At 30.7% G+C, this 71,079-nt stretch overlaps 7 protein-coding genes and 2 long non-coding RNA genes across 15 annotated transcripts; 6 read left to right on the forward strand and 3 right to left on the reverse strand.

The window, feature by feature from the left end:
* Nucleotides 1–1,359: 1,359 nt before the first annotated feature.
* LOC8267944 (RGG repeats nuclear RNA binding protein A) lies at nt 1,360–5,337 on the forward strand. Its single transcript, XM_002531732.4, has 7 exons — nt 1,360–1,796; nt 2,577–2,895; nt 3,003–3,068; nt 3,189–3,321; nt 3,920–4,078; nt 4,165–4,221; nt 4,791–5,337. The coding sequence occupies exons 1-7, from the start codon at nt 1,610–1,612 to the stop codon at nt 4,962–4,964; spliced, it is 1,095 nt and encodes a 364-aa protein (XP_002531778.1). The 5' UTR covers nt 1,360–1,609; the 3' UTR covers nt 4,965–5,337.
* A 140-nt stretch (nt 5,338–5,477) lies between these two features.
* On the forward strand, nt 5,478–9,362 carry LOC8267945 (pentatricopeptide repeat-containing protein At4g16835, mitochondrial). 3 transcript variants are annotated; one of them, XM_025159557.2, is made up of 2 exons: nt 5,478–5,975; nt 6,164–9,362. In XM_025159557.2, exon 2 carries the CDS (start codon nt 6,466–6,468, stop codon nt 8,509–8,511), a length of 2,046 nt encoding a protein of 681 aa, XP_025015325.1. In that variant the 5' UTR covers nt 5,478–5,975; nt 6,164–6,465; the 3' UTR covers nt 8,512–9,362. The 3 variants fall into 3 exon arrangements, with proteins under 3 accessions (XP_025015325.1, XP_015582455.1, XP_048231129.1); XM_015726969.3 differs by having other exon boundaries at nt 5,478–5,913; XM_048375172.1 differs by having other exon boundaries at nt 5,478–5,801.
* A 190-nt stretch (nt 9,363–9,552) lies between these two features.
* On the reverse strand, nt 9,553–11,846 carry LOC8267946 (GTP-binding protein YPTM2). Its single transcript, XM_002531734.4, has 8 exons — nt 11,618–11,846; nt 11,368–11,440; nt 11,196–11,243; nt 11,063–11,110; nt 10,534–10,605; nt 10,290–10,445; nt 10,062–10,165; nt 9,553–9,826 (listed from the first exon to the last, which is right to left on the reverse strand). Exons 1-8 carry the CDS (start codon nt 11,629–11,631, stop codon nt 9,730–9,732), a joined length of 612 nt encoding a protein of 203 aa, XP_002531780.1. The 5' UTR covers nt 11,632–11,846; the 3' UTR covers nt 9,553–9,729.
* A 4,040-nt stretch (nt 11,847–15,886) lies between these two features.
* Nucleotides 15,887–16,616, forward strand: LOC107262254. The gene is made up of 2 exons (XR_007216090.1): nt 15,887–16,055; nt 16,307–16,616. It is a non-coding gene; the product is annotated as an uncharacterized LOC107262254 (long non-coding RNA).
* On the reverse strand, nt 16,492–18,871 carry LOC8267948 (monooxygenase 2). 3 transcript variants are annotated; one of them, XM_002531736.4, is made up of 6 exons: nt 18,508–18,871; nt 18,077–18,223; nt 17,903–17,968; nt 17,622–17,784; nt 17,313–17,541; nt 16,492–17,173 (listed from the first exon to the last, which is right to left on the reverse strand). In XM_002531736.4, the coding sequence occupies exons 1-6, from the start codon at nt 18,738–18,740 to the stop codon at nt 16,653–16,655; spliced, it is 1,359 nt and encodes a 452-aa protein (XP_002531782.2). In that variant the 5' UTR covers nt 18,741–18,871; the 3' UTR covers nt 16,492–16,652. The 3 variants fall into 3 exon arrangements, with proteins under 3 accessions (XP_002531782.2, XP_015582454.1, XP_048230810.1); XM_015726968.3 differs by lacking the exon at nt 18,508–18,871 and having other exon boundaries at nt 17,903–17,976; nt 18,077–18,217; XM_048374853.1 differs by lacking the exon at nt 18,508–18,871 and having other exon boundaries at nt 17,903–17,976; nt 18,062–18,176.
* A 3,229-nt stretch (nt 18,872–22,100) lies between these two features.
* On the forward strand, nt 22,101–24,630 carry LOC125370064. Of its 2 annotated transcripts, XR_007215744.1 has the most exons (3): nt 22,103–22,405; nt 22,510–22,808; nt 23,904–24,630. It is a non-coding gene; the product is annotated as an uncharacterized LOC125370064 (long non-coding RNA). The 2 variants fall into 2 exon arrangements; XR_007215743.1 differs by having other exon boundaries at nt 22,101–22,808.
* A 7,387-nt stretch (nt 24,631–32,017) lies between these two features.
* LOC8267950 lies at nt 32,018–33,789 on the forward strand. The gene is made up of 2 exons (XM_002531738.4): nt 32,018–32,553; nt 32,883–33,789. The coding sequence occupies exons 1-2, from the start codon at nt 32,074–32,076 to the stop codon at nt 33,522–33,524; spliced, it is 1,122 nt and encodes a 373-aa protein (XP_002531784.1). The 5' UTR covers nt 32,018–32,073; the 3' UTR covers nt 33,525–33,789.
* Nucleotides 33,790–51,759: 17,970 nt separating this feature from the next.
* LOC8267951 lies at nt 51,760–56,733 on the forward strand. Of its 2 annotated transcripts, XM_002531739.4 has the most exons (7): nt 51,766–52,225; nt 53,289–53,377; nt 53,489–53,564; nt 54,098–54,147; nt 54,326–54,667; nt 55,688–55,726; nt 56,090–56,658. In XM_002531739.4, the coding sequence occupies exons 1-7, from the start codon at nt 52,051–52,053 to the stop codon at nt 56,273–56,275; spliced, it is 957 nt and encodes a 318-aa protein (XP_002531785.2). In that variant the 5' UTR covers nt 51,766–52,050; the 3' UTR covers nt 56,276–56,658. The 2 variants fall into 2 exon arrangements, with proteins under 2 accessions (XP_048231008.1, XP_002531785.2); XM_048375051.1 differs by lacking the exon at nt 55,688–55,726 and having other exon boundaries at nt 51,760–52,225; nt 56,090–56,733.
* Nucleotides 56,734–65,666: 8,933 nt separating this feature from the next.
* Nucleotides 65,667–66,580, reverse strand: LOC125370205 (proline-rich receptor-like protein kinase PERK2). The gene has a single exon (XM_048375052.1). The coding sequence runs from the start codon at nt 66,452–66,454 to the stop codon at nt 65,927–65,929; it is 528 nt and encodes a 175-aa protein (XP_048231009.1). The 5' UTR covers nt 66,455–66,580; the 3' UTR covers nt 65,667–65,926.
* Between the last annotated feature and the right edge of the window lie 4,499 nt (nt 66,581–71,079).

Here is a 71,079-nt window from a genome sequence, read left to right on the forward strand (position 1 = left end):
ATACCATATTGTTATTAATCTTTAGCGAATTCTGAGCCAACAAATTGAACAAGTACATGGTCCTAAACATTGAGCCAAAATACTGTCCACAGATACAACACCCAAACACCAAAAGCTACAATATTTTGAACAAAAATAACCCCACAACAATAATAAATACAACCATGTAAAATTCTCTACTAAACCTCCAACACTTGGCTTCTTGGTTTGCTTCTATCACAACTTCATTTAAAGAACTAATTTGTTTCCTCAATATTTCGATCTCCTCCATGGCCCGATGAAGATGTAGGTTCACTGTCTTTACTTTATTCAGCAAAGTAGGAGACCTTTCACTCTTCTACTCATCATGCCACTTAAAGTAATTGCAAAGTGGTGGCTGCAAAAAAAAAAAAAAAACATGTTAAATCCTACTCAAAAAACATAGAAAAAAAAGCACAGAATAGGTTTCAAAATCCATGATATATCTAAAAAGAGCACCTCCAAAATTTCCTATTTGGGTTATTTTCACTCATTGAAACAAATAGTTTTACACGACCTCCACACGGGCAATGTAATCTTTAATTGCTCCCAAATAGCCATCATCAAGGAGAAGATCGCTTCCACCAGACCCATCTGCACTGTCACCTTCCATTTTCTTTTAGGGTTCGATGGTGGTAGAGAAAAAAAAAATAAGATGCTATAATTTCAAGAGAACTCTAATTTTAATTTTAGAGTCCCAAAACTAACTTTCTATATGTATATTTTATTTCCCATATTGGCATTCCTTATTATTATTTTTAAAATTTTTAATATCGTTAAGAGTGTTTTGAGCACGCACCAAAAGGCTGTTAAATAAAATCCTTTAAATAAGCCTAATTAATAGTTTGAGGGCTCAATCGCTAAATTATTTATATAGGGACCTATTAAAATAAATGTTAATAACTTAAAGGCCAAATTATAAATTTTGCCTTATTTAAAAACTTAAAAAATACAAAAGAAAATTATAATACAATAAAATTGTTACATTTATAAATTAGATGTAATGGGATATCTAGCTCAATATTTCATTTTATTTTTATTTCTAACATAATTGATAACTTAAAACAACCTTATAAATACTGCAAAATAAAAATTTAGTAAAAAGGAATAAAGACAGCAACAAAGCAGTGAAACCAAAGTAATTTTTTAATGCTTTTCTCATTGTGGTTATTATTATTATTATTTTATTATTTATTGTTATTATTATTATTATTAAGAAGAAAATATAAAGCAAAAAACTCCAAAAAGATTTTTGTACTACATGATAAGATGTTACACCTTTCCATAGCATAACAAATCCCACTAGGGTTTTTAAGATTAGGTTGAGCCTCACTCTCCTTTCTCTGCCGCATTGGCTAGGGTTTTCCATTTTCACTCTTCAAAACGCACACCCACTTTCTCTTTATCTTTCTCTTTATCTTTTTCTCTTTCTTCATATTTCAAACTCAACCCGTTTCTTCTATATTCATTCCAGCAATACCCTTTTAATCTAATGGCTTTATTCAAGCTCTAGAGGGTTCTTTGGTTGCTGTTTTTAAGCTTCAAAAAGAAAGGGTTTTTAGTACTGGTTTTGGATCTGTTATTCAAACAAATGGCAACCATGAACCCTTTTGATCTTTTGGGTGATGATGATTATGAGGACCCGACTCAGCTTATAGCAGCAGCTCATCTCAAGGTGGTTGAGAAGCCTAAGAAGCCGTCTGCTCCTGCACAAGCTCAAGCTCAGCCTGTCAAGCCGGCTAAGCTTCCTACTAAGCCACCTCCTCCTGCTCAGGCTGGTGAGCTTTTAATTTGTTTTTAATTTGATTTTATTGGCTTTGGGTTTCTTCTGTGTAAAGAAAGATGCGAACTTTATTTGCTTTTTTGATAGTCCGATAATTATTTGGTATTGTGCCCTGCTAGTATTAGTGAAGAAAGTGCCATTTTAGTGTTTATATTGATTTTGATTTCCTGTTTGTTGCTTGAAATAGAACAAAAGAAATGTAAGTAGAATTAATTTACAGTCTTTCACTCTTTGTTTCTTTAATATTTCAGGTTAAATGAATGCAATATTTTCAGCTGTCTTTATTGAACCTTCTTGTTACTGAATTGATAGAGTCATAAACCCAATGAGTAAATGTGAGTTTGTCAAGTTGAAGTTTTGATTGGAATTAGTATATTGATTATTGATGTTCTTTAATATAATATCTTAGCAGTACTAGCACAATCACACTTTAGAGATAAGCTTCAGCGTACTTGGTTTTGTTCTATTTAAAGCTACTTGCATGATTGTTCATACTAATTAGGCGAATCTTCTCTATATATGAGACGCTTATGTTTGCTATCATATTACTGGATTGGGCATTAATCTATCTTCACATCAAATATTGTTAATATTTTCTAGCTTAGAAAGCAAAAAAAAGTTGCGTGGAGATCAAAATTAGTTAGCATAGAGTTTTTCTCAATCTTGAGTCGTGCTTTTGTTTTGGAAATAAACCGTGGCATTTTTGTTTATTGGATTTAATGGAGTACTGTTGTGTATCTTATGTCTTTTCCAATATGTTTAATTTGTTGATTAGTGAGGGAAGGAAAGAGTGAAGGTGGTCGTGGAGGGGGCAGAGGTGGTGGACGGGGCACTGGCCGTGGTCGTGGAGGTGGCAGAGGATTTGATCGGGAATTGAATAACAATGAGACTACTTTTGGTGGAAACAATGGATTTTCTGGTGGGCACAAGCCATCTGAAGAGGGAGAAGGTGGAAAGCCCTCGGAGAGGAGAAGCTATGGTGGGCCTCGTGGTGGTTTTCGTGGGGGTCGCCGTGGTGGTTTTAGCAATGGTGAAGCTGGTGAAGGTGAACGGCCCCGCAGGTTGTATGACCGCCGCAGTGGTACTGGTCGTGGGTTAGTATTGTCATTAAAATAATGCTATGCTTAACTACATCCGTATGTTCCCGTATTACTAACAATTAGAATTTGTTTCTCTTGTTTATGATTTATTCTTTTAACAGAAATGAGTTCAAACGAGAAGGAGCTGGTCGTGGTAATTGGGGAACTCCTGCTGATGAAATTGCTCCGTGAGTGATTTACTCTGCTAATTCAACATTTTGTAAAATTCTTGATATTTTACCAGGGTGAATTTTCTTTAACTCAAGGCAAATGTATTTACTTTTGTGATTGATATTTTGTAAACCAAGGGAAATTGAGGAACCTTTAATTGAAAATGAAAAGAACATTGGTATTGAGAAGCCGTCAGGGGAGGAGGGTGCTGCAGATGCCAACAAGGACAATCCTATGAATGAGCTAGAAGAGAAGGAGCCTGAGGACAAGGTGCATTGTCTCTTTCTGGATCTGGTTGTTAGCTTGTTTGCTGCTTAGATGGTTAGGTTGCATGAAAAGTTGATTGCACTTATGTTTCTTGTGATGTTCATAACATATGTTGGATGTAGATGAGCAGTAATAAGCTAAAGTAAAGACATTAGAATGATCAAGGTTAGGTTGAAGTTTTTTGTTTGATTATTAGATTAATGAAGTATGGGTCTGGTGTTTATTCAAGCTTGGCCTGCATTTTATAGTTGTGCCACTCAAGTCATCTGCAGATGCCTAAGAGTGATATTTCTTTATAAACTAGGTACCTTCGCTGATGAGTTTGTACCTTTGTGGATTGAGGTTGTGCCACCTAGTTTGCAGGCTGTAATCTTGCTAGAAGTTATAGACAATTTATCTAGCTATATATAAATGAATTAATCGAGTTATTGCTTCAGTAAGGCGACTTCTACAGTCTGCCAAGAACTTAAATGTACTGCAGTTGAATAAACCACTGTTGCCTTATATGATTTGTTTTTTTGAAGTTTTGTGAAGTCCACAGTAGCATTTGTATTTCCCATTCTAAGCTAATATTTAATTTCCATGTCCTTTTTGCTAATAGGAGATGACTTTGGAAGAGTATGAGAAACTACGTGAAGAAAGGAAGAAAAGTTTGTCTCTGTCAAAGGCTGAGGAAAGAAAGGTTGACGTGGAAAAAGAGTTTGGCACTATGCTACAGCTTTCAAATAAAAAAGGCAGTGATGAAATCTTTATCAAATTGGTGAGAACAATGATCACTTCTTGAATGAGGTATAATATTCTATTTAATCAAATATTCTTATGACTGGCAATTCATGTGGTTTTAAGGGTTCTGAGAAGGACAAAAGAAAGGATGCTGCTGACAAGGAAGACAGAGCCAAAAAGGTGCGCATCGTTAGGTTCTTTCACTGGTGTCACTTTGAATTAAGCTCGTGTTCGAGATGTTTTGGTTAAAAGAAAAACTTATGCTCATTGGCTGTCAGTTGGTCTATTTTGGTGCTTTGGCTCTTTTGGAGCTTATCTTTTCCGTTGCAAGGCAAAATAATTTGAGCTGGATCTATTATTTATTCTTATTTTACCTTAATAAAAAAACTGTAATTTTCGTGCATTTATGCCCTGTATTTTAGTTGTCCATGTTTCTTTGCTTCAGTTTTAGTTTGCACTTTATGTTTCTCTGTATAGCTTTTTATTCTCACCATGTTGCGTTTGTTGCAACCTTCAATATCATATCTGTTAGTGTGCAATGTACCTTGATGCATGATGATTATGTACATGGGGATGTTGCAAAACATCGTATTGTCCATTCACTCTTTGCTGCAGCAGAATCGATTTTTTCTTTTCAGCCCATCCATATATGCCTATTCTTTAGGGCAGCAGTTATATACTAATTTGCAGTTCTTTTTTGAAGTTCTGTTGACGGAATGAATGCTGAGTTCTCTGTTAAATGTTTATAGGCTGTGAGCATCAATGAGTTCCTGAAGCCTGCTGAGGGGGAGAGATACTTTGGTGGACGCGGTCGTGGACGTGGTCGTGGTTCTAGAGGTGGATATGGTCTGGGCAGCGCACGAGATGTAGCAGCACCCTCAATTGAAGACCGTGGTCAGTTCCCCACCTTGGGTGGCAAGTGAGATCTTTCTGTGTCTCGCATACCTGCATTGGTTTTCCACTATGGAATTCCTTTGTGTTCTTCTGAAAGAGTCCGAGTCGAAGGTCATCAGCAGGAAAATTTATTTCCTGAATTAAAAAACCATCTTTAACATTTAGTCTTTTGGGTGTAAATTTTAGATATTCCTCCATGGGCGTATCTCTGCCTGTGATTCCTTCTCGACTTTATGCATGCAGACCTTCAACCCCCCTCCCCCCTCTCATTTTTTTTTTTTTTTTTTTTTTAATTAGGAGTATGGCGTCATTATTATGTCTTGGACTGAGTAGTGGCATCAGTTTTGGTTTGTAGTAGGTCAACAGCACTTTGTAGTCTTTTAAAATCTCTTTGCCTGTCAACGTTGCCTGTTGTGTTTTACTTATATTACTTCTCATTTATTACTTCAAGAGAAATTAATGACCTTAGTTAAAATAACAGCCGCCGTATTGAGGTCTCTGTTCGTCAAAGTGCTTTAATTGCATCTTATGTACATAATTGGTGTAATCTGATGAAAAGGGTCGTCAGCCAAACAAATTCCTTAATGCAAATTGGTATATAATTCATCAGGTTGAAGGGTGAGTTATTATTCTTTGCGCTTTGCAATGATAGCATGGTAAATTAGAAAATTATCAAACACGTGCATAATGCAAGTTTACCAATCAATCAATTGGGGAAGCGATGAAAGTAAGCAACTCGGCTCTTAGCTCGATTGTATTAGAACTGGAATTCAGATGTAGTTGTCCAAAACTTCAGCTGATGTAGACGTAGGAGTTTTGGTACCGCCATTTCTACAAGTATCGTAGCAGTTGTGTCATCATATCATGTAAGATCCTACTTTATCGGTCACTGAAACTTGTCTTAATCTTTGTAGGCAAGGAACCTTTTTAATTAGCGGGTTTGTCCTGGTGGAGAATCTATTCTACTTCACATATTAGGTTGGATTCCTGTATTCGCCGTAAAAGCAAAATTACATTTTAAGCTTTCTTAATCTTTGCAGGTAAGAAACCTTTTTAGATAACGGGTTTATCCCGGTGGAGGAATTGTTCTACTTCAAATATTAAATTGGATCTCTGTATTCGCCATAAAAGTGAACGCACTTATAAAAATGACAATTCACTTGGTCAGTATTGCCACTTATTTTGATTATATTATATAATTAAAAAAAAAATTACTTTTGAATCTCAGGTTGGACGATATGATCCTATCTTCACGTGATAGAGATAGATAGAAGAAGAAAGTGGGGTTGTTCCGTCCTGTTCGGGGCGAATCCGTGCGCGGGGAACAGAAATCTGCGCCCCATTTAGAAGTGGCTAGATTCAAAACTGTAGACCATGGAAAAAATTATTCATTCTAAAAGGGTGTCATGCTGCTCTTGTTTTGTTTTTGTTTTTTTGATCTATACATGCTGTTATTTTTACATCTCTAACAATTGCTTAGAAATTCAATAACTTTTTCCGATAGATGGCCCATGCACTTGAATTTGCCAAATGAAAACATGGAACAAGTATTTCACGTTCATACCATTAGGAATGCCTTATTTCTCAAGAAAACTATGTCCCTTCTCCTTTTGTTCTTTCACAACTTCCTCACCGATCAAACACCATAAATCTTTTCTCTCCACCTCTACCCTCCAAAACCCAGATCCTATATCATTCAATGACTCAAACAAACCACCTAATAATACCCACGATAACATTCTCAACAAATCTTCACCGTTTCATCACCATAATAATAAAGTCAACGATGTCATCCTGTCCAACCAAGTTATTACTAGCTTTATCAGATCAGGTGACCTGGATTCTGCTCTTGAACTCTTCAATAACATGACAATTAAAACCACAGTTACATGGAACTCAATTTTGGCTGGCTACTCTAGAAAGCGCGGAAAAATGAAGAATGCCCGTGAACTATTTGACAAAATACCTGAACCAGACACAATTTCTTATAACACTATGTTAGCTTGTTACGTGCATAATTCTGATATGGAGAAAGCTCAAGCTTTCTTTGATTTAATACCCAATAAAGATCCAGCTTCTTGGAATACATTGATATCCGGTTTTTCCCAGAACGGGAAAATGGCCAAAGCGCACAAGTTGTTCTTGCAAATGCCTTATAAAAATGTTGTTACGTGGAATGCTATGATATCAGGGTATATAGCATGTGGGGATTTAACTTCAGCTTGGAAGTTGTTTAAAACTATGCCAGTTAAGAATGTTGTGGCTTGTACAGCTATGATAACTGGGTACATGAAACTTGGATTCATAAAGTTAGCCGAGAAATTATTTAAAGAGATGTCAACGGACAATGTGGTTACATGGAATGCTATGATTTCTGGTTTTATTGAAAATTCTAGAGCTGAGGATGGTGTGAAGCTGTTTAGAACAATGGTAGGGTTTGGAATTAGGCCGAACCCGTCAACTTTGAGTAGCCTTTTGTTAGGTTGTAGTGAGTTGTCTGCTCTACAGTTGGGAAGGCAAGTTCATCAATTGGTTTGTAAGTCTCCGTTGGCTAGTGATATGACTGCTGGCACATCATTAGTTAGTATGTATTGCAAATGTGGAGATTTAGAGGATGCTTGGAAATTGTTTCTTGAGCTTCCAAGGAAGGATGTAGTCACATGGAATGCAATGATTTCCGGTTATGCTCTACATGGAGCAGGTGAGAAAGCTCTGAGGTTGTTTGATGAAATGAAGAAGGAAGGAATCACACCGGACTGGATTACCTTTGTTGCTGTATTATTGGCTTGCAACCATGCTGGTTTTGCAGATCTTGGGCTTAAATATTTTCACTCTATGGTGAGTGATTATGGAGTTGAAACTAAGCCAGAGCACTACACATGTATGGTAGATCTTCTTGGTCGAGCTGGTAAGTTGGATGATGCTGTAGATTTGATAAAAAGAATGCCTTATAAACCTCATGTGGCTATATTTGGAACTCTTTTGGGTGCTTGTAGAGTACACAAGAATACAGAGATGGCTGAGTTTGCTGCCAAGAACTTGCTTGATCTTGATCCAACAAGTGCGACTGGTTATGTTCAACTTGCAAATGTTTATGCATCTCTGAACCAATGGGACAATGTTTCCAAGGTTCGAAAATCAATGAAAAGCAACAAGGTAGTAAAGATCCCTGGGTACAGTTGGCTTGAAGTTAAGAGTGTAGTTCACAAGTTCAGATCAGGGGATAGGGCACACCCAGAACTGGCTTCAATATATCAGAAATTGAACGAACTAGAGAAGAAAATGAAGTTAGCAGGATATGTTCCAAATCTTGAATTTGCATTACATGACGTGGGTGAAGAGCAGAAAGAGCAGCTTTTGCTGCAGCACAGTGAGAAGCTGGCAATTGCATATGGCCTAATCAAATTGCCATTAGGGACTCCCATCCGGGTTTTCAAAAACTTGAGAGTATGTGGTGACTGCCATTCTGCTACAAAGTACATATCAGCAATCGAAAGAAGAGAAGTTATCGTCAGAGATAGTATAAGGTTTCATCACTTCAGGGATGGTTTTTGCTCCTGTGGTGATTATTGGTAGATTTGCATCAGACAATCGACGTCTATGAACATGTTCTTCCTAATATGAAGTCCTTAATCTATGAAAACACAAAACTTGTTAAAGTGCAAGGAAGAACTTGGTTATGCTTAGTCTTACATGAGAAGTGCATCTGGCTATATTCAACCGGTTGAAGTTAATTTCAAATATAAGTTGTTGGGAATACATTGCTTTAAGTTGGCTGCTGAATAAGGTTTGATTTTGTTATGGAGGAGAATAGGGTAATTGAGGTAATGTCATGTGTTTCACGAAGTCATATCGGGTGGTACACCAGAATTTGAGAACCGACTTCGTTGCACTAAACCTAGCATGTTTGGGAACATAAAATGGCAGGCACCAAGGGAAATTGATTGCTCTGGCATGCTTCAAAGGCTGCTTCTTGTGGAACCTGAGAGTACGTGGAAAGCTGTTCAACAATTCTCAAGTGAAGAAGGGATAGGACTCGTGTTAAGAGGTTCAGAGCAATATCAAATCAGGTTGCCTGCGAACCTTATTCTAGGAGAACAGCTTTTAACCCCCAGTGTACGGTCAGAAAATATTGCAACGGAGCAAAGTTGCTATACAAACTCTGCTCAGATGTGAATACCTGGTAGCCACACTGCCAGAGAATTCTCTTGCCAGCTTTCGTAGGACAACTTTGGATGCTTTGTGTAATTACTCCATGCTCGTTCTATTTTCATTTTAGATTAGATTTGAACAGTTAATTTAAGGGCACCCTTTCTACTTTTGTTGATGTCAATTTGGACTTGATTTCAGCAATTCTGTTTGGGAGCAATTTTTACAGAAATAGAGCCTACTTTCTTAAGACAAAACCACCTTTCACCAACATCAAACCAACAAATAGCAATGCAGCTTTATCATTCCATAATAAATGGATCGAACAAAATTTTCCATAATATCGTGCATTCTACTCGAAAATAAGATGAAAGAAGAAAAAAGGAACATATAGGAGATGACCAGCAGAATAAGGTGCATACCAGGTAAAATACTGGTATTCACCAATATTCCTAATTTGTACAGATGTTTCTTAAAATCAAATGACATTCAAAAGAATGGAATTTTTAACAGTGCTGAGCAGCTGATTAGAAAGAGCAAATCATAACAAATAATTTTCTTATCTAACCATTAAGAAAGAACTAGTTTTACATGCAAACAAAGAACATGGTTAACATCCCAACCCAACTAAAACTGACTTCCTTTTTACGAGGAACAGCAACCAGACTTCTGATTGACAGGCTGTCCTCGGATCTGCACAGTTGGGGGCCTTGCATTGTTCATTGCCGGTTGGCTTGCCATCCTGTAGATAAAGAATCAAAACCATTACAAAAATGGATCAGCAATCTAAAATACGCTAACAAATTGAACTTGAATCAGCAATATAGATTAGTGGCAAGAAATGTAGAGAACATCCTTTTCGCATGCATTACACCATATTCAGTCTATGATAACTGCTCCAAACTAGCAACTACTGAGATTCCATTCACTTTCTTCAGAAAGTATAATATAACATTGAAAGGAAAGGTTAAAAGCACCTGTTCTTGATTTCAGCAGCCATAGCCATGAAAGCCTGCTCGACATTTGTGGCATTTTTAGCACTTGTTTCCATAAAAGGGATCCCAATTTCATCAGCAAATGCCTGAAGAAATATAAAGCGAGTTTTAACTAAAGAGCTCTCATAGCTTATTTTAATAGCAGTCAGAACAAAGACCATTTTCAGCAAAACAGCAGGCAAACAAAAGAATCTGCACAACTGATGTTACCTTGGCAGTTTCATAGGAGACAACTTTGTTTGCTGTGAGGTCGTTTTTATTACCAACTAGAAGCTTGTTCACATTTTCACTAGCATAGCGGTCAATTTCATTCAACCATTGTTTAACATTGTTGAAGCTCTCCTGGTCCGTGACATCATAAACAACCTAACCAGAAAACCATCAAAATCAGACAAGAGAGGCAAAACGAACGTATAAATTATATATTAAAGAAAAGAGAACATCGAGAACTTACAATAATGCCGTGGGCTCCTCTGTAGTAGCTGCTTGTAATTGTCCTAAATCGTTCTTGCCCGGCTGTGTCCCACTGAAAATTTAACATAGAAGAGCAATATATTTTAGAACTTATGACACATATCCTACTAATGCAGAACACATTGTGCCAAGGGAAAATCAACCGAAGTTATATCAAATAACTATAATAAACCTAGCATGAAACAACTTTCATACCCACTTCCCTAACTCATGTAGCATTTAGTCTAGAAATTGCAGAGTTCAATTGAATGGAATTCCAATTAGTAAAGTTCTGTGTTTTAAAAGTCCATGGCGAGTAGAATGTGTACTTTTAAAGGTCCACGCCAAAACTGACATCATTTCGCAAGAACTCAATTGAACTCTTAAAGTATAGATTTATTCCAAACAAGCCCAATATGCAGATCATGAAATTTTCATCACAAAAATTGGCATCTCCCAAAAATTCAATGAAATCGCTAAAAGTGAACATAAAGCACATAATACAAAGCAAAAGTCATCTGGTAACTTACAATCTGAAGTTTAATAGTTTTCCCGTCCTGCTCCACGGTGCGAATTTTCTACACCAATTCACAATTTTACATTAAAAGTCAGATATAATTCTAATATAAAAGCAAATAGTAAAATTTACAAACAATTACTCACAAAGTCAACTCCAATGGTACTGATATAGCTCTCCAGATAGGAATCATCCTGATTCACCAAAAGCATAACACATAAATACAATCACATCACTCGAATCAACTTTCTTTTTCTAACAATTCCATAACTTAAATAAAAGATCGTATCGAATAATAACAAATGATCAGATACTTACAGCAAACCTGAGAAGCAAACAAGATTTTCCGACACCTGAATCTCCAATCAGCAAAAGCTTGAACAAATAATCGCTGCAAAATTAATAATTATGATCCCAAGTCAAATCAAATCACATAGATCTGACCAACAATTAAATAAAATATTAAGGAATGATTAAATTAAAAAAAATTTAGAACTGATAAGCGAATTAATCTATATCCAGATCCAAATTATATTACATAAAAAGAAACATGAGATTAAAGCTTTACTATTCAGGATTCATGATGCTGATGCTGCGTCGTGATAAAACTCAATCGAATCGCGAGAATTATCGAAGTTGTCGCCGGGAATTTAAACGGAGAATGAGAAAAATCGTCTGAGAAAAATTATTTATTTATAATTTTTTTTTTCTTTTGCTTGAATAAAAAAAAGACACAGAAGGCAGAACCAAAGAAAGCTTTTTTGGTTTCGGTTGGAATTGGCAAGGAAGAGATATACGTGTAGTTGTATTTAAAAGAAACCCGGTTTTGTCGGAATTTAATTCAAGGTGGTTGTGACGTGTCACCAGTAACTATTGCTTGCCACGTGGTCTCTAACTTTTATTCTTATTTTATGATTTTCGCCTTTTGGATTGGTTGCCCAAATTCTTTTTATTTTTATTTGGCTTTTACTTTCAATCATGGAGCCACCCTCAGGTATCCTTTTTATTAATTTATGAATTTAACTATTTAATTGGGTTGATAACTGATCACGCCTGTAAAATATTTTTAAAAATTCTCTTAATTTTATAAAAATAAGTTCGTTAAAATTCATATTGTCATTAATTTAAGATTTCTCGTTTCTTGAAATCTCTCGAAATGAAGATCTATTTTAATGACAATGAGATCCTAAAGTACTATTTAATTTTATAATTTCGACAATACATATATATTTGGAAAAATGATATGCACACGTCAAAAAAACTATATAATTAGCTTCTTTTTTTTTTTTTTAACAACGAATTTAATTAGTTACACACGCGAAGAAGTTTCAATTGATTTTAGTTTAAGCAAAGTAAAACTTGTTGTTACCAAGTTGCTTCTAGCCTGCGTGTACTTGTCTTCTCCAGAACGAGACAACTTTTAGCCACAGCCCTACAGAATCTGGTCGTACATATAGACAGTATACACCATCGAAGAGTCGGAAGAAAGTAAATCTAACGCGCTAGTTAGAACTAGCTGTGCATAAAATTTACTTTTGAGGTCTACAATGGTGGCTTTGAATAGAAAGTTCTGGATTAGATGGTACGGTTGGGGTGGCAAGAAACTGCACGTGCCAAAACCCGGGAAAGTATTTTGGTTTGTGCTTGGAACCTTCTTTTTTCTGAAAAAAGGAGTAGGATTAAAAAAAAAAAAAAATGTATGGGAGTTGAGTCAACTCATGACATATTTGAATCCATTTGGAAAATCAATGAACATATTAATTGGGTTGCATTTGAATTGAAACTATTTAGAGTAATTTGACTAGGCGAGTTAAAATTTAATAATATTTAATTTGAATTAAGTTACAAATTTAATAAAATTTAAATTTTAAAAATATATACTATTATGTATAGAATATAACTAATACTTATGCAATTTAAGTTTTAAAATAAAAATTTACAATTTGAGTTTTAACATAATATTAATAAGTGTAGATCATGGGTTTACTGGCTTTAATAAGTACTACTTAACTCCCTCTTTTAAGTTTCTTAATGAATGAATTTATTGTTATCAAAATTAATAAATATTTAATTTTTTATTATATATCTAATAAAAGTTATATTAGTTTTATAGAATTAATTTTTATTTATTCATAATAAATACTTATTATATTATAATTATAATTAATTTTAAAAAATTATGAAAGGAATCCATATGTATAGCAAGAGAAGTCTAATTTCTTATAGTTTAAATTTTAACACCTATTCACAAAATAGTTTGTTTAAAATATTTATAATAATAAATATAATTAAATAAAATAAATGTTAGTTTAAATTTCTTAATTATTATATTTTAAAATTAAATAATTTATATTATTAAAAAATATATAAAATAAATAAAAATATATCTTCAATTAGTCAATACACTAATAAAACCAACTAATATAATATATTAAATAATTTACATATCGAAAATAAATAGCGTATGTTTCAATTTAGCATCTTTTTTTGCTTTTTTTCTTTTTATTTCTTAATTGTCAATGAATTGCACTGAAAATAAAGAAAGAGAGGTTTACAGTAGAAGAATACGTAGGCAATAGTGAACGAGAACAAAGTTTTCAAACCATCACAAGATTAATGAGGGCTTTTTGCCATTCCATGGACGTCTGCCTTAGCATAAATAGAGCTGAATAACTTGCCCAGCAAGCTGAATCAAGTTTTTCCCTATCAATTACTACTAAAATTGAGCAGAATTTCCATTTGTAAACTGTTGCAGTCGCGTGTGGAGTTGTCCGACAAGCCTTCAGATGCCACAAAACTTTTCCGTTGTCCTGACAACAAATTAATCTCACAACTGTTCTATTTTGGACGCCATATATTCATAATTAAATAGAGGTGATCATGGAAATTCTTATTTAAATTTAATTATTTATTTATTCCATAAAGATAAAAATATATTATTAACTAAGAAAATAAATAGAATAATTTAATAAAATATTATTTACATTGAAAAAAAAAAAGACTAATTTATTAAAATCATTTAATAAAATAAAGAGCTTATAAAATGTTCCTTCATTCACGAGATAATTTATTTCCTCGTCTAAAAGGAAAGCTTTTCATGGAGGCTGCTTGATCATGACAACACCCTAAAAATTTTTTATTCATGGAACAACTTTTTGATCAAAAGAACGAAACCTTTTTCATCCACGAAAAGAACTTTTTGGCTCATAAATCTAAAATGTTTTGATTAAAATGTCTAAATAAATGATAAAATTTATTTAAAAGTTTTTTGGGGACTGTAACAGAAGTGTCAAATATTTTTTTTAAATAAATATAACTATAATTAATTTATAACGTCCTGATATGGATAAAATATTATTGTTAGAAATTTTAATATATTTATATGGCTAAAATTTTAATTTATAATATTAATTATATTTATATACTTTTTAATAACGTGTTAAATATTATTTTGATATAAATATATTATTTTCTCTTTTGTCCTTGAAAATTAGAATTTTGCTGCAAGTACTATTTAAGAAAATAAATAATAAATGAAGCATCTTATCAACGACGACCACCAGGGTCCAAAACCAAGAGTGCCAGACGCACTTTCTTTGTAAAACGAAAACGGTCGCTCGTCTTCTCTTCTCTCTATCTCACACAAGAACTAGAACAAAGATGCAGAGATCATCAAGCAGTTCGCGAGTGGGTGATCAAGAGTCTCTTTTCGTCAACAACAGCACGAACACAAATTACGCGGACAAGGAGCAGCTACAGCTGCCTACATATGATCCTCTTTCACATGTTGCTAAGAAAGAAAGGTCTCGTCTCAGATCTGCAGAGAATGCCATCCATTTAATCCCTCTTGTTCTTGTTCTTTGTGCGATTATTCTGTGGTTCTTCTCTAGCCCAGGTACCAGTTGCTTCTACCTTTTGATACTGCTTTTAAAGACTTGAACTTTGAGGTTTGAAGTGTTAAGTTGAAGTTAGCAGAGAATGGTATGAGAAATTGTTAGTGTATAGTTCTTTTTGTAGCTTTTTGGTACTTGGCTGTATGTTTTTAAGTGTAAAGATTGGAAATTTCTTGTTGGTTGTCATGATTACAAGTTTAGTCTCTCCTCCTTTCTACATAAAAAATTAATCTTCCAATAAAAACTTAGTTTTAAGTATTTTTCTGTTGACTTTTACCTGCTCTAATCCTTTCTTTCTACTCAAGTGATACACTATCTGTTTCAAAGATGATTACTGAGGATCTAGTTATTGATTGCTTATGTTAGGCGCTTTATACTTTGATAGCAAACATTTAAGACTCAGTTCAGAGGTTTTACTATTATTTTCTACACCTTGTGATTTAATTTATGATTTTATCATCCAGATGATACCATTCAGTTTCATTTATTGTTTTAGTGGTACCTTATGCTTGGTAGATTGAAGCTTTAGACCATTTGGATAATGGGTTTCCTTCAATCTCTTAGAATAAGAGCACAGAATTATTTTGTCCATTCAATCATGATGCTCAATTGTTCTTCAATATCTTAATCGCATGCATAATATTTTCTGGATAATGGATGGGGCAAATACGAGATTGTTGACTTTTTTACATGTACATATGGATTTTGGTTTCTAATGAATCCAGATTGGAATCTAGTTTTCTTAATGCTCAATTCATCTATTCTAGTGATGGGAAAGGGCCTTTGAAGATTTAGATCAAGCTCTCTCTTTCGATCTTATTATTTCGATCTTATTATCTGGAGACAGATACTGGAAATTCATGACTGATAGATACATGTGCATTTGATTTCTTAGATAACTTTTCTAATTTACGCAACTCATTTATTTTGGCAGAGTCTAGGGTTTGAAAATTGATGATAACCATCTGATGGCATTGATTCATAAAGTGGTTTGCCACAAAGCTTGGAGCTGGATCATTTCTATCCAACAAAACAGAGATGGTTTATTAAATCTCATCAATATGTTCTGGCATATGATACAAGCTAGAGGACTATTGCTGGGTTCACTTTAATGTAAGACTAATTTAATCTCTTAGTATAATTAAATAGACTTCTTTTTAGGCATTTTTATACTTGTTTGTATGAGTTTTATGATATAAAGGACTCTCTAGTGCATTTAGTTTGTTTGCAGTCTTTTGACTGAATAACAAAGGATATTTCATATTTTCTCTAGGCATATTTCGCCATTCATTTGTTGTACACTTCATTGGGCATCTCTTACTTGTTCTGTCTACATGGAGGACTGAAGAATTTTTTTTGGCCAGTTAGCAGAACACTACCTGATCAGAAAATATAAGGCGCTAGAAACATTCAAAATTGGTTTCATCTAAACAACTCCTAGTGACTCTCGAGGTTTTGTTTCCCCTTTATCCCCGTGCTTGCTGCTGAGGTTCCTGCCTACTGAGGAGGATAGAGATTACAAAATAACCAGTGGGAGAAGAGGGAAAAATTCTCCATCTGATGCTTATAATTTTATTCTATGTCTGTCGTTATTGTGTTCTTAGACCTTGCATTAACATTGTGTTTGTAAAATAATAGCTATACAACATATAGAGAGGCTTCAATTTGTTGGCATTCTGTTGCTTGATATCTCCTTGTTGCCCTGTAGTTTCAGAGTTCTGTTGTCAGTAAAGGTTCACAATCAAAATTTGTGTGCTCCAAAATCGGTCCAAGCCTAATAAATTTAGGTATGATAACATTGTTCCGAACAGAACAAACAATTGGGTCCTCCCACTGCAATAGGTTTCCTACGAGATTTGCGCGGATGGTTAGCGGGAAGACACGGGGCCACCTTTCGCTTCCATATGACCTGAAAGCATCTTCAATAGATGCAGGTCCAGAGTTGATTGCATTTGCAAGCTTTCTTGCTAGAACTACTGAATCCTCCAATGCACAACAAGCGCCTTGCCCCAGATTGGGAGTCATTGGATGCCATGCATCTCCAACCAGTACAACTCTTCCCACTGAAGCAGAGGGGCTTACAACAGGCCACAGCCAACGGTCAACCAGCAGAGTTTTGCTTATCGTTTCATCTGGGGTTATATCTATTAAGTTCAGCAGTTCTGGAGGCCAGCTCCTGATTAGTTCCTTTGCTTGCTTCTTCAACTCAGATGGATCAGTGATTTTTGGACCTGCAATAATACAGTATATCTGACTGTTAGAATCTACGTTAAATGAGAATTTCATTGGACTGCCAAACTGATTTCAAATGAAAAGACCAATATCTGATTAGACTGGAATCAGATCATGGAAAAACAGGAGTATATTGACCTGGAGACTGGCTGTTGTAGCAGATAAACCAGTAAACTTTTGTTGGGGAAACAGGTACATATCCAGCGCGCAACCCTCTTCCATATACATAATTTACTCTCGGTTCAAATGGCTGCCCGTTGTCATAAAATCCTATCCCGCGGAATGCCGAATGCCCTGCATACTTAGGCTCAGGGAATCCCATCCACTTTGCGATTGGAGATCGAATGCCATCACAGCCAATAACAACCTGTTGAACGATAAGAAAACGAGATGAGACAACACAGACAACATACTGAAGAAGAAAAGCCGACGTTTCAATTGATCAACCTTTGCAAGTAGTTGGGTTCCATTAACAAGTTTCAGGACAGTTTCTCCATTCTCACTCTTCTCAATCTTATCCAGCCCTGAAGAGAAACGGATTGCTTCTGGTGGCAGTTGATTTGCCAGAGTCTTCAGAAGTATTCTCCTCTCTACTGCTCGGACTTCTTGGCTATGCCATCATGTTATTAACAGTAAATCCGAAAACAAAAATCAGTACATATTTAAAGCTGTTAAAGATAGTAAAATTAGAAACCCTTACGTGTAGAAAATGACAAGTTTTAATGCACCTTTCGTCCTCATCTTTAAACCTGAAGGAGCGGAGCTCCCTTCCGTCTTCTGTCTTCACAGCCATCCTGCACAGCTGACACATGAACAAACTCAGAAATAGCAAACAGCATATATACTTAACACATTCTATGTAATACTTTTAACAGGAAGACAATTACATTTATAATTTATACCCTTGAATTTCAAGAAACTGGCTTCTGAGATCGCTTCCAACTCCGAGTGCATCCAATACCCTCCATCCATTTTTGAAAAGGGTGAGTGATGCTCCACCAGTTCTAAGTGATTCAGACTGCTCCAGCACCACAGACCGAATTCCGAGCCTAAACATTGGCAGGATACATTATTGTCAATAAGCACTTAGTTACTAGAATTGTATAGCCAATAAGGTTTAGATCCTTCCAAGCATTAAGAGACAATCCTGACATGATTTTAGCACACAGCAAACATACAAATTTTCCTCCTCTTCTTCCGAAGAATTCCCATAGAAAAGAAACAAATCTAGCAAAATATCTTTACATAAGCGACAGAAGCAAAAGGTTATAAACTAAAAAGAGAGGAAAAAAAAGAATCTGCTGATGATAGGTAAGGGCTTGATTAATCATACCTTTGGAGAGACAGTGCAGTGGCAAGGCCAGAAATCCCAGCACCCACTATTACAATATCCTCCTTACTGAGATCAGTTTTGATAGCTCTAGTTATGGACAAAGAATTGGGTCTAGTTCTGATGCAGGTAAGAAACCAAGACTGACTTTCTAGGAATGGTCGAGTTTTAGAAAGGGCAGAAGATGAGATATAATTGGAGTTGAGGAAGGGAAGAGAGGACGATGCGATAGCCATTGCAAAAGCAGAGACCGCAGAGGAGAAGAGTTGGGTATGGAAACAAGTGGTGGAGGTGCAACGGTTTGGTGCTTTTGCGCCTAGATTTTACCCGGGAAGGAAATTATTTCTATATGATGTTGATACTCAATTTCTTACTTAGGTCCTCTTTCGTTCGGCTAATAGAGTGTCGATGATGATAGCTCGTAGCTGATGATTGATAAATTAAATCGTTTGGTAAAATTTTATTAGTGGTTGTTGTTAGTATATTAAATAACTATTAAAAGTATAATTTATCGTTAATATATTTTATTTTATTATTATATTTGATGATACAAATTAATAAAAATAAATTATAATAATTAGAAATATTATACTTATTTTCTTTAGCTCAATTGTATTTATTATTAAAAAATTAAAGAAATTATTTTAAAAGTAGAAATTTAAATTTAAATTCTATTACTAAATTTTTTAATTTCAAATACTATAATTATAAATATTATAATTATTTAACTATTAAAAATAATTTTAAAATAATAATTATTTATTATGTATAAAATATAATTATATGAGATCAACTTATAGTAAATTATTGTTAATAAATTTTAATAAAGATAAAAGTGTCTGGATAAATAAAAAAATCAAATCAGCTATTAGCTGATAAGAAAAAACTCTAAATAGAGTTGATACAATAAACATCTAACTAGAACTATATCAGTTATCAACTGTTATTTTTAAGTTTTCATTAAACATTTTAATATAGTTTTTCAATAAGAAATACTATCGGCTCTATTATACTTCTAAACCACACTTTCTGTTAGATTTGAAAATTATGCCTATGTTTTTGGGCTTATGTGGCTCCATCTTAACCTTAGATTATACCCGCACGCCGAATTTGGGCCATGCTCTCAAATATTATCATGACAACTTTTTCAAATATCTTAAAACAAAAAAAAAAAATTATTTTTATTATATAATTTTTAAGGATTTATATTTTTTTTAATTTTTTTAAATTTACAATGTGATTACTTTTCAGTTATTTTTAGTTATATTTTATTGTTTTATCTAAAACAATAAAAAAAAATAATAGAACAATCAAAACATAATCTAAAAAAATAAAAAATTATATTTTTAATATTTTAATACAGTAAAAGTTAAAGATAAAAAAATATAAATTTTATAAAAATGAAAAAACATAGATGTTTTTGTTATTATTCCAATTATCAACCATTTTTATCTTAAAAAGAAATGATATCTCAAAATCTCGGAAAAGAAAAAGTTGGAGCTTTCACTTTCTTTTTTTTTTGACGATTTTAGCTAATTTTTGTTAACTTTTTATATGATCAAATTCATGCTTTTAAATTTCTGTTTAACAATATATATATATATATATATATATATATATATCTTTGAGACCTAAAATTCTTTTAACATATCGAATATATATGATATTTACTTTGACATGTGTACCTATCTTGACACATGAAATTCAAGTTTATATGTAATTTTATTATTTTATTATTAACTTATTGATTAATAAGTTATATTTCTAATTAAATATTGATTCTAATCATATGAAATAATATATTAATAATAAATGAGTTCTCTAATTAAATAATAATTAATTTTCTAATTAGATAAAAATTTTAATTATATAAAATAGTATTTTTAGACATTATATTCATTAATAAATTAATATTTTAATTGTATAGTAATTTCTAATTCTAAAAATGATAATATCAACTATATTGATAGTAATAATTTATATAATATTAGAATTAATTAATATATATTTTTAAAATAATTTTTATATTATTGTATTAATAAAATTTTAAAAATAAATTAAGAATATTTAAAAGTAGTCAGTTTGCTATTATTTTTTATAATATTATAAATTAATATTAAATATTAAATATTTTATTAAATTAATCCATAAATTTGATTTTTTTATAATCGAAATAATAAAAACGGTCGTGCAACGCACGGGTAAACGACTAGTATATATTAATTTATAAGACCTATTTTTTTTTGACATGTGTGCTTAATTTTTGACACACATAATTTTTATTTTGACATATGTATTTATTTTGATACATGAAATTTAGACTTATATGTAATTTTGTGATTTTTTCTATTAATTTATTGATTCATAAGTTATATTTCTATTTAAATACTAACACTAATCCTAAAAATAGTATATTGATTATATTTTAATATTATATTCAATTAATTAATAATTTTCTAATCGAGTAATAATACTAATTCTATAGATAGCATATTAGTTATATTTTAATATTATATTAAATAATAAATTAATTTATAATTAGATAATGATTCTACAAAATAGCATCTTAGATTGTCTTTCTAATATTATATTTAATAATAAATTTAATTTTTTGATTATACAATAAATTCTTAATCTTTAAAATTCCTAGTATTAACTATATTGATACACGAGTTGATATAATATTAAAATTAATTAATAAATAATTTTAAACTATTACATTAACAAATTTTAAAATTAAAAAAAATATTTAAAAATATTTAGTTTGCTATTATTTTTTAAAATTTTATAAATTAATATCTAATATTAAAAAATTTATCGAATTTTATTTATCAGTTTGATTTTATAATCAAAATAATAATAAAGGTTATGCAATGTACGGGTAAACAATTAGTATGTATAAATTTCTGTGGCCTAAATTTTTTTGATATGTATGCGTAATTTTTTATACATAAATTTTTTATTTTAATATGTGTACTTAGCTTTGACATATAAAATTCAAGTATATGTGTGATTTTATAATTTTTTTATTAATTTATTGATTTATAAGTTAAATTCATAATTAAATACTAACTCTAATTCTAAAAAAGTAACATATTAATTATATTTTAATATTACATTAACTAATAGATAATTTTCTAATAAGATAATGATACTAATTCTATCCTAAGAACTAATTTATTGATTATATTTTAATATTATGTTAATTAATAAATTAATTTTATTTTAAATAATTCTAATTTTAAAAAATAATATCTTAAATTTTATATTTCAATATTATATTAAAAAATAAACTAATTTTTTATTATATAATAAATTTTAAATTTTAAAAAATAGCAATATGAATTATATTGATATATTAATTTATATAATATTAAAACTAACTAATAGATAATTTTAAAAGAACTAATAGATAATTTTAAAATAACTTTTATATTATTGCATTAATAAATTAGAATTAAAAATTTAAAAAATTTAAAAATAGTTAGTTTACTATTATTTTTAAAATTTCATAAATTAATATTAAATATTAAATTTTTTATTAAATTATGTCTATCTATTAATAATGATTTGTGCACCAGTAAACGATTACTACTCTTTAATGGCACAATTTTCAGTTTAATAGTGATTTAATGTGGATGTAGTAAATAATAAAAGAAAAAATCTAAGTTAATATTAATTTTGATAAGCGGAGAAACCATTAAATAATTGATTTGGATCTTCAACTCCAAAGCTAATGGCAAGTTCGACAAATGATCAAGATCTGCAAAAGATGTCTCCCGTGCAGTTTACAACCGCACCCACCATTGATGTTTCACTCTTGGCTAAAGATTCTCATCAGATGAAACATATGGTCATCAAAGAAATTGGCAAAGCTTGAAAAGATTTTGGTTTCTTTACGGTAAGCTCAAATTCTCACCTCAATTCTATTCCTCAGCTATTCTTTCCTAATCAAATTTAATTGATGTTCTGAAGTTTCTATGAATTTTCTGCCTGTTAACCAAGAGCATCAGTAAACCAAGAGGGTTCTTGCTGCTGTTTTTTCTTTTTTCTGGATTTGGGGATTTGCAGATCTTTAACCACGGAATAAGTCCTGAATGTCAACGCAAGATTCTTCGGCTTGCCAGTAGAAGAGAAAAAGAAGCTGGAGTCTGATGATGTGAACAAGCCAGGAAGATATGCGACCTTAATTCAGGATGAAAGTGAGCGTAAGAAATTCACAAGGGAGTTTCTGAAGATTTATGCACACCCGTTAGAAGATTGAATTGGATCGGATCATGGCCTGAAAATCCACCAAATTACAGGTGCCTAATTTCTCGTCGTTCTCATCATTAGTATGGCATGCATGCTGGTTTACTTGTTTTAGTTTTCTTCCTCATTTATTTTCAACCATAAATGCGGTCAAAGAATTTTCATTGTTATCCTAATCAGATAAGATTGCCTTTTGTTATTAGTCTTTTCATATAAAGAGATTATGTGTAGAGTGATCATTTTGATGAGTGTTCCCATTTTTATTTTATTTATTTAATTAAAACGGTATTTTTTTATTTTCTTTTATTGGAAAGAACGGTATACTTTAATACTGGTGTGTATGAATGTTCTATTTTATAGTTTATATATTATATTTTATAAATTCAGATACAAAATAATTTTACAGATATTTCAAAAAATATAATTAAAATGACTAATAACATGTCAAAATGGAATGAAACGGTTGATATCATGAATAAAAAGAAATAAAATAGTTCTTGATTTTAGATTTTATTTTAAAAACTGTATTTCAACTCTTTGATTAGAACGAAGCAAATATGCTAACATTATTGCATGTAATGACCTATAAATTATATAACAGTAAATTCATTAAATTAAGTAACATAACATATGGTTAAAATTTATAAAATTTAGAAATTTATTTGTAAATCTAAAAGTTTATATATTTTGAATAGAGTAAAAGTTAGTTTAGAATTCTATATAATTAAACTTATGTGAAATTGGTTAAAGTTAAAGTAGATTTATTAAAATAAGTAAAATTTTTAAATAAATTTTATATTAATAAGTCAATATATTTCATAATACTAAAATGACTCTATTAATTTTATTATTTCTATTTTATTTTTTTTCTTATAATTATTTTTAATGAAACAAATTTTTTAATAAATTTCAACCAAATATAATATAAATAAAAAATTTAACTTCCAGCGTTTATTCTTGTGACATGTTTTAAAAAGAATGATAGTTTTATTTTGAAGAAAAATATTTGAAAAGACCGATAAAATTAGGCATGATTCGTAAAATAGAAGCCTTTTTTGATTGATAGATACACGAACACACTAGAGAATTCCTGTTTCTGAAAATTTAAAATTCTAACCACTTCTGCATATGATTTAATCATGAAACAGGCCAAAGATGAAAGCATACACCACAGAAATGAGAAGCCTGAGCTGTGAAATTTTTGGCGGTATCATGGAAAGTCTGAACATGAATCCCACATATTGGCAACATAAGATAGAACAAGGAATGCAAATGAGTATAAACAACTATCAATCAACAGTTTCTCAATCTAACATCCTGACAGGAGCAGCACCACGTACAGACCATACTATAATCACTATTCTTCTACAGAGTAGTCCTGGCCTTCATGTCATGAACCCTAGTGATGGGACTTCGAAGGCTTGCATACAACTCAAGTGTTCCTTACATATCCTAGTTGGGGATCATCTTGAAATGCTTAGCAATGGCATGTACAAGAGTATTCTGCACCGGGCGATACCAGCAGCTAGTGCAGGTTAAGGAAGGTTATCTATTGCTAGTTTCCATAGCTTTGCCATGGATGAGGTGGTGGAGCCTGCTATGGAATTGATAGACGACAATCATCCAAAGGGTTATAAGGGGAGCAGCTTAAGAGACTACCTGAAGCATCTCTCTTCTAAAGAATCAAAGCCCTTTATTGAAACTCTTATCATAAAATAGTCAACTGAAAAATAAACTCTATTCCCAACAATGATACAATAAAAGAAGAAAACAAAATAAATTAGCCAATTTTTCCATTATCGATTGGTCTCCTTTTAAATACAGATTGGAGAGTGATTTTAGATTTCTTCAATATATATCTTCTTGCTTTTCTTAGCTTCATTTTCTTTAATTATTTTTCCTTTTTTTTTTCATGAAATAAGTGAAATACTTTTTGAACGAAATATCAGCTGTATTAATATATTTACTACTTAGTTTATGATGATAAATTGACATCAACTACTTCCTAAAACCAACATCCTACCAGGAATTCCACCACATATATAGACCATATAGTATAATCACAATCCTTTTACAAAGTAGCTCTGATCTTCAAATGATGGACCTTGATGATGATATTTGGAAGGCAGTTACTGAATATCAAGGTTCCTTGAAAGTTCTTGTCGGAGATCACCTTGAAGTTCTAACCAATGGCTTGTTACAAGAGCACACCAAGTGATTCCAAGCTTGGAGAAAAAAAGACTATAAGTTGTTAATTTGCATAGCTTTGCAATAGATGATGTTGCAGATCCTACAGTGGAATTGGTGGATGAAATTAAGGGTAGCAGCTTAAGGGACTTTCTTAACCATCTTTCTTCTAAAGTCTCAACACCCTTCATTCAAACCCTTAAACTAACTTCTCAGCTTCTCGCCTGCAATTAGATTAATGGACTATTCTGGTTATTAGGAAATAGCGCCATGGGTTAATTTCTCAATTGGATTTGATGAAAGACACATCATCCAAATTAAGGACATTGACAATATGCATTACTATGCTTAATTAATACTTGAGCTGAATTTAAGACAATCCATTTGGTTTGTAATACCTATGGTTATTTTGGTAGCCTTATTTTTCTCATAGGATAGGAATTACGAATTGTTATATGCTGGACTTAGATACATCTAGTAGCATTATGTACTTGAAATTACTTACACGTGTGACCTGCGTGTTTTGAAAGAACATTGAGTATAATTGATGATTCTTACCCACAATCAAAATAAAAAAATCATCAGCTCAATATACAATTTTTTGCTTCAACTAAAACACACATTTGTCTTCTCCAATATTAAAAAATCAATTTCTTTTATTTTTTTTTGAATTTTTATTTTACACTCTCCTATTCTTAAAATTACAATCTTTATAATTTTACTGGCTTTCGATTTTAATTAATCAAGATTAAAAACTTCTGCAAATCTCATTATTTTATAAACATATTCATATTCATTTGAAATGCCATTTCAATACAATCACATAAATTACTTGCAAAAACAGTAATAAAAATATTAAAGAATCTATAGTTTGAATGTTATGAAATTAAAGTTTGTAATTGAAAAATCAACGTTTTATATAGATTTTGTTATTGATGAATATATTATTTATTTTGTATGAAAAAATTATTCCTTTAAAACATCTTATATATGTATGATGAACTTCTTGATTATAAGCTATCATTAATGAATTTTTGTTTTATATTTGATGAATCGCAAATGATACGTTGATGAATCTGTTGCTAATAGATGATGAACTTGTTAATTATAACTTACGAATAATAAGTCTATACTATAAACTATGTTATAAATTTAATGAACTTCAAGTGACTTTAATGAACCTGTTGTTTGTAGATAATTGATTCGTTCATTATTAATCCATGAATACTAATTTATTTGTATACATATATGGCGTGTTCATTATATAAAACTTTTATATTCATTTGTAATGATATAAGGTTTATTGTACTACAAAATGAACCTATTCCATTTCAAAAATAAATTTATGTTTAAAATTATGAATAACATAGTAAACCTGCAGTTTATATATAATTAACATGTAGTAATACTTTAATGAACCTGTTGTTTGTAGATAATAAACCCATTCATTATAACTCACGAATACTGATTTATCTTTATGCACATATGATATGTTTATTACATAAAGTTTTTATATTCATCTATTGGTGATATAAGGTTCATTGTACCAAAAAATGAAACTACTCCATTTCAAAAATAAATTTATTTTCAAATTATGAATAACATGATGAACTTGTAGTTTATATATAATGAACATATAGTTCATATATACTCAATCTCAAATGATACTTTAATGAACCTGTTGTTTTATAGATAATGAATTCATTCATTATAACTCATGAATGTTGATTTATTTTTATGCACATATGAAAATGTTTATTACGTAAAAAAATTTATATTCATTTGTTAATGCTATAAAGTCCATTGTACTACAAAATGAACCTATTCCATTTCAAAAATTTATTTATTTTCAAAATTATGAACAACATGATAAACTCGTAGTTCATATATAATGAACCTTAATGTGCTACAAAATAAACCTATTCCATTTCAAATTGTTATCAAAATTATGATTAAAATGACGAACCTATTGTTCATATGTAATGAACTTCAATTTGCTATAAAATGGATCTATTTAATTTCAAAATTAAAACTGTTCTCAAAATTATGAATCAAATAATAAACCTATAATTCATACATAATGAACTTCAATGTCCTATATAGTGGATCTATCATTTTTCAGTAACAAATATGTTATCATATTTTAAAAAAAAGGATTAAAGTTTGTAGAATCTGATTTGAAGGTCCGAAAAATGGAGAAAAAATGAAAAATTTTGCATCATCAAAAATAAATTTTTAAAATCTGTAAATATGCATAATCTATGTATGAGAAAAAAAAATGAAGAACAATAATATTATGCTGCAGAGAACAAAAAAGAAAGAAAATAATAAAGAACAACAACTTGTAGAATCTAATTTGAAGCTCTAAATGATAAAAGATCAAGAATAAAGAAGATAAAATCAAATCAAACTGCTGAAAGAAACCTTGCAATTTTATTTTAAATCAGCAATAAGAGATAGGGCGTCATATTTGAATTGAAACTTTCTCACACGTGTGTTTTAAAATTTAGCTTCCTCATTTAAATTAAATGATTGTGTTTTAGACACCGAATACATAGTGCACAGTGTATCCGGGTCCAATCCTATCTCTCAATAGGGGAATGAGGCTCTTGGGCTTTAGTCCGTTTATAGTATTTAGAAGAAATTTCACGACATATTATTTCTTGAAAAGAAATTATTCTTATGATTTTTTTCTTTTAAATATTTTTATGATTTTTTTAAAATTTTATTTATATAATTTTTTTTTTCAAAATTTTATGAGAAAAGATACTAAAAGGATATTATTTTACCTTATATTCTTGTCAATTCAGTTTCTCTTTTATATCCTTTTTATTTTTTTAAAATTTTATTAGCAAAAATACTAAAAATAAACCTAAAAAATACCAAAAGTTTATTATTTTAACTTATATTATTATGAATTTTTTATTGAGAATTTCTTTAGAATAGATATACTAAAAATATACCTAAAGGATATGATATGCATAGTTTTACACATATTTGCTTGCATATTATTGCGTATTTTCTTAGCAATTATTGAGCTTTTATTCCAAGATCATCCGTGTTTTGTGTTCTTTTGCATTTCAGGAGAATTTATAGGACCATCATCAGTATTTGAGTAATCATAGATCAATACATGCGAAAACGGACAAGAATTCATCAAGATCGGACAAGAGCTCGCAATGCATACATTGAGAATGACCTAGGTCAAGGCCGTGCTGATCACCACGGCCTAGACTCTGGCCGTGACCAACCATGAGCTTTTGATCTTCAAAACATGGCACTTTGGGTACAGTTTCCGTAGCCACCACGGCCTCCAACACGGCCCGTGGTGGCTCAGCACTAGCGGGGGCGCGACCATGAGGAAACCCAAATTGGTAAGATCCGAATGTTCAGCACGGCCTGGACTCTGGCCGTGTTGACTAGCACGGCCTTGACCACGGCCGTGCTGAGACAATTATATAAGGAAAACTGTTTTTTTAGGGTTAGCTAAGCAAGGAGTGAGAGAGAGCCCTGGCGGTTGGTTCGATTTTTGCATAGTGCTGAGTTCGGGAGAGAGTTGCAGAGAGGAAGAACCCTAGAATCGCAAGGTTCCGAGTGCAAAACAATAGTGGAGCAATTCAAGAGGCAATTTGGGAGATTAATCATAGAGCAGATCCAGATTTGGAGTTGTTCATCCAATTCGAGAGAAAAAGGGTGTACATATTTCATTTTTATTATTCTTTTATTGTAATTGATTTCCTAGATTGTTTTAAACATGAACATGTTTAGCTAGATTGATTAAATCTATTGAGATTTCTTTACTATGTTGGCTTAATATTATATTGTTGAATTATTTGAGTTAGTTTTGTATTCTTCTTGCTTTTAGTATTAATTAGATAATGCATTATTCATGAGACGTTGTGAATTGTGGTGTTTAGATTGCTTTATGTAATTGAGAAGTCAATTTGGCAATTGGAATTTTAAATAGCAAGTACTGATTAATAATCACTTAGAGATAAGGATAATTAACTAGCCGGATTAAGAATTAACAAAGCTTAATAGAGGCGGATTAAAGCGTAATGCTAATTTAAGAATCAATCGTTAGGAAGAGATTCCAACTTTAGGTTATTAAGTTTAGGAATTCGGTTATCTCGAGAGAGAAACCGAATTCAATTAAGAATTCGTCCATGGGTAGCATAATTAGACTCATCAATCCTTTATCTTTTGTTTGATTGCCAACTAGTTTAAGTTCCCTTTGGGTTTGCTTTCTTGTCTTGGTTATTTCATTTATCCATTCATTCGTGCATCTCCCTTAGAATTTAGCTTATAGTTATTAGTTAGTTTAGAAATTATTCATCATTCATTTTAGGTTAATATAACAAAGAACAAAGTAATAACTCTGGGCTTTCACTTTCTCGAGGAATACGACTTTGATACTTGCCATGAGTACTAGACTGCATTGATAGGTTCACTGCCTTAGATTGTAGCTGCATAGATAGCCTATCATGATACCAGAATAATACTATCTTAACTTGTATTACCGTAAAATCAGCCAAATGATATAGATTATTTTTTTTATTTTTTTATTTTTTTATTTTTATGTTTAGTATTAGTGAATTGAATGATATTATATGTTTTTTTTATAAGAATACCAAAATGATATTATTTTAACTTGTGTTACTGTAAAATCAGCCAAATAAGATAAATTTATTATTTTATTTTATAATTTTATGTTTGCTATTTGTGAATTGAATGATATTACATGTTTTCTTATAATAACTAGTATGTTTTGATAATCTAAAAATATGTGTTTCAAAAAAATATACCATAATATACTAAAAGCATATCAAAATATAGTTAAAAATATATTAAGATATAATTAAAATAAACGCTAAACATTTCTTGTATATGCAATTCCATTTCTCTTCTCTCTCTTCCTTTTTTTATTTATTAAAGTTTCATTTTTTATCCATTCTCATATTCACAATGTTCTATTTTTTTATATTAATTAAATTTAATAAATATATATTAATATATTATTTAAGAAACTTTACAGCTTATTAAATATAAAGATATTGAGTCATTTTTCTTTATAGGAGTATTATCTTCCATGGTGAGATTGTTAAGTTGTTGCTTTATAGGATTGATGAGAAAAAGAAAAAATTTAATCTGATTTTCAAATAATTGAGTTTATCAAAACACACTTATAAAATCGACATATGTAGTTTAGCCCCGTCAAGTGAAAGAGTTTTTCTTGCATAATTGCATTATGTTATTCTATAAATACAATTAATTTTTATAAGTAGATTTCTTTATATGTATTTATTGATATCTGATATTTATTTTTATATTTTTTATTAAAATATATTATTAATTATAAATAATTAAATAAACATATTTCTTTTAAAAAAATTCTATTGTACATTAATTATTTTTAAGAAATATTTATTGAAATTCCAATAATTAAATAACTAATTTTAATCATTTTGATATTAGTTTGATTAAAGTCTCATTTTATTAATTGACTTTACTTTTCATTCATCCACTTAACTCTCACATTGGTCGATTAATTCAATTTTAAATATGGTATCAGAACAAATCTACTTCAATTTCTTAATTTTTTGATTTACTTTTTCTACCGCATTTCAATTAAATTTTAAAATTTAGATTAGAATTTCAATTTTAAAGGGTAATTGAATATTGCATTTAGAGAAAAAGGATTATAAATTCTATATGGCTAAAAAATAAAAATAAAAACAAAAATAATTTATATCCGTTGAAGTTCAATTAAAGAAAAGAACAGTTCTACATATGATGATTTTTCCTGAAAAAAAAAAAAAAAGCTATACAAGGACGGTAATTATTCAATTGAACAAAAGCAAAAGTGGGGGCAATCCCATGCAACTTCGAGAAAGGTTTTCTTTTTTATTTTGAGTGTTTCACGAAAGCCAAAAAATGGGTTAGCTTTGTCCATAAATAGAAAAGTGATGGTAGTTTAACAAACACTGGCTTCGGTCATAATTCCCATTGTTATGTGAGGTTATTTACTTTATTGGCTGTTGCCTCGATGGAAAGGCTTTCTTATTGTTCACCCTAATAAATGATCGCCAACAAACCACAATTATCAACATATCCACGTCCTTGGCTTGGACATGTCACTTCAAAAATACTTGCAACATTCATACATCTCTATACTCTGTACAAACTATGGACATCCTTTCTTCTTTTCTTCTTTAAATTAACAGGCAGACATTAATTATGAGGTAAACCTATACATTATATGCTGCGTGTTGTTGCTTTATATTTATGACAAATCAATTTAACTACAGTATGCACCGAAAATGATTTATAATGTGAATTTACCATCCTACAAAAAGTACAAAAGAAAGGTCAATTACTGATTTACTTTTTAATTTATTCATCATAATTACGCTCTAGATTATAGAAGAGGTATTTCTTATGATCCTCTGATTTTGGTATGAAGTTCTTGTTTTTGACCTAATTAAATTTATATAGGTAATAAACTCTGAAAAATTTATATGTAATTCATTTAACTATTTAATAATAATAATAATAATAATAACAAAGTGACTCTAATCATTATTGACCTTTAAACGTTGACTTCACTAAATTTTAGTCTTAAAGAGGAAAGAAGGGAAAAAGAAAAATTATAATGCAATAAGAACAATAGATTAGATGGGAGGTTAGTTCCATTTTTGGTTGCCAAATTTTGTTTAAAGATGCCTTCATTTGATCTTACAATTTACTGAGAGATGTTGTTGGGTATACCAACAAACCAATCGCCTACAAAAACTATACTAATTAAAATAAGGCATTATTGAGATGACAATTTATATAAAAAAAATTACATTCTAACAATAATAAAAGAATAATAATAGGTTAAATAATCTATTACTTTTATAATTTTCATTAAATAATAATTTTTCTTATCATTTTAGGCAATTATATTTTATTGTGTGAATATTCAATTAAAATGGTTACAAATTCTGTTTACATAATAAGTTATTACATGAAGCTAACATTTTCTTTCCCACAACTTTCTCTTTCAATGAATTATGAAGATAAAATTACATAAGCATATCTCTATAAATACCGTACTCCCAAGAAAGTCTCTTCCACATCTTCCCCAATATGGAAATGCCCAATATTTCTACTACTAATGTAGTCCCAAAACCACAGATTGAAGCCATTCAAACCGTGCCACCCTTCGTAGTCACTGATCCACGACAGTTCCGGCAGGTCTCGGTGGCGAAAGAGCCAATTGGTTCAGGAATTTTCAAGGGTTGCTTCAACATAGTCCTCTGCTATAACAAGGCTATGGAGAAGGATTCAGGTTGGCTTGTGGCTGGATGGATCAAAGAGTCATTAGCTAGAGCTTTGAAGGAGCAGCCACTGCTTAGCGGACGTTTAAGAAGAGGTGAAGACGGTCACGGTGAGCTTGAGATTGTGTCAAATGATAGCGGTGTTAGACTTCTCGAGGCGAAGATTAATAATATGAGTTTACAAGAGTTTCTTGACTTGAAGGAAAGAGATAAAGCAGAAGCTGAACTTGTTTTCTGGAAGGATATTGATGAACAAAATCCTCAGTTCTCGCCATTATTCTATGTTCAGGTGAGGTTAGATTTGATTCCATTGCCTATGTCCTGCAATATCTGGCTTAACTTACAACCTTGGCTAGTTCAAATTGTTTTTTGCTGAAAAACCCATTTCTTAGGAGTTGAAAAGATATTTTGAAACCATTTGTTAACTGTTTTTGGATTTCTTTTAGTACACCTTAAAATGCATTGCATTTTGTTTGGCTTAGCTTCCAACTTATAATCTCATTTTCTTGTCCTAGAAGACAACTCTAGTATCATGGTTTTTGAAAGCACAATTTTAATTGTCTATTGCGAATATAATAAAGATACACTCAGTGGGGAAAGGAACTTGTTCTTGCACAGGTAACTAATTTCCAGTGTGGTGGATACTCAGTTGGGATAAGTTGCAGCTTTCTCTTGGCAGATCTCTTAATCATGGATAACTTTCTTCAAAAATGGGCAAAAATCCAGAGTGAAATGATCTCCAAAAATGAGGGACCAGAGGTACCTATTTTTTACCTCCCTAATCTCAAACCAGCCAACTTATCTCCTAATAGCATCTTCAGCTCCACTCCAAGGGAGAACTGTGGCCAAACAATGATCTTCAGGATGAGTACTGAAAGTATGGATTTGAAAGAACAGTCATTCAAGAAGCTTGCATTGCTTTGCCTTGAGGAGGCAGAGCAAACTGGTCGTAAAATATTACCAGATGAGTTCACCTTTTTTGTGAAAGAATCTACCAAGATTATCAAGGTAGAAAATTGCAAGAAAACTGAGGTTGCCAAGTCCCATATGAAGAACCAAATCATGAGTAGTTGTGCAAGTTTGAAGGATTATTTGGGAATGAATGAGTTGGCTTTTAGAGAAGGCAATGGACCTGCCAGAGTTTCACTTTGGATTGGATCCGTAACTAGTAACGGAATTGTGGTGGGAATTCCATTTCCTAAAGAGGGTAGTTCTGAGGTGAACATTATTGTCACAATCCCTTATGAAAATGAGAGTTGAATGGGGGTTGTATTGTATGTCAGGAACAATATCTACAGAAACATCTGCCTATACCTAATGTGTGTGTTTCTATTCTCTGAATCCAGATGGTACACGCACATTTGGTGTACGGGCAAGTATTTTTGGTGTTTCTATTAGTTCTTCTGTGAATCACCTGTAATGGAAAGTATGTCCCTAAATTCTGTAAAAATAAAAAGGTCTGTACTCGAATATCAAGGAATTGCTTGTAAAATATAAACTTGTCTCCCTCCTTTGGTTTCTTTAAGATCTGAGATTTAAATTCACAGAGAGACCGCTCTGCTGGCGCACAAGGTTGTTGCTTCTATCCATTAGAGTTTGTGCAGTGGACCCATTCTCATAATTGGTTATTTGATTTTGATTTTTGTTCCTTTTTTCTAATCCATAGATAGAGGAATGAACTTACACAGGAGAGGAAAATATAAACACACTTTGGGCAACATTACGAGCTAACATATTAATCACAGATCGGAGAAGGGAAGGGAGATGGGCTATATATATCCTGAACCAGTCTCATCCAGCAGCCCCTGTCCAAAATGGAGACCTGAGGGTGACGAAAGCCAAACGCGTTCAGAGAAATAAAATGTTGACTTGAAATTGAAGAGGACAAACCTTAATTCCCACCAAGTTTGCATCCTGAGTAAAATTCCATGGGAAACCTTTAAAGGGAAGTCTTGTATTTTACTACATAATAAATAATTATTAAAGGAAAAAAATAATTAATTAGATTTTAACTTTTTTTTATTAAAATCATTTTAGTTAAAAAAAGTAAAGAGCTTTTCTAATATATTAAAATTTTAATTTTCTAAGAAATGAATTCGTTCTTCTTTTAGTTTCATTTCTTATTTAATTTGAATTAATTTATTTTAATTTTTATATATTTTGATTTACATGGATATAAATTTGATTTAGTTTTATATTTATAAAAAATTTCAATATATTTGATAAGAACCATACTTATTAATGATTTTATTAGATTGTTTAGATTTAATTTTTTTTAAAATTATTATTTAATTTTGAGTTATGTTTTTTTTTTAATTCATAAAAGGGTCAATAATGCAAAGATGAAAGTTTAAACTCAAAATCTCTACCTCCTAAAAGCAATTGATATTGCTATTTGAGCTAGTCCCAAAAGCAATTATTATTACTATTTGAACTAATCTCAAAAGCAATTGCTATTGCCACTTGAGCTAGAATGAAATGTGATTTACTTTAATTTTTCTCCATCTCCTTCTTTTTCTTATTTTATAAGGGGAATTTGAACATGAGATTATGCTCAAATTTTGACTCTACCTAGTGTCAATCTAAACCATAAATTCTCACTTAATTATTATTTTTAACTATTAACAAGAATGACTAAAACTGTTAACACATTATATTTATGACTTATTCAAAATTCAATTTAATAAAAGTTAGTTTAATCTCATTTAATGAGAGTTGATAACTCAGTCGACTATGTGAGCTATCAACAAAAAATCTTAAAGATTGACTTTAATCTAAGAAATACTTGTAAGAATGATTAAAAAGCGTCAGATAGGGTTGTCCGACCACTTACTCCGATGATAAAATCGATAATTTATAAAAAGGTGACTAAAGTGTATAAGTGTGTAAAATTGTATATACATGCAAATGTAGTGCTCTCATTCTTTATATAGATATTAAAAGTCTTCTAGTCCTTTTAGGAAAGAAACTCTACATTTGTGGTCGTCTTAAAACGTATTAGGATTTGTATTCTTATTTATTAGCAGAGTTTTAGATTAGATCGGATTTTGTAACTAGAATCCTCTTAAGACACGATCTCTTAGAATTCTAATTATAGTGGGAAGCAACCTCTACTCAACTTTGTCTTTCTCGGGTGGAACATGCTAACTTTATGATACTCAGTTATCAAGACTCCTGTCTTAAATGAGCCAAACTCAAATAAAACAAAGCTTGACTTATTAACTTGTGAGCCAACTAGATAATATGCTCGCAAATTGGTCCATAAAATATACATAATCTATAATTTAGCTTATTGTCTTTATGTTTCTATTTATTATAAATATAAAAAATCAGATAAATTTTAAAGTGTCGTAGTTACAGTGAATTTTTAATATTTCAATATTTTTATTTAAAAAAATTATTTAATTTTAGATTAAATTCACATAAAATATTTTAATATATAACTTTTGTATAAAAATATATACTAAAATATTTTTACATAAATTTCTTAAAGAAAAAGTCTTTTTATGTAAATTAATCTATAATTTTATAATTTTTATTCAATGAATATATGAAGATAATGAAAAGTCACTGTAACTACGACACTTTAAAATTCACCAAAATATTATCTATCTCAACTTATTATTTGCAATAATTTTATTAAAAAGAATATAAATGTTTATTATAAATATTTTATTTCTTAATGCATTGATGAATAATTTATATATATTAATTTTGAGACATAAATTATTTATATATATGCTTATATTTTAACATATAAAATTTTTATTTTGACATATGCACATATTTTTTATATATAAGATTCAAGCTTATGTATAATTTTATTAATTAATAAGTTAAATTTCTAATTAAATAATGATTCTAATCCTAAGAACTGGCATATTAATTATATTTAATATTTATATTAATTAATAAATTATTTTCTACAATAATAATTCTAACACTAGAAAAATAATATTTTAAATTATACTTGTAATATTATATACAATAAAATTATTATTCTTTTAATTATATGATAATTCTATTTTTTTAAAATTGTAATATCAAATATATTAATAATCAATTTCACATAATATTAAAATTAATTGATAAATATTCTAAAACAATATTTATATTATTAAATCAATAAAATTTTATTAAAAATATATATATAATTATTTAATTTACTATTATCTTATGATAATATATATATATTAAATATTATTTATACATTTAATTTTATAATTAAAATAATAACAACATGAGTCACTGTTACACTTAATTTCAATTAAGCTAAACGAGTTAAAGTTAATAATAAAAATCCGGTGGATATAGCAATAGCCCTAGGAATGATTCGATGTGTGCGTATCATTGGATGTTAACCAGAGGTTTCACTCTGATTTAATGTCTATTACATACATAAAAGTGCAAAAACGTGAAAGAAGTGAATTCTTTGGACCAAGCAAATTGACCGATATTTTGTTGCGCATTTATTTGACGATTTTGCCGAGTAGGCTACATTTATCGGTTAGGTGTTTCTTTCCCAAACAATGACTTGTGACCCATTACCTTTTTAATTGATAAATAGACCAATCAAATCAGACAGCTTCCAAATTTTATATGCATAATTTGCTCCATCTATCAAGTTAGGCTAGCTTTATTAATTACCTATACTAACAATGAGTTTTTTTTTTAATTTTTTAAATACAAAATAAATTAATTACAATTTTTTAAAAGGTATATTGAGATTTTTGAAAGAATATGAGCTATGTAGCAATAAAATAGGCAATTATGAGAATCATTTAAAGGAAACAGACAATATAATGGTGATATTATTTATTAAAAAATATAATAAAGCTAACAGAGTTAATTATAATGTTATTATCAAGAGAGCAAGTTTATAGTATGTCTGACATATTTTTTTTCCAATTTTAGATTTTATAAACTGTTTTTAGTATATTTTTTATGTTATTTGCGTTTTATTAAATAATATATTTTTGAAGGTTCTTTTCAGCTTTAATTTAATAAAAGTATTTTTTTTTTTATTTTCTAAACTACAATATATATGGACAGAAATAATAAAGTTTGTATATTCTTTACAATTGGAGTGGTGCATGGATTAATCTTATTCCATAACTTCTATTATATTAAAAGTTGATATTTTCGTAATTAAATAATGCGTTTTTTCATAAGCATTTATATGTTATTGAAATATGTAACTAAAAGTTAGTGATAATTGTATAAATAAATAAAAAAGGAGGAGGAAAAAAGAAAAGGAAAAGCTATAAAAATTAAAACCTAGACTTGATGTAAGAATTCTTCAAATTATTATTGTCTTATAGGAACAAGGAGGGGTGGTAATTGGTAGCCTATTGCTGTAGGGAAGGATGCTTAATTTTAACAAGTTGGCAAGGATTTGTCCCCTGATTTTGCTGGACCCGACACTATCAGAGCAGTGCTTCGTCCCCATCCCCTGAATTCTTTCTGCCAACTGCCAACTACTAACCTGAATGCATAAGAAGGAAAAATATTATACGTTGGTTGGGTTTTTTTTAAGTGACATTTATGACTGTCTACCCTACTTTTAGTTTATGTTCTAATAATATTACAATAGTAGACATGTAACTGTAGATTTCCCCAGAAATTAATTATGGTAATTTATTATCAAGTTAGTTAGGAGGGGACAATAAAGTGCTTGCCACTTCCCCCCACAATTGCTTCTATACGTACTAGAGGAAATTCTTCTTCTTTTCTTTGGAAAAGGCTCAGATATGGGTTTAATGTATGGACTTGATGTGTTTAATATCAATGTCTGTGCCCTTGGCTAACGGAGGGAACGTTTGAAATAAGGGACTGTTTGTCTTAAAAGTGACGTGGCATACAAATTATTGCCAAAGAGATTCGAACCCGGTTGCTGTACACATCAGCTTAGGACAGGATTTCGACCGTCAATGTGTACACATCAGCTCAATTTTGCCCTAAACATTGATACTATACCCCAAGCATGTTCCTTTCACAGATTCTTTAAAGCAGAACAACATCCCTAAAGCTGAAAAACCCTAAGCTCTGTATCTTTAGCATTGAAACACTGTAATTTTACTGTGTTGTTTATCCTTATTATACTTGAATAAAGAAGCAATCAGAAGTTCCATAAAAGTCATTATATTTGCTGCTAAAGGTGAGTAAAAGCTTTGTACTGTGTTATATGCTTTTATTATTTTATGCTTTATATTCTTGCGTTATTATAAAATGAAATCTTTTTATTAGATTCAATATAGGTGGTCCTCCAATTCTTTTTATGTTAGGTTTTCTTGTTCAATGAGTATTAGCTTGAAAAAGGGTCCTCATGTATAATGTTTAACTAGTATATACTTTTTCTCTTATGTGTGAATGGGACAAAGATTAAAAAATTGCTAAGGTTTGTGCTCTGCCTGTGGATCTCATAAGTGGGTTGTTTATTTATTGATTTTATTGTGTTTTATTTAGCATAGAAAATAATATTAGTTTGCATTTTTTAATTTTAGTGGTTATATAATAGTAGACTTGAGTATGCTAGTAGGGATGTAGGCATTGTGCCTAACTTTAACCTTGACTATTTATGCTATTCTGACATAAATGGTAGGTATGTGAAGCATCTAAATTTTCCTACAATAATAACACATTTGTGTTTGGACTTGGTAACGAATTAATGATGGATTGTTTTTAGCAGAAGATGATGAGTCAATTAAGAGAGTTTATACCATATCCCAAATTAGTTGGATTAGGCATACAAATTCTATGCTAATCACAAGGTTACTGAGCCAATATGTAAGGGAGTTGTACTTACTATTAAGAATCCAACTTATATGAATCATAATGAGCAAAACAGTTCTAGTAGAAGAATTTTGTGAAGATGTAGGAAGTGGTGTTTATTCTGAGACAATAAAACAGAAGGGAATGCCAATATAGATACACAATTTGGATATGTCAGTATTGCTTGTGGGGAGGGTAAGAGTCATAATGAGAATGCAAGTTCTATGGGGTCAGCTGGTAATGTGAGTAAACCAAAGGATAATAAGGCGTATGTGTTAGACAGCCCAGCATAATTACTTTGTCGAAAATAAAATTAAAAATGGGCAGAAACTAGATAATAAATGACACCGAGAATTTAACGTGGTTCACCCTTAATGCTGGGTTACGTCCACGGGACAAAATCTGAATAAATCTTCCACTATCAAAATAGCAGGCATACAAAAAGAGTACTTTTACAGAGAAATCTCACCAAAATAATGACACTCAAGTCTTTCCCACACACCCGAAATAATCTCACTATTTTTATTTCTTACCTCTCTCACTTCTCGCACCCTTTAGAGAAAACGTTTCTCTAGCTTGCCTATTAGCCTAAAGCTAATATTTTTGTGCTACAGCTTCCTTCATTCACCTTCTTGCTATTTATAGGCAAGGAGGTAAGTAACCTCCAAGCAATTGGCTTGGAGGCCACTCCAAGCTAATTTGCTAGGAGGTTACTTCAAGTTATAAATTTTTTTTAATAATGTGTGGTCCACCATGTGGAGGGACCGCCAACAAATCTCTCCTTCCCGACTACATGGGAGGCACCATCATTCCAGCTGCTTGTCGACAATATTCAAACTTTCCTCGCGGAAGAGCTTTGGTTAACATATCAGATCAATTTTATCAGTATGGATCTTTTCCAACTGTAGTAGCTTCATCTCTAATACATCTCGAATCTAGTGATATCTCACATCGATATGTTTAGATCTTGAATAAAAGGAGGAATTCTTCCCAAGGTGAATAACGCTTTGACTATCACAAAATAGCTCATACTTCGTCTGGTGGAAACCAAGTTCACTTAAGAAATTTTTCATCCATAGCAACTCCTTACATGCTTCAGTTGCTGCAATAAACTCTGCTTCTGTTGTTGAGAGCGCAATACATTTCTATAGTCTCGACTGCCGTGATACAGCTCCCCTTACAAATGAAATCAGATAACCTGATATGGATTTTCTCGAGTCAACATCTCCGGCCATATCTGCATCTATGTAGCCAACTAACATAGGTTTTCCATCTCCAAAAGATAGACACATTCTTGATGTACCTTGAAGGTATCTAAGGATCCATTTCACTGCAGCTCAATGTTCTTTTCTAGGATTTGAAAGGAACCGACTCACTACTCCAACTGAGTGAGCAATATCATGTCGTGTACATACCATGGCATACATCAAACTCCTAACTGCTGAAGCATATGGAACTCTTTCCATCTCCTCCTTCTCTTTCTTAGTAGAAGGGCACTGTTCAGAATTCAGTCTGAAGTGATTAGCGAGGGGACAGCTAACCGCTTTAGCCTTATCCATGTTAAATCTTTGAAGTACTTTCTGAATGTACTTCTCCTGTGATAACCATAATTTTTTGGCACCTCTATCTCTGGTTATCTTGATGCCTAGAATTTCCCCTGCCGAGCCCAAGTATTTCATAGCAAAAGACTTGCTCAACTACTTTTTCAAGTTGTTGATTCTTGAAATATTTTAGCCAACAATCAACATGTCATCCATATAGAGCAGAAGTATAATAAAATCATCATCAGAGAATTTCTGCACAAACACACAATGGTCTGAAGTAGTCTTTGTGTACCCTTGCTCCCCCATAACTGACTCAAATTTCTTATACCATTGTCTCGGTGCCTGTTTCAAGTTGTACAGTCTTTTTTTCAACTTACAGACATATTGCTCTTTCCCATTTTCTTCAAAACCCTCTGGTTGCTCCATGTATATCTCTTCCTCCAAATCACCATGAAGGAAGGTGTAATACTCGAAATTTTTATATATATTTAATAATGAGTATTTATTTATTTAATTAATTTAATTTAATTTTTATTTTTATTTTTATTTTTATTTGGTTTAATTTGAAATGATTCAATGAAAATTTTAATATTAGTCAATTAAATAAATTATTTTTCTATACCCAATTAGTTGAAATTTTAAGAATTAATTAAGTAAATTATTTGAAGAGTAGAATATATTTTTGGTTATTCAAGTTTTCCCCAAATGCATATTTATATAAGTAAGATTATATATTGGAAAATTATGGTAGAAATTGTAAGGGATGTTTTTATAAAAGAATTTTGAGAAAATTGGTATTTTAATTGATTAGTGGTATTAAATTTTAAGTTGGAAATTTATTATTTAAATTAATTTTGTGTTAGGACTAAATTGGAAATTTATTTTAGAATAAGGATTCAAAGTATAATTTTATTTTTATGGGGATTTAATGGAAATTTGTGAGTTTGGTATAGTTGTAAATAAATATGTCGGTCAGGGGTATTTTTGTAATTGTGTATTTTCAATAATTTTAATTTGGCCCAAAGTGAATAGTTAGGGGTTAAATTGAAAGGCTAAAAATAAGTTTGGGGGTTAAATTGAAATTCTACAGGATGAAATTGTAAGTAATTAAGAAAGTTGAGGGACCAAACTGTAATAAGGAAAAGTTCAGGGGTCAAATATCGATATTGAAAGAAAGAAAAGAAGGAACGGGGAGAGAGAGTGAGGCACGGGAAGAAGAAGAAGGAGGCAGGAGTTGGCGTCGGTGGCAAGCCTGGCCGGAGTGGCAAGTGCGAGAGTGTGCGTGTGGCGAAGGCCGTTCGGCCGATCTCGGTGGCGATCGGCTCCCCTTAGAGAGAGCTTCCTTTTAGCGGTGGCGGCGTTAGTTTTGGTGGCCGGAGGAGGGATTTCCGGCGAATTGGAGGCAGCCGTATTTTTAAGCTTTTCCGGCGAGCTCCGGCGAGCTATGGATGATCAGAGGACGTATCCCGACTCTCCTCAGCTCAAGCTTCGCAATGGCACCGGTTTTGTGGCGATCGGACTTCATTTGTGAATTGACGGCCGACCAAACGATCAAGCGTCTCGGTAATTTTTCTCTGGCCCGTAATTTTGGAATTCTTGGTTTAATTGTGTGTCTATTGGATTATATTGAGTATTTGATGATATTTGTGAGTCAAAAATAATTTTGCCTGTTAGTTTGTCTGCCTCATATTTTGTGCTGTGTGGCGGAGTCGGGAAATAGTGAAGTTTGGGGACCCGACTCCCGTTGTTTGAATTGTTGGATTTTTGAAGTATTTTTCTGGCAGGTCCTGGACCCGTTTTTATGGGGGGTAATGTCCGTGTTGTAGGGGAGGTTCTGCCGGATTTTCGTTAGAATTTTCCCGAGTCGAGATTCTTAGACAATCAGTCCTAGGAGTCTAGACCTAGGATTAATGATCGATTGTTTCGGCGTTTTGATAAATTGTTTTCCGTGACTAGATTGTCCGTTTGTTTCGGCTCGCTCTAACCGAGGCACCGGAGCAGAACTAGGAGGTCGCCCAATTCTGTGAGTTAAAGTCATATATCGCTTATGCACGTGTCATGCATAAAATTTGATTTGCTACTGTGATTATTCATTTGCAATTTCAATTTTTCATTTAATTATTATTATTATTTGCATGATGCTTTTAATTACTATTTAAATATGTTTTTCCTTTATCACCAATTTTAATATTGCATGATGACTCAGGATGGGACGGCAGTAGAACATAGGAGTTGGATGAGTGTTCCAATATAATCTGATAGAGATAGGAAAAGGGTAAAGAGGTAAAAATTTTAAGAAAGAAAGATTAGGACCTGCCCTGGTCGAGCATCGCTCTCTGGGAAAAGGGTAAAGAGATAAAGGGTAAAGAGGTAAAAATTTTAAGAAAGAAAGATTAGGACCTACCTTGATCGAGCATCGCTCTCTGAGCTTAGTAGAGTGTGGTTGCCGGAGTAAAGGTCCCTGGTCGAGCATTGCTCTCTGGGCATCAGTCTTATAGGATAAGAGAGCCGAAAGGCTAAGGCTGAGAGTTAAGTGACCGGACTGGAGGTAAGTTCCCTGGTCGAGCTTTGCTCTCTGGGCGCCAGTCCTGTTGGAATGAGAGGTTTGATATGTTAGAGTTGAGGTTAGTTCAGACATAAGTATTGAAATAAATCGAAATGTTAGAGTTGGGATTAGGGTTCTACTGAAGTACTCCGTCCCATTGCATGTGGAATAATTTTTGTTTAAGCATAGCATGACACATATGTCTTAACATGACACGTATGGTTCGCGTGATTTATTAATTATTTTAAAATTAAATGAATGTGATATTGAAATGTTTGAAACTGTTTTAGATATATGATTTTAGCTCATTCTCGAGACTGACAGTCTCCATTTACTGTTTTTCAGATTCGTGACTGTTAGTCTTCCCGCGACTCATATTCAGTAACCCGACTCCTTCATGGTATGTAAATTGGTAAATCTTAGATTCTCCACAGTAATAATAATAGATGTATCAGTTGTAAATTTTCTGTAGTTTCGGGTCTCGCCTAATTGTTCCGGCAGACCGATTCAATTGTGTAACATGTAATGTTAAGATAATTTGTAGCTTTAATAACATTAATTGAGATAAGATTTGTTTAAGTCAGTGAGTGTCAGGCTTACTATGGGTTTCGGTGGCCTTACGCCTACCCATTCCCTAGTGCCGGTCATGGGCCCACGGGTGGGGTCATGACAGAAGGCAGTCTTTACATCCATCTGCTCGATCTGCAGGTCGAGACTTGCTGCTAACCCTAGCATTGTACGAATAGATGTCATTTTCACCACCGGTGAAAAAATCTCATCAAAGTCAATCCCTTTCCTTTGGCTGAATCCCTTGACAACTAGTCTAGCTTTGAATCGTGGTTGGAGACCGTGTTCCTCATTCTTTATCCTGAACACCCACTTATTTTTCAAAGTTCTCTTGCTTTTAGGCAACCTTACCAGCTTGAAAATATCATTCTCATGCAAAGATCTCATTTCATCTTGCATGGCTTCAATCCATTTCTGCTTGTGTTCATTGTCCATAGCTTCTTCAAAGCTCTCGAGTTCTCCCCCGTCAGTTAATAACACATACTGATCTTCGGGATATCTGGTAGATTATTGTCGAACTCTACCAGATCTCCATAGAATTGGAGAACCCACATCTGCTGGTGGATGATGATGAACACCATAATCATCAGTATTACCTGGTTCAAACTCAATGGGAGCATCTTGACCATTTATCTCCGGTTGGTCGCTTTCTTCATCTCCAATATGTCTAGGAACCGTTGTTGAGGAATCAATTCCAAGTTTGTTGAATCTCCATTAGATTGCTCAGAAACATTCTGAGCCCTTTTAATATCCTTAATGGTCTGATTTTCAACAAACACGCTATCACGGCTTCTGATAAGCCTCTTATGGACTGGGTCGTAAAATCTATAGCCAAACTGATCTTGACCATAGCCCACAAACACGCACTCTCTTGTCTTAGCATCAAGTTTGAACCTCTCATCTTTGGGAATATACACAAAGGCTTTGCACCCCGAACACTCGCAGATGACCATAGGAAACATCCTTTCCCGTCCATACTCTTTCTAGAGTATCAGACTATAGAGGGATACATGTTGAAAGGTTGAGCACATAAACTGCTGCTAGTAGAGCTTCACCCCAAAACATCTTAGGCAACTTTGCATGTGAGAGTAGACATCTAACTCTCTCCATTAAAGTTCTGTTGATCCTCTCAGCCAAGCCATTTAACTGCGGCGTCTTAGGAGGTGTTGTTTGATGCCAAATACCATTATTTTTGCAATAAGCATCAAATGGTCCAATGTACTTTCCACCATTATCTGTACAGATGCACTTCAGCTTCTTGCCAGTCTGTCTCTCTACCAGAGTTAGAAATTGCTTGAAAACTTCTAACACCTGGTCCTTTGTCTTCAAAGTATATACCCATGTCTTTCTTGAATGATCATCATTTCTCGTCACAAAGTATTGACCACCAAGTGACTTTGGCATTGGTCCACAAAAATCTGAGTGAATCAGATCTAACACATTCTTCATTCTAGAAGGAGAGAAACTTTTGAAAGAAACTCTATTTTGCTTCCCTGCCAAACAATCAGTACATTTCTTCAAATGAACCTGATCCAATCCATGTAACACATTTCTTTTGGCCAATATCGACATTTCTTTCTCACTCTTGTGACCGAGTCGTTTATGCCACAACTTAACTATACTATCATTCTCCACTGTATTGACATCATCACGGGAGAGCTTTGCCTGTATCATGTATAGTTTTGAATATCGTTTTCCCTTGGCCACTACCAATGAACCTTTGGTAAGCTTCCATTGGCCATTGAAGAAGGTGTTGCAAAAACCTTCATCATCCAGCTTGCCTGCTGAAATCAAATTCAGGCGCATATCTGGAACATGCCTGACATCCTTCAAGACTAGTTGCATACCATTTTTTATTTCTAGAAGGACGTCACCTTTGCCTATGACTTTTGCAAAATTCTCATTTCCCATTCTTACATCACCAAATTCGCCTGATGTGTAAGATGAGAAGAATTCCTTCTGAGATATAGCATGAATGGTAGCACCAGTGTCAATCACCCAACTCATCTCATGGATTGCAAGGTTGAAAATATCATCATCATGAACCATGTTGAATTCTCCGACAACATTTGCTTGTTCATCATCACTGTTGTCATATTTCTTTACATCTTTTCCTTTGTTCCTTTCTTGGTCATTCTTTAACTTTCGGCAGAATCTTTTGATGTGGCCCTTTTTCTTGCAGTAATGGCACTCAGTATTAGCATATTTGTTTGACTTTCCTCTGCTTTTGTTTCTAGGTTTTGGACCCCTAGCTTCACTCCTCCCTCTAGATTCTGCTACAAAGACATCTGACTGTGATGAAGAGGAACCTTGTGATCTTCGTCTACTCTCTTCATTCAGGATGCCACTTTTAACAGCTTCCACATTTACTACTCCATTTGGTGCAGAATTTGTTAGTGTAATTTTCAACATCTCCCAAGACTCTGGTAGAGAGGCGAGCACGAGGAGAGCGAGCACCTCATCGTCAAACTTTATGCTCATACTTGACAACTGATCCACAATCTCTTGAATTTCATTCAAGTGATCTGCTATAGAAATACCATCCTGATATTTTATCTGCATTAATTTTGCCAGATAAAATAATTTGTTGTTGCTGGTTTTCGACGCGTACAACTTCTCAAGCTTCTCCCATAATATTTGTGCGTGAGTCTCATTACATATGTGGTTGTATATATTATCTTCGACAAACTGTCGAATGAAACCACACACATGCTCATGCTCAAACGCCCATTCTTCATCTGATTTTTCTTCGGGTTTATTTGTTGCAAACACCGGTAAATGCAACTTCGTCACAAATAGGAGATCTTTCATCTTGTTTCTCCATATGCGGTAATTCGTGCCATTTAAACTAACCATCTTGCCTGTCTTTGCCTCCATATTTTCGACAGATGCCCAGCACTTCAGGAAAGAGTAAATAAATATATCTAGCTTATTTTCTGATGTGGAGGATCCACTATCTAGTAGCAACCACAGAGCATACGATAATTAGATATATATAGATACTCAAGGATGGCTCTGATACCAGTTGTAAGGCGGTGCAGCAGGATTACTTTGTCGAAAATAAAATTAAGGACGGGCAGAAACTAGATAATAAATGACACCGAGAATTTAACGTGGTTCACCCTTAATATTGGGTTATGTCCACGGGACAAAATCCGAATAAATTTTCCACTATCAAAATAGCAGACATACAAAGAGAGTACTTTTACAGAAAAATTTCACCAAAATAATGACACTCAAGTGTTTCCCACACACCCGAAATAATCTCACTATTTTTATTTCTCACCTCTCTCACTTCTCACGCCCTTTAGAGAGAACGTTTCTCTAGCTTGCCTATTAGCCTAAAGCTAATATTTTTGTACTACAGCTTCCTTCATTCACCTCCAAGCAATCCAAGTTATAATTTTTTCTTTTAATAACGTGGGGTTCATGGGGTTGATAACTTGCTAATTTTATGCTGGGAATGATTTTTACATATGAAAAAGAGGCTAAAAGTATACAGTTGCTAGAGGGGTGAGATTAAATCTAAGCCCAAATGAGCCACTTAGAATTAGACTAAATGCACAAATAAGAAGGTTTTTACTTTGTATTGTTCATTTCATAGGATGGCAGAAACCCAAGCTTGGCAGTGAAGATCTTTAAACCTGAGCATGGATGCTTTAGGGACTTCAAAATCCTTTAAGCCTCAGCAACTTTCTTAGCAAAATACTTTGAAGAAATGGTACATGAGAAATCTAGTTATAGAGTTAAAAATATGAAAGAGTGAGGTTGGATTAGATCTAAAGCTGAATGTGATTGTCAAAATGCAAAAGGCCAAAAAAGATAAAAAAAAAAAATTCATAGTTAGATGTCAGCTTTAAGATTGACTTTGGCTGCCTAAAGCCTATACTGAGGCTTTGGAAAGATCACACTAGGAACTAAAGTTGAGATTGAACTGTGTAATAAGAGTTTGAAAGTTGGCAGAAGGTTGTTCAAGAGGATATTCGTACTTTTTTTATGCGTGCGAAAGAGGATCGAAATCAGGATGCAAACCAGTGATTAGGCTAGATGACTACTTTTTTAAGAGGGTCTGCAATGGCCAATTTGATGGACAAATATTTTCCATAGCTTGGTAGTCATTGATAAAGAAACAAAGTTAATTAGATATCGCTCATATGCTGGTTGACATGAGAATTGGAACTTCCAGATGGTTCGACAATTATTGTTACTTCTAATATTTAAAAAGTTAGAAAACATTTTACCTTTTTAATCATTTTTACATACAGTATTGTATATGCTTGTTTCAGAGATTGATTGATGCAGTAAAAAGAGTGTAGCCATATGCTGAGCTTAGGGGTCCGTAAAAATTAACCAAACTGACCAAATCCAATTCAATTCTAACCAAAAATCATGGTTTAAAGTTGTGTCATGATTGATATAGTTTTAAAATTTTTATAAACTGAATTTTTGGTTTGGTTTTGATTTAAGAAAATAAAAGTCGAATTAAACCGAATTGAACCAATAATACAATTAAATTACGTTCTCTACAAATCTAGTTTTCATTTTTCACAAATTGTAATAAATAATTCGACTTATCGTTTGTGATTTGTGATATTAGTAACGTAGAATCCACAATAAATTGTCTTGCAAAAATACAAGCAATCAGGTATAGTTTATTCTATATTTTCATTATTTGATAAATTTGACTTGCTAATAATAATATTGTATATTGCTATTTTGACAAGCAACTCAACTCAAGGTGGTCTACTCAACAATCAGTCACGGCCAAATGGAAACAGAAAGGCAAAACATACGATTAATACTTCTAATGATGTTGATGAGATTACGGAAGTTTTTCTTTAATTAGGGGATTTAAAAAAAAGATTATCATTATAGGGTAAAATTATACAAAAATTTAGTTTTATGGTAGTTTAAAATTAATTCTCATTTTAGGATAGTTTTTGTCCATAAGTAAAAAGAAGAAAAGAAGAGTTATCCAACCATAGAAGTGCATACATGAAAAAAGAAATAAAGGTAAACATAATTTGTAGAAGTTTTTTTTGATATTTTAATATTTGTCTAATTTAAATTATTCTAATTCTAATTAATTAATATAACTTATTTATTAAAAAAATTGAGATATGTGATTAAAATAAAAAAATATTATATAAGAATTTTGACCCGGTCCTTTAGTAAGACATTGTCCTCTAGAAGAATTTATCTCTGATGGTAATCTAATTACATCTGCCGCTAGTGCATGCTTGGAGAACCATGTGACTAAAATCAAATGTCCTAGAAAAAAATTGGGTAACACAATCATCTTATTATGTATGTATTTAATCATGTCGTGTATAATTTATCTTAATATAAATTATTTTTTATTTTAAATTTATATCTTAGTTGTAATGTTATTTAATTTAATGACATATTTTAGGAAATTTATAAATAAATTGTATTAATTAATTAAAATTAAATAAATATTAGAATACTAAAAGAGATTTCTACAAATTATTATTTTTTTACTCTTAGCTTTTTTATTTTTATCCCCAGGTGGATAGCTATTATTTTTTCCATTTTTCTTTTTGTCTGTTGCTTTAAGTGATGGATAGTCGTATCTGCCAATTCAATTAGCGCAGAGTATTTACATAGCCAAAAACTACCATAAAATGAGAATTAGTTTCAAAACTATTCTAAAACTGGATTTTGTGCGATTTTACTCTAAAATGATAATTTTCTTTTTTTAAATCCCCTAACTAGAGAAAAACTCCAGATTACTGTATGGTTCTTGGGTGGTAAAAATGTGAAAGGATAAAGATTAAGACCAATTGGATATGGAGTAAATGTTGACTTGAGCACTAGATAAACAATCTTAAATGTAAGAAGTGATTCATTAATTTCATTTTTTTTTTACAGTTTATGAATTGAATGTAATAGGAGCAATCAATTTGTTCATTGATTTGTACTTGACTGTGTTAGGACTGTCCAAGATACTTAGTGAGACCATTATGAATCTGGTGTATATGTAAGTAAGAAAGTGAGACTAATACCGGTCAAACAAACCAGATTTCCTACCCTAAGAGAACTTTGAGGAAGAAGCATTATACACCATTAACACACACAATTGTTAGGAAAATCAAGTTTATCGATGACGACTCATTGCTCACGTATGCCATTGATTTTACATTTCAAGCATCAAGATTTCAGTGGATAGGAGGCCCTTCAATTACCTCAAGCCAACTGCAAAGAGAATAGGAGAATGCTATTAAAAGGCAAAAAAGAGAAAGGCCGAAATGAAACTACAGTAGCTAAATAAAATGGAGATGCATACTGGCTGTTAAGATCGTATTTAGAAGACTTGATTTTGTAACTGCTTTTGGCTCTTTTTATTTTGAGGAAGCATTTTGCTTATGATAGTACTAAGTTCATATATGACTAGTGTTTGTGATATTACATGGTAGTTCCATAGGAACTTAGAAACTGTTTTTGTGTCATGCAAATCTCAAAAGCAATTAAATACCAATGTGAGATTCATAATTGTTTTGCATTCATGTCATATTTGCAGTAAGTTTCCCTGTTTTATGCAAACTTAGATGTATTGTAGTATCTGCTTGTTTTGTAGGTAGTTAAAGCAATACAATGAAGCGTCAAAACACACTACATAAGTCCATAATTAGCAAAAGCTCATTTCTCATTACCATAAATACCTTATGCATCAACAGCATTGTACTTTTACAAATTACTATATACATTTTCAGTTACCAATTTAACCACTGTGTATCAATCAAGTAACTTACAATATATAGTTTCAACTCAATTAACGCATACATATGCCTAGAAACTAAACTAATAACCCAGAGAAGTACAGACAAATATTACTAGTAACACAAGGAGAAGCCAATTTATCATGCTATTCCTTCAATTTTGCTCTCTACTTCTTTAGCATTTTTTAAACTTTGTAGCTCGACTCACAACTTAGCTATTTCGTTCGCCACCTTTCTCTTTACCAAAATCATATGCTTCATTAATTGTGCCTCTTTGAACCTGGTTCAGTTCTTTATTCTCTGCCATAAGCAAGCCATTCAAAAGTTTAATTCATTAATCACCTCTCTTCCCCTGATATACAATGGCTCATCGTGACAATCAAATAATTCACTTCTCCTAATCTACACAATTGTTAATAAGACATTAATTGACTCAAATAATGTAAATTAAATTATGAGTGAATACCTATATAGCCGAAGAAGTAGGATAATGCAACAACAAATAATATCAAAAGTAGATATTTAAAAATGGATTCTGGAGTACTATTAAGAATCAAAGTCATAAGAATTACAAAAGTTGTGGCATGATTTGTATCGAGGTATATTTTTTATTGATTTATAGGAGGCATAATAAGCTATGAGCTATAGAACAGGGAGTATTCATCCCCATTTCATTTAGTACAGAGGGTATACTCCCAGGAGCAATCACTATTACCACTTGAGTTAGGCAAGTGTGTATTGGAGTACCGTACCATTAATGCTTACTCTATCACTTTTAAAATTAAGCTAAGGGCACGGACAATTGATTTCATGCACATTAAATTTTTATTTCAAAAAAAATAATAAAAATAGAAGACGGGCCTAATTGCACCTTGAGCATCAGGGGACATATTTGAGCCTTTTCCTATATTCTTTTACCTCTTCTATTTGATAAAAATTACTTATTATGGTCCCTTCCAAGTCTATTGACCAAATTCTTTTAAAATAATAAGGTATTGTTTGAGTTAAGAAATTTTAAAATTTATAGATTTAAAATATATAAATTTAAAATTTATAAGTTTCTAAAATTTTATTAATTAGATTAAACATAAAAACAATAAATTTCTATTTAAAGTTAAAAGTGATTTGAGGAAGCGCAATCAGCGTGGTTGTCGATATACAGCTTCAGAATCAAAACATTCTCCAAACAAAGAGCAAGCCCAAACTGTAGCAGTGGACTTGCTCAGCCCAATTTGACATTCTGTTAGCAACTTATTAGTTAGGTACAACTTCTTTTAAACTACACACCAGGTCATTCTAAGCTATTTCCATAAAGCCGAAGAACATTTCAGTAATTTAACCTTGCAAATTACACAAGATTGCTTACATGGAGATCTAAGATCATGCCACGTATTGAGTTGCAAAAGACAGCAATTTTGTGTAGTAGAAAACCATAGCTGACTCTCTGAAGTCGGAATTCTTTTTAGCACCTAATTGTTGGGCAGCAAAATAGATTAAGACCAGAGGTTTTAACATTTAAGCAAAAGGGTTTAGAGTTCTTTGCTTGAAAATAGAGAAAGGAATATAATTTATAGAAACAGAAAAGAGAAAGTGCGTAAAATTTGAATCTTTATAAAAGAATGGAGAGTAGTAGCAGTAACAGTAACAGTAATAGCATTGTAATGACGAATCAAAGAAAGCCTTTACCAGGAATCAAAATAGAGAATCCCTTTACTTTCAAAATTCTTCAAGTATTTACTGGCTTTGGCTTTGGCTGTGGTGTTGGTATTGGTGTTGGCAAACCCATGAATTTAGGTACCTCTCTCTCTCTCTCTCTCTCTCTCTCTCTCTCTCTCTCTCTGTATTTATATTTGGGAAGATGGCATTTTTAAACCCAGAAATGCTGAACCCCATCTCAAGGTCTCTGGCTTATAGTTCATGTAAAACAGTTAATTTGAATTTTATGAGTCTTTTCTTTGCATTTATTTTCTTTTCCAAATGTTGAATTGTGTTTATTTGGTAAGAAAATGTGGAAAATGAGGAGAAAGTTAGTGAGTTTAATTGAATATCTGGGTTTCGTGGGAAGGAGTAATTCAACTGATGCTCTGAGTATACATAAGAACTAATTTTGATTGTTTGTTTTGTTCTGCAATGAAAAAGATGTGTTGGTTTATGTTTTCTGTTTTTGCTTTCTTCTTCCAAGTTGAGATGCAATGGAAAATATTATTGTTTTGATTTGCAGCGGTGTGTTAACTTGTCTATGTTTCATGTAATTTATGTTCTTCTCCTATAAATATGTCGCTGCAACTAACATTAAAGGGGAAAGGGAAACAAATTGACTACAGCAAAGTAATTACTTAGAAGGTTGTCTTTCTAAGGAAGTTGAAATTGATTTTATGTAATTGTATGTGATGCTAATGACTTTCTTTGGAGACATCAAAACAGTCATATGGTCTAATATTTTTATAAAGATATTTATAAAGGCAAGGAACTTGTTAGTTGGTCACCCTATAAATGTCAATTAGTGAAAGATTGAACCACGTTACTAGTTAGCTTGCAGTCACTAGTTAGTTTGCAGTCTTCCAACTTGGAATTTATGTGATTATACTTTTAGGTAATAGCATCTTTTCACAGCACTTTAATGTAGAAGGCAATTAGGTTCTATAAGACCATCTCGATACAGCTATTTACACAAGTGGACTCAATCAAGAATTCTACAATGCTATCTCTTCAGTTGTGGCTACATTTTGGATCAATTGAGTTTTAATAGGTAGCGCATGCTGTTTATCTTCTACATTTATTCGAGGAAGTCTCCAATATTTTTCTTTTCATTTCATATTATTAGTAACATGCTACTATTGTTTCAAACTGCATGTAGGTGCATTACCAATGGTAGGCCAAGTTATGAGTGCAACCAGAGGTGCAACTGATGCCTTTTCTGGTGCTAGCAGGCATGTAAATGATGCTGTAAGTCAAAATTCTGTGCTTATGAATGTTTGTTATGATATTTTTCTTCTTTGGTAACTATTTCAGTTGAAATTGACATGACCAATAATGTTCTCATATCTCAATTTCCAGCTGCGGAAGATGGGAGCTAAGAGAATTGAAGTAGGCGCTGGGTGTGGAATTGGTTTTGGATATGGCTTCGGAGTTGGTATGCCATTTGTTATCACTTCTGAAGAAGCCTTCCATACTTTTTTATGCTCCAAGACTTTGTTATTTATATACTGCCTTTAAAGAAGTGCCTTGCTCCTGGTGGTCTCTTTCTGTTTACTTTCCATTGCAAATTATGTCCTTGTATATACTGCCACAACATTGTATCACTATGTATAACTTACTCAAAATTTATAATGTCATTTTAACTATTACTATGAACAATTTGGTGAATAATGTCATTGGTCTACCATGAAGCAACAGTAATCTCAGGTGTGGGTACAGTGAATAGACTAATGGTTGCATTAGATGAAGTGATATTGGATCTAAATGAGTAAAGGTTCAAAAGAATCCTCAAGGGATCAACCTGGGTGCTGTCAAATACCAATGTTTATTATGAAATGAGGTTGAGAGTTTGGGTAGGATGAGCTCTCCATGTGATGGGAGTATTACTCATTTTTATGTCAATTTTCGTAAGACCTGTTTCTTTATTTTCCAGAGTTGACAGCTGAAAACTCAACTTTTGTGTGGCAGGTCTTGCTGTTAAACCTGGGGTGGTGCAGAAGATTCAATTCTATCTTATGGTATGCAATATTTGTTTTCACTAATGTATATGTATAGACACCCATTTTCATATCCAACATGCAGATTATGGGAAACAACCATGTTGAGGATCTAGCCCTTTAGGCGTGGACACACGAAAAATGCCTCTTACAGTTTGTTTCTCACCTGTCAGAACTTTGACTGTTTTAAATTTGTCAGGAAGTGATAACAAAGATGATGACAAAAGTCGGAATGTCTCCTAATTTATCAATTAGTCAAGGTGGCTTTCCAATGTCTATGCAAAGTGGCATAAGCACTTTGAGTGGACCCTTAATCCAAAATCCGTTGGGAAGTATTACACAACTGGCACCACAATTACCAGATCAAACATCTCAAAGCATGCATGGATTTGGAAACATGAGTCCACGCCCAAGCTATGGAAACTCCGCATCAATAAGCAGTCTAGGGGACACACCTTTTGGCAGTCGAACAGAAAAGGTTCTTAGCAGTTTTCTACAGAATTCTATGCTGAAAGAAGACAACACTAACCTAGATGAAGTGGTATGCATGATTAAATTTATCTATATTATTTTCCCTGAGATCTTATTTGCCAGTATTGGCTTCATAATTCATCTCAAATATCGTATTCGCTTGTATTTGGTAAGCCTTGACTTGGTAAGTTCATAATTAGCCGTTATTGCCAATTTAGTAGAAAACATTGCCGCTTTATACCATTGAAACAAGTATGCAGGTGGCTTTCAAAAATCTCATATAATATACTGGCGGATGATTTATTTTATTCATTAAAGAATTAGGAGTTAGTGCTTTTGACAATCCTTTGTAATTAGCTCAAAGGTTTTGGCTCAGTTCTTTTCGACCTTCTTTAATTTAGAAATTTGAACAGTAAAGATTAAAGAAGCCTGTGAAGCAGAAAAGCATTGGTTTTCTGGTTATAAAATCAGTAGTTGCATTGGTTTCTATTTAGGCGGTCATCATATCATTGCTGATAAGTTGTTGTTTTATCTAGAATATTATCATGCAGTTGAAGCTGACTTATAAGGCCAACTGTTACCATTTTGATTAGATAGGATAAAATTGTGTTGGGTGAAGCAAGACAACTTTTGAACTGCGATATACACTTCAAAAGTTGTTCAATTATGAATCCATCCTTAGGTTTCGAAAGTTGGACAGAGGATATGGCAAAGTATTTTAAATCATATAGAAAAAGAGTTGGACAATTATTTTTCCTTGTAAACTTTAACTGAAGATTTCAGTTTTCCTTTTACAATAAATTGTAGTAGTTCAAGTCTGAAAATTCTTGTCTAATCTCATATGGAACTTGTACTGAAAATCGTGGTACTTAGAATAGATTATTAGCTTGGATACTAAAAGTCTCTTAGTACACAGTAGAAAGAACTGGATCATGCTTTTGCCTTTGCCACATAATGAAGCAATATATCCAGGGACATGTTGTTATAAACATAAAAGGACTTTTGGTGGACTCAATTTTCACTTCTCTATGAATCTTATATGCTCTGAAATGTTTCAACTATCATGTGTAATTTTTTGATATATTCTCAGGCTGGACGCTTGCGGTCTGAAAATAACCTGCTTCAAATGGTAATATTTTCATGTTTTCTCTGCTTGTCTGAAAGCCATTTTGTCAATTTCCTGTTATTAGCTTGCAAATGTGGATCATCAATGAAAATATACTAGAATATAGTGACAATAAGAACTGAGATTTCATTTCAATGGGTTCTTTTCATTGGAAATTCAATTTTGGAATCAATCACGACTGGAATAGCTAAGTAGTTTTTTTAATGGATTTGCTGTTGAGATTCATGAGAGGTTCTAACTTGTATAGGGGGCATCTCTCATGGCATATTTTGTTCATTTCACTTGCAATGCATAGCCTTTTCCACCATCAAACAATTCTTCATTGCATTGATCACAGTTGAATAAATGGTTATACTGTGCATTCAGGTGTTGAAACACCAGAAAGTCATTGAAGAGCTTATGGAGGAGAATGAGAAGCTTCGTCAGATACTGATGGAAGACCTGAAAATATCACCCAGCAAGTTCCAATCCAGCTACTCAACTAGAACTAAATCTACATGTGCTGATTGTTTCGAGTGTCGAAGAAAACAACGAAAAAGTAGAGGAAGATAACTAGCCTTTTTACAGGATACTGCATTTTACTTCTTGATCACTAAGATTTTAAACAATGCCCTTGAAGATCAATTATCAGGAGCCATCAATTATGCTTGGAAGATTAGAATACAAAGATAGACGCATATCTGACTTCCAAACAAATTGATTAAGTTGGTTAAGTATCAAATATACAGAGTTGGAGAGCTTCTGTAGGGGATGCTAAAAGGTAATCTAACCTTTCTTTCTTTTTCTTTTTCTTTTTCTTTGGGAGGTTTCTTTTCTCTTACACATGTTCTTTTTTTTTGGTAATATATGTCTTTTACACATATTTGATAAGCTAGAACTCTGTAAAGAGACCCTTTTTTTCTTTTCTGCAGTCAAGTAACTGTGATTCAATTTAATTTTCTCCATGTGTGATGCAACATTAATTTCTTGATCTGCTTTCTGTTTTCCTCACTTGAACATTTGTATTTCTAGTGGTTTTGGTACATATCTGTAGTGGAGGAAATGCAAAGCTTACAAATGCAATGTAGAATCGGGTCTGAGATTGTTTCTAGAATTTATTTTTTTATACTCACGGTCCGGAAAAGATAACTTATTTTTAATTTACATCTAATTTAAGAAAATTAGTTTTTTAATAGTTGACTTATCATTAAATCTGTGCTATTTCGTATTAAAATATCCTTGTTTGATATTTTAAGTATGGATCACATTAATTTCATTGGACTTGCCAACTCATCTATTTGTTGCCGTATGATTTGCATGATTTTGAGATTCAAATAAAAGAAAAACATAGTTATTCATATCAATAAATATAACTAATAAAAATTTATAATTTTGAAACAAGAAAATTAAGAAATTTAATTTTAGGTGATAATATTTATGTTAACAAATAAAATGTATTTTTATTATTAGTTATTTAATTAATAATTTAAAAATAAACTATAATCTTAGATGGATGAAAAAGATATTCTTTTACAGATATTTTTTATTTAAAAATAATTTTGAGAATTAATAAGAAAATTTATTTTAAGAAAAAGCATTCTAACCAACTGCATTCCAAAATAATAAACATAAAAAAAATTTAACATGTTAAAGATTAAATACATATTTATGTTCTTGAATTTATATTAATTAGTTAATGTAATATTTTAATTTCTAATTTAATTTAATAAACATTTAATTTTTTTTAATATCTAAATATTTTGATTTTTAATTTAATTTATGAATTCTATTTTTTAATAATATTTAAGTATCTTTTATGCGATATATAGAACAAAAATATATATTAAAAATATTAAAATTTTACATAAAATTAACATACTAAATTAATTAAGTGACCAAATTTAGAAGCATAAATACAAAATTTGGCATATATTAAAATGAATTAGTGGCAAATTGTGTTTTCATGGAACCCTACCCCACCCATATAAAGTCATTGCCATCTTCGGATGAGTACAATGCGGCCTGGTGGAAATAAATGAATGAGGCGACTGTTGGTGGATGGGCCACTGATCTGACAGTCCTTTCTATTACAGCCCCCAACACTCCGTTCAGCTTTCATATACTTTGGGCTCCTCAAAATTGAAACTGTGTTGAATTATCGAGAAAGTTTTTTTCTTTTTTTTTTTTTTTGAAAAAGTACACGCTATTTTTTTTATATTTACACGTTGTATTTTTTTATTTTTTTTATTTTTATGCTTTCTATTTTTTTTCTTGTGAAGGTAAAAAGAGAATTTAAAATAAAAAAATGAGAGAATGAGACTAAGAGAAAATTTTGGTCATTTCTTGTGAACACTGAGATATGAACTCCATATCATGCTCTCTATTTTTTTTCTTTTTGCTTTACTGTTATTGTTTTAATTTTAGTTATTATATTGATAACGGCAGTAGATACTCATAATATACTCGGAGTATATAATATACTGTTAACTGTATTTTTTATTGTAATTTTAGTTTCTCTCATGTTTGCTTGAAAACTATTATTTAGCCAATTATAATTATTGGTTAAAAATTAGGGCAAAAAGTCCACTTTTCTTTTCTATTCGTGTGATATGATCTTGTTAGATCATGTTAATCTATGTATAAGTAACATTTTAAATTTTAAAGAAGTAAAATATAAATCTTGTTAGATTGTTTTTATTAGATCTTTAAGAAATGAAAACTTTTCTAGTTTATGATCATGTTATTCTCTTATGTAAAATTTTCTAGTTTTACATATGTATGATTTTTTTATGAAAAAGATCAGGTGTGCCTATGGTTTTTAAACAACAAGCTTACGAACATCGGAAGATGCTTACGATCATGTTATTCTCTTATGTAAAATTCAAGAAAAATGAAAATTTTTGATTGTGAGTTTAAGCTATGTAGTAAGCTTAAGGAAGTGGATATGGCAAAGAAAAATTAGAAGAGAAATTTGATGTAATTGTTATATAATTTTTTACTTGACGCGTTGTACATAAAAGATTATTAGAGTATACTTAGTAGGAATTATGGCCATATTTAAATTTAAAAAAATATATATGTAAAAGATTATTTTAAAATTTGAATTGAGAAAATTCAGTAAGAATTAGCGTATCATATACTTGAAATAAACTTTTTATATACTTACTATATATTGTTTACTGTATTCATTTAGGTCAATAATAACAATAGTAAAAAAAGTATTTGGTTATTTTTACACATACATTTTATCAAATATAAATTGCAATATATGATTCAACAAAATAGTTATATTTTCATAATTTGATAATTTTGAGTTTGATTTATGATTTTGAGTTCATGAAATATAATGAGAGAAAATCAATTAGAATCAAGTATCATATATCTGAAATATACTCGTATACTTAATATATGTTGTTTACTGTATATCTTAAAATTTCAAATTGGTAGCGTATGACTCATGAATAAAAAAAATATAAATATTTATTTATTTTTAATTTTCTAATTTTTTAATACTTTTCTTAAATAAAAATGATACATAAAAAGTTTGAGATAATTGATTTCTATCTTTCTAACAAAGCTCACTCAAGAAATAATAAATAATATTATTATTGTCTTTTATTTTATGTCTCATTTCTTCCCTTCTCACATAATCAAGAATATGACAAAATGATATTAATGAGAGCAAATAAAAAGGAAAGGTCATCAATATCTAAAAAGAAATAACTGTATACTTAATTAAATCACAATCTAAATGGAGAAAACTCAATGAAAATCAAAATATCATATACCTGAAATAAACTCGTTATATACTTAGTATATACTATTTACTATACACTTTTAAATTTGTCCTTTGGTAATAGAATACGCTTTACATCAAAGTTTATGTATGTGATATTTTCTTCACAATATCTATTATGGTGAAGAAAAATAAGATATTGTTGCAATGTCTGTACATGAGGAAAAATATAAAAAATTATTTCATAATTAGTAACAGTTGCAATATAATATACTTGAAATATACCAGTTATATACTCATTATATACCTTTTACTGTTTACTTTTAAATCTGTTTTATATATTTATTGTAAATATATACATTTTGTATACCTGCATATACTTATTAATTCTCAATATACGAATTCTGTATAATATGAATATGAATCAAAAATTATTTAAACATAAATTTTCTGCAATTTCATAATAGATACTTATTACCTGCCTCTATATATTTATGGTATACTTTTTATTGTATACTTTTTTCTTCTAATATATACTTATTGTATACTTATTATATACTCATTATCTGTAACTTTTAAACTTATTTTTTATTTTATTTTAAACTACTCTTTATAATCTATTATTGATTTATTCTCTGTTTTTTTTTTGTTTATATCAAAATAATAGTCAATACAAGTACTTTATATGATATATATCAATAACATGTGAATTTGAATCTATTTTTGTAAAATTTCAAAAGATATACTTATAGTATACCTCTATATACTCGTTATATATAATTTTCTGGATTTTCTACAGATAATTTTTTTATCACTTACTTATCTTTGAGAACTTAAATTCTTTAATCATCTTATTCTATATGTAAGTAGTTAAACTAATCATATAATATACATGTTTTGAAGAATTTTAATACATTTTTTAAACAACAGAAAATAAAAAAGATAAGTAGATGAGATTACAGTATCAATTTTCAGATTTGAATTTTATGAATATTTGTTGAAGAAGCTTTATCTTCTCCCATTCTGTTATTTCTTGCAGACTGTTGTCGAGATTTCTGGTTGATTTCTTGAGATTTTGTGTTGTAATCTTGTTAGATTGAGTTGCTGTGATTTTTTGGATATTTGAATCAGTTACTTTTGAGTTGAGCATGCGTGTTTTTCTTCTATTGTATAGAAATAATTTTTTTGACCATCAGCATATTTTTGTAAGTTTTTACATTTTGTACCATAAAAGTTAGGAAGCACTATTTTTTAGGTATTTTTGTAAATTTCTCTTATTTTTTTCAAGTGCATACGGGAATGAATTACACAATTTTACTTTTATGGTATTCTTTTATTTTGATAGTTTAAAATTTTTAAAAATATATTATTTATACAATTTTTCTGAATTATATCATAATTTTATTTTAGTATTATTTATTTTAATAAAATTATGACATCATCATCTTTACAATTCATGTCTATATACTTTTTCATTGTTATAAGAATCTAAACAGTCATTATAAATAAAAAATTATTTTTTTTGACACTCTCAAGTAATTTTTATTTTTATTTTTATATATTTTAGTATATTATGATATATTTTTTAAACATATTTTTTTATTGTCATTAAAACACATTGACTATTAAAAATATTATATAATACATTTTATTTCATGGATACTTAACATAAAGATATAAAATAAATATGACAAATCTATCTCATTTGTTTGGTTTGACAATGATAGGAGTTAAATGATTTTATTTTGGTATCTTTTATTTCTACATTTAGTATTTTTCTCTTAATGAAATTTTAAAGAATAAAAAATTATATAAATAAAAACTCAAGAAAAATTGTAAAAAGACAATATTTCAAAAACCATTCATAAAAGTAAAGATTTAAAAAAAAAAACGTATACTTTCAAATTTTCTCATTTTTCTTTTTCTAAAGAATGTTAATTAGGTAGCCTCTTATGCTTCAATAAATAAAAGTTTATCTGAAATATTTTTATCAGTAAGATATTATTAAATAAATATAAATAGATTTTCATAATAAGAAGTTTTTATCTTACTAAAAGAATTATATATATTATTTTTAATTCAAGAGAAAGTATTTGAGCTAAAAATAAAAATTATAGATTTTTATGTTTAAAAAGTTCATTTTTAGCCTTTTTTTGGTATTTTACTAAAAAATCAAGGTCCACAATGACTTTTTGCATGTCCTTAGTCCGTGATTCTTGATATGATTCAATTAAACGATACAACATATTGACGCATAATTAAATGAGTTTAAATTTGTGATAAATAGAAAACGACAATAACTAAATTTAAAAAAGTTAGTCTAACCTGCAAATGACACGAATAAAAATATTTATCTAAACGAGTATATAGATTAATAAATATTATCTAATTATACATATTTATTCTCTCTTCATATATTTATATAAGTCATTTTATCATTTCCAAAGATTTAATTATATTTAAAAATAATAATCCGAATTTGAGTCATTTTATAATTAAGCAAACATATAGTTTGAACTCTTTTAAAATTTATCTTTTAAAACATTTAATTTATTAAATAGGTTATATGAGTTGACTTGTATAACTTAGTTAATAATTGTGTTTATATTTGACTTTGATGTTTTGACACTATTGGTTAAGATTTGTTCGAATTAGCTATTTTTATATTATGTATGTATTTCGATACAATATAATTAGACTTGGTACGACACGAATAGTCAACCCACGCTAAATGGGTAATTTTTTTTAAAAAATAATTACTATTTATCTTTTATAGTTTATCATATCGCATTAATTTATCTTTATTTTTTAAATGATAAAAACAAACTAGTATAATGTGATAAAATATAGAAATAAACCGCAATTACCTCTTATTTTAATTGGACTTGCTTACATCCTTAAATTAATCAATATGGTATTAAACCCCATCTTCACTCACTAAAAACTTTCTTCTTCCTCTTGTTTTTTTTTTCTTTTTTTCTCTTGTGTTACCTTTTCCTATTTCCCATCTAACTTTATAGTTAGAGTGGGTGGGTACCATTGGCATATTCATCTCAAAGTTGTTTTCCTTGGAGGGCCAAGCTATACACATCTATCGCTACTGAATTTGTATAATTCCCACTTGAACTTTAGGTTACAACCACACTAGTGTTCTTATTCAATCATGCCCATTTCTCCTTTTCACGTGAATTTTAAAGAACAAAAGGAAAAGCTATTAAGATCATACAATCTTAGAGATTTAGCAAGAAAATGCACAATGGGAATTTTCATTAACCTAAACTTTTTAATGGTGACTGGTTGGTAAAGTTTTTATGGACTTTTCAGATAATGTTATAGTAATTATATATATATATATATATATAATATAATATAATATAATTTTTCAACGTGTGTTATGTGTGTAAATTATTATTATTATTATTATTATTATAAAAATTATAATATAAAAGTATTTGATAAATTAGTATATAATATAATATTTATTAACTATTTTATAAATATTTTCTTATCATGTAGTCCAAACTCATGTGTTATAAAAAAATTATATAAAATTAAAAAATATTTAAATTGCTCTTTCCTTTGATTTAATAACTCATTATCAAAACTAAATTTTATATGTTTAATTTATCTAATTATACTTTTAACTAAAATTATTATTTGAAAGTAATTTATTTTAGTTGAATATTGTTTTTATTTATATAATTTGATATAGTAGTTCATCAATCTTTTATAGGATTAAAAATGTATATAAAATTGTAATAATATTGATACTGAAATATATTAATTACTAATTAATTATATTAGGATTAAAAAATTAAATCAATTATATATAGAATTAGGATATGATTAGATTAATAATTATTAATTAATTATAAAAATATTTTAATCACTTGATCCTTCAAGTACCTTTAGTATCATCTATTATATTATATATGTTTTCTTTTCAGGTGAAAAAGGACAAAGATAAAAAGCTTTCTATGATTCTTACTTCTTAGCTCTTTTAATTGGAATCCAATGCTTTTCTTTCTCCTTTTATGCTGCTTTTTTTCCTATGAAACAACAACTTTCCTATTAATTTTCCAGACACCTGTGTGATATAATTATTCTCTATTATCTTCTAATCATGCAATTGCCAATGATTAATGGCATTACAGTTACCAGATACGTTAAAACTTCTATTGAAAAAAGAAACATGGAAACATTGAAATATATAAGTAATTAATTAGTGTTACTAAGAAAATAATTATCATAATGAGATTAAGTTTTACATATATTTCGTTCATTTTCTTTCCAATAAAAATTGAAAACATGTAAGAATTACATCTAATTAAATACTCCGTCTATTTTATCTTAACTGTCTTTTTTCAATTAAACTTTTTTTAATTAATTATTTATTAATTACTTTTATATATTCAACGTAATATTAATTTTTTCATTTATATTTGTACTGAAATAAGTGTAATAAATTTTGTAATATCTATAGAAAAATAATTTAGTCTAATTTAACTATTTTTTTACAATTAGATTTATTAAATATATTTTTTAATCCAAATGAATTACTAAAAAAAGGCCGTTGATATTGAATAAAGGAAGTATTTTATTCAAATTTATTAAAAGCAAACTTAATATAAAAGAACAAGCTAGAGAATAAATTCAATTACTAGCAAACTCCATTCTTGAAAAATATAAAGAAACTAGTGTGTTGGGCAGGTGTTTATTATTCTTCCATTTAAGACATGAGAAGGTATATTATTAAAAGAAGAGGGGAGCATCTCTTTTTTGCCTTTGAGAATGAGAATAATAATATACTTCAAAAGAATAATGAAACACACACGTTCGCAGAATGAGATGAAATGAAGTGTTGGTATTTCATCATCTGTCTCACTATGTTAGCCAGTGTATAAGAATTACAGTTAATAACAATATTATAAATGTCTTGGGAGAAAAAGATAATAATAATATGTGCATATGTCACAAAAGAAATTTTGAAAATTAGAAATAAATAATCAATACGCATCTATTAGGATTAAATAATAGAATATATGTCAATCATCTAATATCAAAGTGTAAAATACGTGTCATTCTCTTATTAGTTGTGGTGTATATACCAAGTATAGATAAGAATCTCCTTTATTTTATGAGTGTCTTACACTTTATTATTAAATAATTAACATATATTCTACAATTTAAAACTAATTAATATATGAGTAAATTATCTATCCATTTTATATACAGATGAAGTCATATATCAAATTTAGATAAAAAAAAATTTTAAAAGATTGACACAATTTATTAATATTTATTTTTAATGTAATTTTATAGATATTTTAATTTTTTATGATATTTAAATATTCTTAAATATATAAAATTTCATTTAGTATGTTCATTTAAATAAATTATATTTAAAAAATAATTATAGTGTTTATTAGGTCAAATAAAAAATAAATATATTTAAAATCTTATAAAAATGAAATTAAAATAAGATACTGTATGCATCCCACTAAAAAAAAATCTCTTCCTCTATTCATATCTCTCTTTCTCTCACTCCATTTCCATACATCTTTTGTGGGGCTAAAACACCATGTGCACATCACTTTCCTACTTATATTCATTTGTCTCAAGATAATATACATCCCCACCACCACCAACCATACTCTCTACCTTATATGCTTCTACCACTAGTACAAAAGAAACCCATTTCCTTTACCTTTCTCTCTCTCTCAAATAAAAATCCAAATGACACCTCCCCATTTCCAAAAGCTATTCACCACCACATACTTCTACCTTAACAGCTAGCACCTAACTTTTTCATTCCTCATCTTCCCCTTCCCCTTCCCCACCACCATTCACACTCTCTCCTCTTCTTCTTCTTCTTCTTCTTCTTCTTTTTCACTAGTCTTCCATCTACCTCCTTCAAGCATCCACTTGTTACTTTTCTTCCCCCAGTTAATTGGAATTGATAAGGCATGTCTTAATGTCAGATTTATCTAACATAAACAAGCAAGAAATGATAACTATGATTGAACTTAAATTTGTAATTTAGTTACTGGTTTTAAAGTAATCACTGACCATTTTAGTTTTTAAACATAAAAAAGAAGCAAGTTATTTTGTTTGTTTTGAGCTAACAGAGTGCAATAAAATGAAATGAAACCTCATGCTATGATAGACATTTAAGTTATGTGTCAACAAACGTCATGGGGATCAATAAATATAGAAAAGATAAGCAAATAAAACACAAGCAAGAATCACAGTCTCCCTTATTCAGCTAAAGTCAAGATGCTACACAAGAGCTGTAACATATCCAATTAAATCTCCAAAACATCCTCGCCCTATCACAAATTCAGCTCCAAGAATCAACCAAAAGAAGAAGAAGATGAAAGAAACAAGAAAAGGGTAAAAACAAAAAATGAATACACAAATAAATATCTTAATCTACATTAAACTAAAAGGGTCTGTAGGGTCGAATGATGACCATGGATATAGGGTATTTAGGCAAATAGTACTGCAACTCCTCCAAGAAACGATAACAAGGCTGCCATGCTGCTTCCAAGAACGAAAGCTCCTGAATCTGGCGTCGTAGAGACTGGAGGTGTAGATGGGACCATTGCAGGAGAAGGAGGTGACATGCCACCCGGAGTAGGAGCAGGTCCTGCCGGTTCCGGAGGAGAACCCATTTCAGGCGGTGATGATTCAGGTGCCATTGATGGTGGTGTTGCGCTTGAAGTTGGAGGCATTGTTGGGGACATTGTTGGTGGTGGGCTCATTGTGGGGCTCATTGATGGAGAAGGAGAAGACATCGTTGGTGGTGGTGACATTGGGGTGGCGGCGGGTGGAGGTGTCCTGGCGGCGGGTGGTGGGGCGGACACCATTGGTGATGGTGCAGCAGTGGCTGCTGGTGGTGATGCAGAGGTCGTCGGTGGCATCGACGGTGGCATTGTTGGGCCTTGAGCAATGGTGGAAGATGCTAAGAGACCAAGCATTAGGGTTGTCATGAGCATGGCACGTGAGAGAGCCATGACTGCTCTTTTTCTTTTTTCTTTTTTTTTTCCTTTTTGTGTGAAGTTGTGCACAAAATTAGGGATTGGAGAGAGCGCAGAAGTGTAGGAGTCAGTATAGGAGGAAGAGTACTAAGGTTGATATATAGAGGAAAGTTTGGAGAATCCAATTATCTTAACCAATGAGTGCACAGACATTACATGCTTTTGGACATAATGGGTAACACGTATGAAAATGGTTTTTGAGCTTTGATTTCATGGATGGTTTAAAATTACTTTCACCAATTGATGGAGGCCACATGTTATATATTTTTAAGCAAAGCATTTTACAATTTTATGATTATATGTAATTAATATATTATAGTTAGTCTGATAATTCAGCATAGAGATGACAAACCATTTTATAAACAGCAAGTAATTACCTTTAGATTATGTGTATGTATTCTTTCATTAAAACTGTCCTAAAGAATTTAGAAGAAATTTCACGGCTACAATTCTTTCTGAAAAAGTTTTCTTTTATGGTAAAATAGAGTCTTTTTTATTATTCTTTTTTTTAAATTTTTTTATTTATATAATTTTTTTTTCAGAATTTTGTCAAAAAAATAACTAAAAACATACCTATAAAAATATTTTTAAAAAAAAATTATTTTTATTTATATTACTGTGAATTTTTATTTTAAAATTTTATTCTAGAAAAGATATTAAAAATATATTTAAAAGATATAAAAAGAATTTTATTTTTAATTTATATTATTTTGAAATCAGTTTTTATTTTATATAATTTTTATTTTTTAAAATTTCATCAAAAAAATATTAAAAGTATAAAATTTATTTATTTTAATTTACATTATTATAAAATCTCTTATTATAATTTTGTTTAAAATAAAATATTAAAAATATATATAAAAAATACTAAAAAAATATTATATTTAGCTTGTATTACTATGAAGTCAACCAAATTAGATAGACTTATTATTTTATATTTTATATTTTATATTTAGTATTCATCAAACGAATGATATTATATTTTTTTTATATTAATAATGTGTTTTGATGATATAACAATATGTGTTTTAAAATATATATTGTAATATATAAAAAATATTCTAAATATATATCAAAATATATGAAAATAAAATTAAAATAAAAAATATATATATTTCATTTTGCATTTAATAAGAACTAATATATATATATAAACAAAAATATATATGTAGACTATAAAAAAGAAAAATTCCATAATCGAAAAAAGGTCATCCAACATACAGTGATATGGTGCTTGCACGTGGCGATGGGTTTGCCCCCACTCAATTACTCATGAGAATCACAAATTCATAATCTCAATTCTTAAAGCCACCCCACAAAAGCGTGGAACCATCTACAGAATTTTAATCCTCCTTCTAACTTTTTTTTTTTCTTTTTAATTATGTCGAAAATAGATTTTGAACAAAATCAACAAAAATCAAATATTTTCTAATCTACCCAATAAATTTCTATCACTCAGCCTATTTATTTCTGAAACTGATAATTGTATTTTGTGTAATGTCTTAAACAATTGCAACCAACTCCTTGGGAGATCCATTCTATGGTTCATTGTATCACGGAAGGTTTTTATATATTCTTTCTTCTTGGTATTGTAATAAAGTAGTTTTAATAGAAATGGGGATATAATTTCAAGACCAAGAACCTTCTGAAAAAATAAATTAAAAAGAAATTAGAGGGATGTGGCTCTATAGAATAGCTAGAAATTGCATGCAGCATCAGCAACCCAATTAAACTTCATTATTCAGTATGATCTATAAAATTAGAAGATAATCCAATTTCTCATTCGTGCATAAAAATGACTTTGCAGCCCACTTAGTTATCCCCATAGATACTATTACTGTTGTTTGCAATCACTTCTAGGAATGGCAATGGACGGGTTTCACCGTTTCCATCCCCGCCGGGTAAAAGAATATTTTTTGAAGTGGGATCAAATCATATTCGTATAATATTTATTATATTTATCTTATATATTTTTATGCTAAAAACATATTTTTATTAATTTTACAATATATTTAATTTAATATTTTAATTATTATTGAGTATAATTGAAGAATAAAGTCTAAATCTAAATAATATTTAATATATTTTTAAAAAATTTGAATATAATTTGAGGCCGGGACGAGACAGAGTGGTTTAAATCCGTTCCCGCCTCATCACTAGCAGTGAGATATATATTTCACATCCCATTTAGATTGGATAATGGGATTGGATTATATATTTACCTACGGGACAAAATAACTTGTCATTTCTAATTATTTTTTTCTGATTTTTTCGTTAATTATTTTTTTCAGATATGTAGTCAATGAATATGGTTGTTTTGCAATAAATATATAAATCATTATAGTTTGGGATAGCTATCCAATTTAAAATGATGGACCTAGTATTAAAAATTAAGATTATAATTGATGAGATTCCAATTTCAGCATTGGCTTTAAATAATACAGAAACAGATAATTATAGAGAATAGGTGCTCTGTTTTCTTCAAATGAGCAACCTGTGATTCATAATTCAAGCGCTTATTAACAATATGGTTATATGTCCTTGACTGTGATAGACAATAAAATTGAAAGCAATGATCAGCCAATAACAGATTTCAAACTCAAAAAGGTAGCCCACATTGCACCAAAATCATAAAAATTATTTTTTATTGTCTATTTTGTCCCTCTTATTTACCCGGAAAATCACTTTAGCACTTCGTCTTTTTTATTTTTCAATCATGCCCATATTTTGTTTAAAATCTTTGGTCTTGGAAAAGTGAGAAAAAAAAATAATTGTGTAAAGATTAAAGAGAAAATAGAAATAGAGAATGAGTGGCGGAGAGAACAGAGAGTGAGGACTCAATTCTTTTTAGTTTTGGGTCTGCTGGCATTTGTAAGCGGACTTCAAGGCCAACAAACATGCCTCTTGTGATCAATTGAAGGGCTCATATGCTGCTTTTTAGACAAGATAGGGATATGATTAGACCAAAAAAAACATGAAGTATCACAGTGACTTTTGGAGAAAAAATTAGGGGGAAATTGGAACTTCTTCCTTTGGCAAATTATAGGGCAATTTTCTTGAATGTTGGAAATCACGGGACCCCTGCTTTCATCATATCTCTGCCCAATAATTAACTTGCTGAAGGGTCTTTTTCTTCTTTCTTTATTTTCTTTTAATTTCACTCCCTTTCTCATTTTTTAATTTTTAACAATAACATGATGCTTAAGGGTTGTCTACTTCTAGAGAATTATTTTCATGTTCAATTTTCAGTTTTTTTTTTCTTTACTTCCAAGTTTTCCTAATTTCTTATTCCATTTGGAAAAAAAAAAAGAAAAATTAGAAATTTAAGATAAGAGCCACTAAGAAACAGAAATATGTGTTAGTGTAGATAAACATAGTAAAGATTACTAGTGGTATCCATGAATATATGGCTCCATATTCTTTTAATATAAAATATTAAAATAATATTTTCTACAATCAAAAATAAGTATAGAAATTTAAAAAATATTTATTTACTTTTCAATTTTAAAATATTATATTAACCAAATATGAAACTCTTGCTTTTTCTATTTTCGAAGAAGAATTGTCTAGAAAATAGCTTCGATTTCACATAACTAAATAGTCATTATTAGATCGTCTCTTTCGGTCTTTATGAAAGAATAAAAGTAATAAAAAAAATTAATTATTAAACAGAAGAAACATGTCTCTAATTATTTTTATAAATAATATGAGCATAACAAATATATTATAAAACTATCTATTATTTTACAAGAGTGTCTCGCAATAAAATACAAATAAAGTGTAAAAACTGTTACTTCAAAAAGATAAAAAAAGAAAAGAAAAAGGATTCTCATTTAGACTTTGAGTGGTGTAGCACTAGTTTATATATATTATCACCTCACGGGTCACCACATTGTGTTGCCGAGGAGAATGTTCGATGGAAACAACTAACAATGCCATTGCCAAGGCATTATGTGGGGTATTCACTCACATTGAGGCAGGCAGCTACCCTTCTCTTCTATATATTCAGTTCACCTCTTGCCCATGAATGGCCACACTAGTTCACATGCCCCCATCTTTCATTCCACCAAATTCTCATGTTCCTATACCCCAACTTGGGTTCCCTTTTTTATTTTTCTTTTCGCCCTTTATGAACAAAAGAATGTTATGGCATAGTTCACAACATAAAGAAAAATGACCGGAATTTAGACCTTGAGTTTGAGACTTCTTTTCTTCAAATGTGATTATTTATTTTTTATTTTATGAAATTTTTTTATAAGTTTAAATTGTTAAAAGTTTAGACTAATTTCACTGTAGGTTACACAAAAACTTATGACATGATAATCTAAATTGATAATCCTACCTACAAAGAAAGAGCTTTCAAAAAGGTGAGTAAAAAAAAAAAAGAACTTTAATGTCGATTGAACAAATTGTGCCACATAAATCACATCATAGCTAGGTCATACTGTGATCCCAATATTATTATTTAGTCTTGTAGAAAGTAGCTAAAACAAATCTCACAGCACATGTTTGGAAATTAAAGAAAGAAACCAAAACAAAAAAGGAAAAAAAGAATTCATAATTTGAGTGATATATCATTCTATCATCACACTCATTCGGCC

This window comes from Ricinus communis, chromosome 5, assembly GCF_019578655.1.
Source record: "Ricinus communis isolate WT05 ecotype wild-type chromosome 5, ASM1957865v1, whole genome shotgun sequence".
NCBI classification, from domain to species: domain Eukaryota; kingdom Viridiplantae; phylum Streptophyta; class Magnoliopsida; order Malpighiales; family Euphorbiaceae; genus Ricinus; species Ricinus communis.

Coding starts and splice junctions, on each gene's coding strand:
- LOC8267946 (XM_002531734.4), bottom strand. Junction 11,244..11,367: donor GTTTGCTTCTCAGGTTTGCT/GTAAGTATCTGA, acceptor TTGGTGAATCAG/GATGATTCCTATCTGGAGAG. Junction 11,111..11,195: donor GTACCATTGGAGTTGACTTT/GTGAGTAATTGT, acceptor GAATTGGTGTAG/AAAATTCGCACCGTGGAGCA.
- LOC8267948 (XM_002531736.4), bottom strand. CDS start 18,740: ATGGCTATCGCATCGTCCTCTCTTCCCTTCCTCAACTCCAATTATATC. Junction 17,785..17,902: donor TTTAAAGATGAGGACGAAAG/GTGCATTAAAAC, acceptor ATGATGGCATAG/CCAAGAAGTCCGAGCAGTAG. Junction 17,542..17,621: donor GAACCCAACTACTTGCAAAG/GTTGATCAATTG, acceptor ATCGTTCAACAG/GTTGTTATTGGCTGTGATGG.
- LOC8267945 (XM_025159557.2), top strand. CDS start 6,466: ATGAAAACATGGAACAAGTATTTCACGTTCATACCATTAGGAATGCCT.
- LOC8267951 (XM_002531739.4), top strand. CDS start 52,051: ATGGAGAGTAGTAGCAGTAACAGTAACAGTAATAGCATTGTAATGACG. Junction 53,378..53,488: donor GCAGGCATGTAAATGATGCT/GTAAGTCAAAAT, acceptor CTCAATTTCCAG/CTGCGGAAGATGGGAGCTAA. Junction 55,727..56,089: donor AAAATAACCTGCTTCAAATG/GTAATATTTTCA, acceptor CTGTGCATTCAG/GTGTTGAAACACCAGAAAGT.
- LOC8267944 (XM_002531732.4), top strand. CDS start 1,610: ATGGCAACCATGAACCCTTTTGATCTTTTGGGTGATGATGATTATGAG. Junction 4,079..4,164: donor ATGAAATCTTTATCAAATTG/GTGAGAACAATG, acceptor TGTGGTTTTAAG/GGTTCTGAGAAGGACAAAAG. Junction 4,222..4,790: donor AGGAAGACAGAGCCAAAAAG/GTGCGCATCGTT, acceptor AAATGTTTATAG/GCTGTGAGCATCAATGAGTT.
- LOC125370205 (XM_048375052.1), bottom strand. CDS start 66,454: ATGGCTCTCTCACGTGCCATGCTCATGACAACCCTAATGCTTGGTCTC.
- LOC8267950 (XM_002531738.4), top strand. CDS start 32,074: ATGGAAATGCCCAATATTTCTACTACTAATGTAGTCCCAAAACCACAG. Junction 32,554..32,882: donor CGCCATTATTCTATGTTCAG/GTGAGGTTAGAT, acceptor GTTCTTGCACAG/GTAACTAATTTCCAGTGTGG.